Source organism: Xenopus laevis, chromosome 3S, assembly GCF_017654675.1.
Source record: "Xenopus laevis strain J_2021 chromosome 3S, Xenopus_laevis_v10.1, whole genome shotgun sequence".
Taxonomy (NCBI): Eukaryota; Metazoa; Chordata; class Amphibia; order Anura; family Pipidae; genus Xenopus; species Xenopus laevis.
The window spans coordinates 16,440,601-16,512,689 of NC_054376.1; the positions used below are offsets into that span (position 1 = coordinate 16,440,601).

Consider the following 72,089-nt stretch of genomic DNA (forward strand, 5'->3'; position numbering starts at 1 on the left):
ACAGCCAGCAGATTCCCTGCTTGGGTGACGAAAAGGTGAACCTAAAGTAGTTGTGTCTTTTTTAAAAATTTATTCCAAATCAGTGTTTTCTTATTAGGAGTAGATACAGTGCAAAAATTATAAATTGCTGACTGAATTGCCAGTGCTATGTAAACAAAGGTATATGTTGCATGCTGATTTTACTAGATTTTTAATTTACCAGAATCAGATTCCAGGCCCTAAAATATGAAAACAAAGCACACTAGTGATACATATTCCCATTGTTTATTTACAATGGTATTAAGCTTGGTTTTCCCTGCTCCTAACTGTGTGTGGAATGCAGCTTAAGCATTGGCTGCGGGGATTTATTCCCTGCTCTGTTGTTCTGGTTGGTACCTGTCAGCATATGCAGCCCTAGAGGAGGATGAGGCAGATAAGCATTTCAGTGTATTCCACTGAGGATAAAGCCTTTGGTGTGGTCACAGAGCGTACAGACAGCACCAGGAATGAATCCACCTCCCTCTTCAGCTCCAATCACTCTCTAACTCCGCAGTCACACATATAACCAGCTGCTGTGCCTTACACTTCTCCCAAAGTATTCTGTGCTGCGGAACTCACAGGACACCATGTAAACCCCAGGGGCAACTCCTGAAACATCTTTCCTTCAGAATTTTGCCTTCATTTAAGCAGACACCACTTGTTGTGACTTATGAAACAAGGAAAAGAGAGACAAGAAACAAATTCCCTGTGCATGATGGCAGTATAAACTTGAGGTAAGATGCACTTTTTGGGTACTTTGCAATTTACACATGTCCTCAGCCAGAAAGCAGGTGACTCGTGCTCTTTAGGGAGTCACCTGTATAGAATCTGATGCCTATGGGCTATAAGCACCTAACTCATTGCTTGAGTTCAATTATTGCAAGCACTCCAGGAAATCACAAATGCAAATCACTTCATAACCTGGTATATATATGTAACATAATATAATTAATCCTTATTGGAGACAAAACATTCCTATTGGGTTAATGTTTAAATTATTTTTTGGTAGATTTAAGGTACACATTTCTCTTTTATGTCTTACCCAACCACAGTAACACAGCATTCAGACCACACTACAGCCACATTGAGGAAACTGTTATAGTAATTTATGGATTTGTTTTGTGAACATGTTCACTACACTATTCTTTTTAGTTTGGTGCTTTGGAGATAAGCATCATAGGGCATAAAAATTCATTAAATGCATAGAATGGGAAGCACGACGCTCACAAACTGAATTAGGAACCTGAATTGCTTGCAGATTCTTGCCTTGCCAATGAAAAACAAAAAAGAAACATTTTATTTCCAGACAAATGTTTGTGCTTTAAAAAAGATAGGGAAGGATATTTACCTGTATTTGAGCTAGGCAGCATCTTGCTCTGTCTTATAGGGAAACAGATTGTAAACTCTTCTAGACAGGGATTGAATATAACTGCATTATCACAGTTTTTCTTAAAAAAATGCTGTTTATGTACTGAATGTAAAATCTAATGACAATGTTACCTTTATTTTGTTATCTACTGATTCATCTGAATGGGCATGTCTGGCTGTATGGGTGTCATGTTTGCCTCTATCATAGCATCAAAGCTCAAGACAACCCTTCTAATAGCTAGTTTGTGCGATAAAAATAAATGGCTTTAGCATAAAATCCATCTGAGGGCATAGATCTTCCTTGCAATGGATGGCAAATGCCAAATCAGCCCGCAACTGCCAACGCTAAGGGCACCAGAGAGCTCAGTTAATTACATGGAGACTGATTTGCTATAGCTATTACATTAATGTGGCAGAAATTCATATACAATCCCCTGTGAAAAAAAGTGTGTGTGTGAGTGTGTATGCCTACAGTACCACCTTTTGTTCTTATTAAAATGCAGCACATCACTTCTTAATGATGGCCCCTTTACTCCATGGCCCCTTATTCAATTTACTCCTTTAACCACTCCAAACAAGTCTTTGAAAGATCTGTTTTTTAGTAAAAAAAAATTAAAACTATTTTGACAGCACACTTTTTTTTTTACCTAATAAAGGAAAATATGTTTTAGTTTACATTAAAAAATTTTTTGGAGAGTCAGAAGGGCAAATTCACTAAAGCGCGAAGTGCCTAACGCTAGCGCAAATTCGCCAGTGTGACGTCATTTCGTTACTTCGCTGATTTACTAACGGGCGCTGGCGTAAATTCGCTAACGAAGTGGACCTACTCTAGAGCTACTTTGCACCCTTACACCGGACGAAGTTGCGCTATGGCGAAGGGACAATGTAACTATGCTAATTCACTAACTTGCGCATTTTTTTTTACTAAATGTCTGTATGTTCGCACACTCAACACAAAAATGCAATTTAGAGAAAGAGTGGTTTGAAAAAATAGTTTTTACTTTACTTTTATGCAGGAAAAAGCATTTTACATAGATAACACCATACAAGGCAAAATTTATACAATATTAAAAAATCGTATGGAATATAACCCACTCATTAGTAATACATAGCAAGCAAGGAACAAGCAAGGAGCGGATACACCTACCAGGAAAATGAGAATGGCCCCAACGTTTCGGCACCAAGGCCTTTGTCAAGGGGATTCTGATGTTTACCAGGGTTAATGGAGGTATATATACCCTAATCAATTACTATCTGGGCGCTTCGTTAACGTGCGTCCTACACTTCCGGGTATGTGACGTCACTTCCGCCTACGTCACTTCCGCCGACATATCGTCTGACTTGGTGACGCGGCGCTATATTCTCATTGATACAACCCGCATTCAAACAGGAAGCACGTGTATCTGTTTATCTCGTTGCTAGGCAATACCTGCCGCATGTAGCGCTATTGTTTACATCAGCCCAACAGATACCTTAATGTAGCGACCCAGAAAATCAACGGATCCTGGACAATATCGTTCGATATATTTCATAAGCATATGTCTTATATGGCTCAAAAAGGTGCTATAGTGCAATATTAAATCACAAACAATGTGCAATTAAAAATCATATGACCAATATTAAAGATATATACACAGAGTCATGTGACGTTTCCCTATCATTTCTTATCCCATGATATATCTAATAACCATACATTTAAGCGAAAAAATAGTCTACAATTAATAATATGCTATAATACATAGACCCATCATATGTATAGTTTAAAGTGACAACGTGCTCAACATCATGTGTAGTATCATACCAAATTCTACCTCATAACTCATATGATGGCCATGTTCAAGAATATCTTAGTGAATACAAAATATAAATAACAACATCAAAATATTTATATAAATAAATATAAATATAATATACTTAAAGTGACAGTGCCCATATTGTTCATATAGTTAAAAATCACCATGCCATATTTCTAGAGATTAACATCTGTGTATGTATAAAATAACTTCCATCAATATTGTCCCATAGGATCTGCAAAAATAGTAACATAAAGAAAAAATTAAAAACTCATTTAAAAACATCAGACAAAACAAAACACAAACTCATTTCACAACAGGCTGAGGTCATTCAAAAGATTATTGTGTCTAATTAGTATCAAAAGAATAGAGATAGCTCCCTGTCCTCATTAAGACCATTGGGAGAAAGGGCCTGCAACTTATATATCCACTTCAATTCCCGCTGTTTGAGTAATGTTTCTCTATTGCCACCCCGATTTGGCATTTTCACTCTCTCAATCCCCATGAATCTCAGTTGGTTCACTTGGTGGTGCGCTTCCATGAAGTGTCTCGCCAAGGGAGACGCAATTTTCCCAAGTCTCACATCACTTCTATGCTCCCCAATTCTGATACTTAGGGATCTGGTGGTCTCACCTATATACACTTTGCCACACGGGCACTTTACCATATATACAACATGGTCTGATTGACAATTAATGTAGTCCATTACTTCAAAGCTTCTGCCAGTCATCGGGTGATAAAATTTATCTGTTCGGATCACAAAGTTGCAGGTGACACAATGCCCACACCTAAACATTCCTTTGGTGTTACTCAACCAGGTACCTTGTTTCTTCTGGGGTTCACTTAGTGCATGGACCAATTGATCCCTCAAATTAGTTGCTCTTTTGTACGCCATCATTGGTGGTTCGGCTACCCATGGTTCCAATTTCCGATCCATCTGCAATAAATGCCAGTGGCGGTTTATGATTCCTGTTTGAATGCGGATTGTATCAATGAGAATATAGCGCCGCGTCACCAAGTCAGACGATATGTCGGCGGAAGTGACGTAGGCGGAAGTGACGTCACATACCCGGAAGTGTAGGACGCGCGTTAACGAAGCGCCCAGATAGTAATTGATTAGGGTATATATACCTCCATTAAACCTGGTAAACATCAGAATCCCCTTGACAAAGGCCTTGGTGCCGAAACGTTGGGGCCATTCTCATTTTCCTGGTAGGTGTATCCGCTCCTTGCTTGTTCCTTGCTTGCTATGTATTACTAATGAGTGGGTTATATTCCATACGATTTTTTAATATTGTATAAATTTTGCCTTGTATGGTGTTATCTATGTAAAATGCTTTTTCCTGCATAAAAGTAAAGTAAAAACTATTTTTTCAAACCACTCTTTCTCTAAATTGCATTTTTGTGTTGAGTGTGCGAACATACAGACATTTGGGGGCAGATTTAAGAAGGGTCGAATATCGAGGGTTAATTAACCCTCGATATTCGACCAGGAACTAAAATCGTTCGACTTCGAATATCGAAGTCGAACGATTTAGCGCAAATCCTGCGATCGAACGATCGAAGGATTATTCGTTCGATCGAAAGATTAAATCCTTCGAATCGAAAGATTTGAAGGATTTTAATACAACGATCGAAGGAATATCCTTCGATCAAAAAATCACAGGCAAGCCTATGGGGACCTTCCCCATAGGCTAACATTGACTTCGGTAGCTTTTAGCTGCCGAAGTAGGGGGTCGAAGTTTTTCTTAAAGAGACAGTACTTCGACTATCGAATGGTCTAATAGTCGAACGATTTTTAGTTCGAATCGTTCGATTCGAAGTCGAAGTAGTAGTCGAAGGTCGAAGAAGCCCATTCGATGGTCGAAGTAGCCCAAAAAACACTTCGAAATTCGAAGTTTTTTTAATTCGAATCCTTCACTCGAGCTTTGTAAATCTGCCCCTTAATATTGATACAGGTTACCTGCAGTAGGGGTAACATTTGTTTCTGCACCTCTTATCACTTTTTGAAAATTTTGGTGTGCCCTCCATCCATTATTAATTCTATGCATTTTTTTTTTACCTCAGACTTGCCTTCACCACCTCAGACCAGGTGAAGTGCAATAGAGTAGATAGGGATTGCTTCAAAAAAAGTTTACATTTTTTCTAAGTCACAAAAAACGCTGGGGTCTTTTCCTTTTTAAAGGGTGATAGGCTGAAAAAGATTGTAAATTTTTTTGTGGGTACCCTCCTTCCCCCCTACATTTCCTAACATATGGCACATAAACTATACACTGGGCTCATGTATAGGGCAAAATAACAACTTTATTTTATTTTATGAAGCTTTCTCAGCCTTGTGTAGTGTAATGTATTTGCTGCTACATGTCCGTCCATTGTACTTTAACTTGGCGCCATATGCAAATTAGGCATCGCTAGCGTAACTTCGCTTTGCTTGACGAATAAATGCTATCGCAACTTCGCAACCGTTCGCCTGAGTGAGCGAACTTCAGATTTTAGTGAATTAGCACCACCCTGGTGAAACTTCGCCTGGCGAAATGCAGCAAAGTGTGGCGAAGCCGTCGCTAGCGCATTTTCGCTGCTTAGTGAATTTGCCCCAGAGAATGCAAAGGGATAAACAAACATTGCTCTCAGTTGCAATTTACACCTAACCTTGAAGGGTATGGAAACCTTTCTTACATTCTCCGCATGGCATCCACTAGATTTGCAAAGTGAAAAACTCAAACCGAATTAAAGATTCTTACACTGCAGCCAAACATCAGACAGGTTGGTTTAGTGATGTACAAATATTTAAAGAGGTTATAAACATTACCTAAAATTGACTATTCTGCACCACTAAGGTCTCCAAAATTAACTAGCGATGCTACAGGAGAATTTTCTTATTTGTTAGACTGAAGTGTTACTTAAGGAACTCAGATATGTGGTTTAGAACTACAGCTTCCAGCATGCCTTAACCTCAGATATGTGGTTTAGAACTACAGCTTCCAGCATGCCTTAACTTTTGTTTTGACCTAGTAATTTGCTGGGCAGGCAGCAAGCATCCAGGTGGACCAGATAGGGAACATCAGTTTACCTTTCCCTGTGTGAAGGCAGAGCTATAATTGGCTAACCTCCCTCCTCTTTGTTTTTGATGGGAAGGTCTGTTAGGAATCACCCACTGTTCATTTATAGCATAGGCACTGACCAGAAATGAACTATGGAGTGCTCCAATAAAGGTATACATTTTTAAGGGTAACAATAGTTTTTTGGCATTTGTCCACTTTTAAGGATTTGAAACCGAAATTGGAGGGGGTAGAAGTTGCAATTAGGAGACTTTTATCAAGGCTTCTATTTTTACTTGTCTTGTAGTTTATGGACAATGCCTCAGCCAAAAAAAAAGTCAATTCAAACTCATAAGCATAAATGCCAAGAGAATCTATCACTGGCCAGGAAATGTAAAACTAAACAGTGAATACATAACATCCATATTTGAGCAAATGGATAATCTTCTTGTAGCTGTTCTGCTTTATCTGTGCTTTCTTGCTGTGTGTGATTTCACTTCTGCAACAACACATTATTGTCATCGTTTAGAGAATCATTCTTTTTATATGCATACAAAACTCAAATTTTTAAAAAGCCATATTCAACAGGGGGGTTATTTATCAAAATTCGAATTTATTTCATTGTTTTCTGAAATATACTCTGACCAAATCTGCATGGGTCATTTCCCCTTATTTATCAATACATTTTCACAAAAAAATCCTGGGCGGGCAAAAACCCAGAAAAATCATGAAAAATCCGAATTGTACGAAATTTGCTGATTTCCCACCTGGATTTTTGCCTGAAAACCACAAAATCTTTGGGTTAATGCACCAAACCCAGCACAGATCAGGATATCTTTGGGACTTCTTCCATTGACTTATATACAACCTCGGCAGGTCTGAGATGACGGATTTTCGGATTCTGACTTTTTCCATCCTAGGGGCATAATAAATCCTAAAACATTTGAGTTTTTCCGATTAAAAATTTGGATTTTATAGAAAAAAAAAACTAACATTTTTCAAATTTTTGACATTTGGACTTTATTAAATAACCCCCCCAAGTGTCCTTACACCAAATAAATAATATATATATAGGCAACTTCACTAAAGGACGAAGCGCCTAACCCTAGCGTTAATTCGCTAGCGTAGCGCATTTTCGTTAATTCGCTGATTCACTAACGGACACTGGCGTGAATTCGCTAGTGTTACTTCCCACCCTTACGCCTGGCAAATTTGCGCATGTTACGGATGTAACTACGCAAATTCACTGACGCGCGCATTTTTCTGAACGTTACCTTTTACACCAGACTTCCTTCGCCACCTCAGAACAGGCTGGCGTTTTTACTTTTTTTATGGGTGATAGGCTGAAAAAGTTCGAAGGTTTTGAAGGTTTCCCAGGCTTGTGCAGTGATGCTACATATACCTCCATTGTAACTTCAATTTGGCGCCGTATGCACATTAAGCATCGCTAGCATAACTTCGCTTTGCTTGGCGAATTAACGCTAGTGCATAATAATAATAATAATAATAGTGCAACGTCGCAACCTTATGCTTCCCCTGAGCACAACTTCGGATTTTAGTGAATTTGCGTAGCGCTGGCGAAGTACGGCGAAGCAGACGCTGGCGCAACTACGAATCTTAGTGAATTTGCCCCATAGTGTTTTGGAGATCAATGTAGTACAACATGGATTTTCAAATCAACACATGACAAATAATTAAGATTTTAGGACAAAACGCCTGCAAATCCTCAATAAATACCCACACAACCTAATTTTGTAAATGCAGGCATACTACTGGTGTAAAAAAATCTGGAATTTCTTAGCTGGCACTCTGCAAAATATTCTAAAATAACCCCACAATATGTATTTGGAGTCTATATTTTTAAAATAGGCCATTATATATTTTTACTCTACATTACTCAATTGCAAACCATCACTAGTGATTTAGTTTCACTAAATATCCTAAAAATTACTTAAAAGTTGCCATTTACATTAGCTTATTTCTCAAATATTCTTGGTTAGGAAGAAAAAATACAATACATTTGAAAGCTGCCGGGCTTCTGACTACTTTAATAGCGCACATAGACATGATTACCCAAACTATATGGAGTGCGGAGACCCCAAAATATGAGAGCGCATGACTGACACATCAGCAGCCACTGCAAACTTATGTTATATGTGTCTAAAAGCCAGTTTTGCAAACTGCCGGTAATAATAAATTTAAAATGGGTTGTGAATTTAAATTTGTGATTTGAAAGAATTCAAAAACTCCCATAAATATGAAAACTATGGGTCTTCTGCTATGTGTAATGTAGAGACCTCAAAATATGAAAAGCAATATGACAGGAGCCCTGTTATTAACCCAGAGGCAGGTTTCTACTTAAGGGCCACCCCTTAAGTAGAAATTTGAGCCAAAATTTGATGGACAGGATCTGGATTGGGCAGATCAGGAACTTGTTCAAGCAGGCATATGGGGCTCCAGGATTCCTGACAGCAACCCTGGTCTAGAATCCTGCATCAGGTTGGGAAACCACAGATTCCCCACAAAGCAATGGGGATCTGGTCAGAAAATCCCTGTTTCCTGTCTGCATGGGTGAGGGTAGATGGACAGGATGTGGGCTGTTTGGACTTCCTACAGTCCTCATAGATATCACTTCCGTTTTTTTTGTGATGTCATTTTCAGGATCACATCCAGTGTTAGATTGGGACACCAGGGGCCCACCCAAAAACCTCAGACCAGTGGCCCAACAAAAACCTTAGATCAGTGGCCCACTCTCGGTACTATTATTCTTCCTCCTCTCACTCAACCTCTATTCCTAGTCTCTTTCCTTTACATACTATAATACTATAATCTATTAGTCCATCTATTTAGCCTATTTGTTCTCATAGAAATACTGAATGGCCATGAAATAGGCCAAATGGGCCAGTCCGACACTGATCGCATGGTTCTCGGTGGAGAGTCGGTTGGAAAATGTAGCAATTGCTTTTGGGCTGGTTTAGGTTGATACATGAAGAAGTAGTTGTGTGACTGAAAAAGGAAGAATTGGGATACAAAATGTACCGCTAGCATAGCCTGCTTTTGCAGCATATGACATGTGAGGACACGCCTGATTATACATTCCCTTGGCTTGGTTTTAGCCATTATTTGCAGATCCACAGCAGAACAAAAAGCCTTTCACATCCCATCAAACATTGCAATATTACAGGCTACATCTGTAACTTTTCTGATAAAAAAAATACATTAGCAGCTTGTGGCGGGTGTTAACAAGAAATGCTTGGCGCAAAGCACAGTACAGGTTCCGTGTGGACTTGAGGCCAGAGATGCAAGAAGTACCTAGATTGTTTGGTGCTTCCTGTTTATTTTATATGCACACTGCTCCTAAAGATAACGCTGATTCCAACCAGTGTTATACAACTCATTCTACACATACTCATACTGCTCATTGTCACTTACACAATGCCATTACACAATATACAGAAGAATTACATTAACCACTCAGAGTGCATTAAAACAAGGAAAGCAGGTTAGAATTAGTTCAATATGTCACTTGTACATGTGAAATATTAAGTTATTTCAGCTCTGTTTTTATGTTAACCCTAAAATGTCAGTGCAGTCAGGCCAGTGGGCTTTAAAGGAGAAAGAAAGCTACCAAGGCAGTTTATTGCCAATAGATTAGCCACAATAGTGCAAGATAGAATGTTATATTTATTCTGTAGAATGCTTTACCATACCTCTGTTTGTTTAGGATAGCAGCTGGCACATTAGCTTGGTGTGACATCACTTCCTGCCTGCTCACTCATAGCTCTGGGGGAGATTACAGGAGGGAGGGGAGGAGGGAGGCGGAAGAAGGGAAGGAGAGTGTCACAATCAACTCCCTAAATCCAGAACAGGTGCTAAGCTCCCTGGTCACGGCTCTGCTTCCACCTGTAGCAGACAGCTCTGGCATTGGGAGGAGCCTTCACCTACTCAGATGCCACCAGGTCTTAATAAGAGAGGAGCAAAGCAAGAGTTCTGGGCAGGCACGGTCGTTACAGAGGAAAGCAACTGTTCAGGCAGGCAGGCCAGGGTCGGTACAGGCAGAGTACAAGCAGGGTCAGACAGGCAGTGGTTGGTTCAAGTGGAGTTCAAGCAAGGTCAATCAGGCTGGGGTCGGCAATTTACTACAGTTATCTTTTGTGCTATAATTTTGAGGAAGATACCTTTTTTTCTGAGGTATACTGTAGTTAACCTTAGCAGGAAACTTTTCCATTCAGAAGACACTTCCTCCATCCCTCCACTGCTAAGTCACTGTGATGGGCTCTGGAGGGAAAGAGCAGTTTTTCGAAATCCAGTGCAGTTCTACAACAGCTGCAGCAACATCCAACTAGTGCTAAACTGAAGTGCACAACTACTGGGCTATACAAAAAGAGTATCTGGGTATCTGAGTAACAGGGTATCTGTATGCAGGGGTAACATTACCCCTGCCAGTTTATTCAATGCGATACAACATTTCGGGGGCATGCCCCTTCAGTAGTCATCATACCCTGTTGTGCCGGTCACTCTTTTTGTATAGCTGTTTGGAAAGGAGGGTGTGCTAGTATAAACCTTTCAAACTTCAGGGGACCCACAACCCTAAAATGAGCACACTTTTTTGGTCACCTAGGGCACCCTCCCCCACTGCCCATCCTTGTCAGGCCTCCTGTCCTCCTAAGCCCCACAATTAACAGCCACAGGACTTGCTCCCCATCCAGACCAATATCTTTATGCCATGGATATCAGTCAATCCATCAGTTGGACATGTATATATGAATATAGATCACCTTCTGCAGTTCCGATTGTGAAGGCCATCATCCACAGGAATGGAAATATAGAAGAGGGGCCATACGGTGGTATGCACAACAATAGAGTAAAACATTATTAAATACAGCCAAAATATTAATCTACTCCTTGGCACTCTCTTTCATTAGCGTATCATGCCATGGAGTGTGTGAATATTTTGCTGTATTTGACACTGTATAAGTTGCCATACAAAGTAACTAAAACTATAACAGGTAAGGGTCCATTTTGGGAAAAAAATTTGACACCCCACCCTAATGTAGAAAGTTGTAAATTTGTTAACTTACATTTGACAAGTTCCTGTCCTACTCCTTTCTCAACTCTCCTTTGCCTGGCTCTGGCAGCTGCCTTTACTCCATCCACCGTCTCTACTAAGACAGATTTGGCAAACAGCTGGTTCTTCTCTATATAATGTAATTTCATGTAAGAGAAAAGTGAATTTCATAAGATAGTAACAGACCAAAACACTCATCTCAGAATTACATGTTTCCAAAGTAAGGACAGTTATGGATAGATCTGGACAGTGGATTGACACTGTATATCATTCTGTTGCTATAGTGAAATGATTTAGAGAACGGTAACATTTACATTTCTATTTGCGTAGATTGCTTTGTCATTTTTGTTATATTAATTGCAGACTTCATAATTCCTTCCTTGAGTCTTTATAAGTGGAAAAATATTGATATGTGAAACACGTGCAGATGCAAAAGTAAATCCCACGTAAATTAATTTCTCAAGTATGTTCTTTTCCAAGTCATTTCCCTGTGCATCGTCAATTCTTACTGTTTTAGCAAGTTGCCATGTCCCTGCTGTAGAAATGTGAGATTTGTATCTCATTTATTGCTTTAAAAAGTGAGCAACATTTTAGGTTCATTTTATCAAAAAAAAAATTTTTCACATTGTAAATGGGACAATGATTTTTGGCAAACACCAAAGCACTTTCATGTGAGTCTTTTAAATGAATGGCTTATTTTTTTTTTTGTCCCATACGCGTCAACTTAGCTGTATTTGTCAAGATCTCCTGAATATAAGCCTCTTTCCTCTTTCCCCAATACTACAAGGAAGTATGATGGTGGCAGCATCAAGCTGTGGCACAACTTATCATCAGGCAGGACTGAGCAACTTACATTATAGAGGAGACTGTCCAGCCAGACCAGGAGTTAGCCTCAAAATAGATGAGGAGCTACACTCACAGGTCTTATAAATGGCAAGGGAAGTGTTCATTGACCTCTAAGGTACTGTGGAAGAGAGCTGAGATGTCAGACCAGGGATGTAAAGTGGGCTGAAGAGTTGTTAAAGTGGCACTTGGCTTGTTGGAGGTGTTTGGTAGATCATTGGTGGAGTTTTAGTATTGTGATCATGACTGGGCCAGATCATGGGCTTGGCCATGTGTCCAAAAGTATTTTTAGCATTAGAGCGCCATTTTACTTGTTGACAGGCTCCTCAGCCCAGGGGCCAAGGTGACCAACAGGCCCTGCTAACTTTGTACATATATGGGATTACTATCTGTAAAACCATTATCCAGAAAGCTCTGAATTACAAGAAGGTCATCTCCTATAGACTCCATTATAATGAAATAATTCACTTTAAAAAAAAAAAAATTCCTTTTTTTTTAAATCAATTATTTTTTAATAATAAAGCAACCGGGTTCTTGATTCCAACAAAGATATAATTAATCCTTATTGAAAGGAAAAAAAATCCTCTTGGGTTTGTTTAATGTCTCACATTATTTTTAGTAGACTTTCCAAACTACAGAAAGATCGTATCTGGAAAACACCAGGTCCCAAACATTCTGGATAACAGGTCCTATACTAGTATGAAGCTTGTGATTCCTGATGGTGGCCATCCAATAACAGATATGCACTATATTTAGAATTACATTACATATTTATAAATGTATATTTTCTTTGGTATATGAAGTTGTGTAATGGACTCTTAAGATTTTATTGTGCAAGGTTGAGTCAAAAAATAATCCTCTTGGGTTTGTTTAATGTCTCACATTATTTTTAGTAGACTTTCCAAACTACAGAAAGATCTTATCTGGAAAACACCAGGTCCCAAACATTCTGGATAACAGGTCCTATACTAGTATGAAGCTTGTGATTCCTGATGGTGGCCATCCGATAACAGATATGCACTATATTTAGAATTACATTACATATTTATAAATGTATATTTTCTTTGGTATATGAAGTTGTGTAATGGACTCTTAAGATTTTATTGTGCAAGGTTGAGTCAAAAAATAATCCTCTTGGGTTTGTTTAATGTTTCACATTATTTTTAGTAGACTTTCTAAACTACAGAGAGATCCCTTATCTGGAAAACCCCAGGCCCCAAACATTCTGGATAACAGGTCCTATACTAGTATGAAGCTTTTGATTCCTGATAGTGGCCATCTGATAACAGATATGCACTATATTTGGAATTACATTACATATTTATAAATGTATATTTTCTTTGGTATATGAAGTTGTGTAATGGACTGTTAATATTTTATTGTGCAAGCTTGAGTCAATTCCAGCCTCAGCTTTAAGTAGCCAGAATCTAGTCATAAACCAATCTACAGAGTAAAAACATCTGCCAGTAAGGCTATTCTTGGCTTTTCTACCTAGTGATCTGCTTTAAATCTTAGATTCAATTGCCAATTGTGTGTAAGCAATCCATGTTTCTAGTCAACAGAAATAAAAAAAGTACTATTCTAGGGTACTTCATCAAATTATAGGTTCATATGATTACAGGTGCAAGTTTGTACCAAGTTTGTACCCCTTCCCACCCCTAATTTGCATATGCACATTAGGGTTCGGATTTGGTTCGGTATTCGGGCGAATCTTTCGTGAAGGATTTGGGGGTTCGGCTGAATCCAAAAAAGTGGATTTGGTGCATCCCTACTGGAAATGAAACTGCCTTGAGCCAGCAGTATTTCCATGTTTTTTGTTTGGTTTACCTACAGGAAAGTCCTTTTTGTTGGCTCATCATCGTACGATCGGACTTTCCCATCTCCCGACCCGCCACTAACCATTCAGATCAAAGTCTTACCAGTCAGATTAGTTAAAGAACAGATCAGCAATGTTCTGCCCCTGACAGCAATCGTACGATATCTATGTCCAACCAAAGCTAGTGACAGTCTCCCACTGAAAATCGTACACGCAGAGATATTATCGGCAGCCGACAGAAATTTTCTAACCTGTCCGATCGACCAAACGACCGATCTCCGCCGTACGAAAAATGTCGGGACTCTCCACACACGGTCCGAATATCGTACGAATCCTCGATTCGTACGATCAGATCTTTGCGTCTATGGCCAGCTTAATTCTGAGAAAGATCAGTGCATAATGGGTAAAAAAGCATGCTTAATGGCATACTTTTTATTTAGTATTCTGCAGCTCCATATTATACATAACCAAAAATAAGAAATAAAATTTCAGCCCAAAATGCATTTGTGGATACAAAGCAATTCTTGACAACTTGCCAGACATCAAACATTCGGTGACTTTGTTTGCAAAATTAATTACAAAAACAAAATAATTTTTTTGTGTGGACTTTATTTTGTAAGTACAAAATTGTGTGCACAAAATCCATATTGTGCCAACACAGTTTATTCCATGTCAAAAAAAAATAATTTTCTTTCAATTTACCTTGCATATTTTAAGACAAAGTTTACTTAAGTCATCTGTGAAAAGCAAAACATATACACAGAGTATAAACAGTATCCCACGTCAAGAAACCAATTTGTATTTTAAATAGCGATTCCACTGCAGTTATGCCAGCCACATAACCAATGTTCTATATGATTTTACTGCATTTTCCCGTGCCAAGATTATGGGCCCATTTACTAACAATTGAATTGCAATTTGTTTCCACAAACTATGAAAAATTTGTGGTTTTCCTATATTTCTTAAAAGTTCTAAAAATTCTAGATTTATTAAGTGTAAAAACCACAAAAAACTTTGGGTTTTTTTCCCCCTATGAAATTTTTTTAGAGGTTATCGAGGTATTCATGTTTTTTTTCCGGATCATTCAGGGCATAAATAATCCCTGCACCCAATCTACCTAAAAGCCATTTTGGCCACAACAGAGAAGACGTTCTTTAAATGCTACCCTTCCTCTTCCATTCATGCTTGAGTTTAGGGAGAATAAAGCTGGCTATATGGGGGACATTACAGCAATTACAGCTCTTTCTGTCTTATCAACCATCCTGTTTATAAACCATCCTGTTTATACCACAGTTCTAAGTCTTAGCCATCTACAAATCGTTTCATGCATCTCAGCAAATCAGGTGCCCTGTACAAGATAGAGGGATTAATAGAGATGGGAAGGAACCACCTTCAGTTGTCCATTAAGGACTATTCCATTAACAGTTCCTACTTAGGTTCTTGCTGTATGCCCCAGGCAATATTACCAATTTCTAGTTCAAGCTCTTCCTGAGAGCATTGACTCCCATATCACTTCAGTAGAGACCAACTCTTAGGGGAAAAATTTACTTATGGTCGAATATTGAGGGTTAATTAACCCTCGATATTTGACTGCCGAATGTAAATCCTTCGACTTCTTATATCGAAGTAGAAAGATTTACCGCAAATAGTTAGATCGAACAATCAAACGAAAAATTGTTTGATTCGAAGCATCTTAATCCATCCATCGAACGATTTTTCTTCGACCTAAAAATTGTTAGGAAGCCTATGGGGACCTTCCTAATAGGCTAACATTGCACCTCGGTAGGTTTTAGGTGGCGAAGTAGGGGGTCGAAGTTTTTCTTAAAGAGACAGTACTTCGACTATCGAATGGTCGAATAGTCGAACGATTTTTAGTTTGAATCGTTCGATTCGAAGTCGAAGTTGTAGTCGAAGGTCGAAGTAGCCAATTCGATGGTTGAAGTAGCCAAATAAAACATTCGAAATTCAAAGGTTTTTTTTATTCTATTCCTTCACTCGAACTAAGTAAATGGGCCCCTTCAAGTACCAACAGCCTCAAGAATCTGCCACTCAGGAAGTCAAAAAGACAACTGAGCTCTGAAAGGCATTAGCTGCAGATGTGTGTATAAAAAAACCCACTTTCAATAATGTCTGCTTTGCTGCTATTATGGTGCCTCAGGCTCAGGATGGCAGAATAGAAATACGGCTTAGGAGATATGTTAATAGCTGCTTTCTCAGTTCTGTTGTGCCCAAAGCATAGCACATAATTGGCAACTAAAGGCAAATGAGCACATGAAGCTTTTCCACGCAGCAGCAAAGTTGTTCTTTCCTGTGATTGCAAAGCAAGAATGGTTCATTGAGCCGTAGCACAATGGCGCTGATGAAGAGAAATTATTTCTCTTGACTGCATGTGCAGGTGAGGAAAGCTCAATTCTGAAGCCGAAAGCAGCAGGGCAGCGGGGGCTCTTTCTGTCTCATAGAAGGAGTGACTGGAGGTGGGATTGATTTTGACAGTAGATAAAGGTCTACACCCCCACATACAACTTTTTTTTTTACCTAAAGCTCTCTCCTTGTCAAAAGCAAACAAAACAAAATATTTTCTTTTTTTGCAAGGTTATTTTGAATTTTAAAGTAGACTTTGGAAAAAGATTGCTGGTTTCAAAGTAAAGAAAACTGAAAAAGTACAATGGGACTGTATTTTTAGCCCTTAGGGGGTAATTCATCAAAATCAGAATTTATCACATTATTTCCTGAAATTTACTCAAATCCAGATGGGTTATTTTCCCTTATTTATCAATACTTTTTACCGAAAAATTCCAGTGTGGGAATAAACGTGGAAAAATTGTGAAAAGCGTACGAAAATTAGAATCGAACAAATTTTTCGGATTTTCCAACAGAATACCACAAAATTCTCGGATTTTTGCACAAAACCTAGCACAGATCAGGATATTTTCATGACTTCTCAGATTCGGACTTTTTCCATCATCAAAGTATAAGAAATCACGAAAAATGTGATTTTTTTTCACAAAAAATTCAGATTTTATTTGGACTTTGGCATTTTGACTTAGAATAGATAACCCCCTTAGTGTCCGCAACAATCAGGTTCAATAACTAACCCTTGCAGTTATAGTAATACTGCCTCTGTAAGAAGGCGTTATAAAATAAGAAAAAGGGGTCCTTTTAAGAGAAGATGGTAGTAGGGGGACACAAGATCAGGGATGGGCAAGATCAGGAGTTTAGGAAAAGGTCAGCAAGCACTCCGGAAACCTCTTGTAGTAAGTAAAAATTATTGCTTTATTTCAAAATACATTAAAACCAATGCATCCTGACGCGTTTCTTATCTAAGCGATACGTAGTCATAGGCATAATTTCACAGAAACTTCTAACGGCTTTTTAAAGGAGTTTTAAGGAAATGACATCATCCTACGCTAGTAATCCGATCAAAGCCGGTATTTAACATTCATTGGAAACTCCTGATATTAACTATTTCAAAGCTGTAGTGCACCTTAAAATGCCGTTTTTAAACAAATAATCTTAAAACCTTTATATTATAAGGAAAAAATGCTATTGAAAAAAAGCTCATCAAAGAAATGAAATAGAACCTAAAAGAAATACATATATAATAATATAATAATGGTGTAGTATAATCATCAGTTCTGTTGAAAACCAGAGAATTAAATTGCTTCACGCTTGAATCTTTTTTCTTTTTTTCTTTTTTTCTTTTTCTCTTTTTAAATATATATAATAAATCCATAGGATTTCAGAGCATATTTGATCAATTGAGATTCTTTTTATTAACTCTTATTTATTTTCGGCAAACATTTTAAGCCAAAGCTCTGTACGGTTCTATATAGTTATTGAATTTTACTCAGGTGGAAACGACTTAACGAGGATAACTAAGGAAAAACTAAGGAAACAATGTAAATCAAAGCTGAAGTTGTAGCTAAAAATTGAGACTAAAAAGCGCAGCGATCTTGGTTGCTAGCGTTATATGTACCTACAAATAAACATAACTTTTCAAAGAATCGGTTTTAAAGGCTTATAGTTTCAAGAAATGAGACATGCTTAAGGAATAGTCAGGAATTTTTAAGCAAATGGACATATAAAAATAAAAATAAAAATAAAAATAAGGAATTCAGAAAATAGTGATAAAGTATTCAGAAAAAGGACTCACACCAGGGTACTCAGGAGCCTAAACATGACAGGCTATATCAAATCTAAAATTGAGACCTGTAGGTTGTCGAGTCCCTAGTGTGAAAATCCAAAAAGCTTCTCTATGGAGAAGTTTCTCCATTAAGTTCCCTCCTCTATACGCAGGCTCAATTTTTTCTATACCCTGAATATCCAGATATTTAATGTCTCCATTGCCGCATTCAAGAAAATGTCTCGAAACTACTGAGGAATTTCTCTGAGATGTTATATGATTAATATGCTCCCTGATTCTATTCTTTAAATTTCTGGAAGTGCACCCGACATATTGTATGCCACATTTTGAACAACTAAGTAAATAAATAACAAACTTAGTGTTACAATTTATGAAATGATTCATTTTAAAGGATTTGCCTGTGCTGTTACTTTTAAACTCCTTAGATACTAAAATCCTTTCACATGTAACGCACCTATTTGCACCACATTTATAGGTGCCTTTCGTTTGTAACCAGGTTCCTCCTTTTACTTTGCCTGGTACAGCACTAGGTGCCAATAGGTTACCTAATGTAGGTGCTCGTCGTGTGACGAATTTACAACCATCCTTGAGAATGTTGTGCAGACTTTCATCATTGAACAAAATGGGTAAATTTTTCTTAACGATTGTTTTGATCTTCTGGTATTGCCTGCTAAAGGAAGTAATAAACATGGGTTTATCATTTATTTTGTCGTTATCACTATCTTTATTTCTTACTTTTTTATGATCATTCAAAAGGGTCATTCGGTCAGTCCTAAATGCTTTTAGAAAAGACGATTCCAGAAGATTAAAGGAATAGTTTCTCTGGAGGAGACGGTTTTTTAGATCAACCGATTTTTTAACGAACTCTTCATCCGTACTACAATTTCGTCGGAGTCGTTGAAATTGTCCGAATGGTATGGCTTTGAAAACATGTTTTGGATGGCATGAATCAGCTCTGAGTAATGTATTGCCTGCAGTCTCTTTCCGAAACGCTGTACTTACTATATGCCTACTCTTATGGGTGAGTTCCAGGTCGAGAAAACTAATTTTGTTTTGACTAAATTCACTTGTAAACCGTAAATTACAATCATTCTGATTTATTTTGTCAACAAAATTATTAAACTCAACCTGTGTATCTCCCCAAATAAAGAGCAGGTCATCCACATATCTCTTGTAGAATTTTATATAAAGATCAGGAGTTAGCAAGTGAGACATGTTGCATTGAACATGCAATATTCAGTTGGTACAGGTATACATAGGGTTTTCCGGATATGGGGTCTTAACCTAATTTGGATCTGCATATGTCTGTTAAAAATCATTTAAACATCTTAATTTGGATCAAGTACAAGGTATTGTTTTATCATTACAGGGAAAAGGGAAATCATTTATTAAAATTTGAATTTTTCATTAAAATAGAGTATATGGGAGATGCCCATCCCATAATTCAGAGCTTACTGGATAGCAGGTTTCTGGATAACGAATCCTATCCTGTATACAGTATCTAGTAGATATAATTATAAAGCAACTGGACTTTGTGTGTTCTTGAAAACCATTCACCACTCACCTGAGCAGCTTTTCAGTGGCAGGGAATTCCCAGAGTGGCCCTAACCTTTTTTTTACCAATGAGCTACATTTAAATGTAAAAAAGCTGGTGAGCAACACAAGCATCCAAAACGTTCCTGGGGTACCAAATAAGGGCTGTGATTGGCCATTTGGTAGCTCTTATGTGGACCAATAGCCTACAGGAAATTCTGTTTGGCAGAACCCCTGTTTTTATAAAAACAAAACTTGCCTCTAAGCCAAGAAATAAAAAATAAACACCTGCTTTCAGGCCACTGAATGCAACATCCAACATCCAACAGGTTGGTGAGCAACATGTTTCTCACAAGCCATTGGTTAGGGATCACTGCATTAGATAATATATATCAGTGCTGTCCAACTTCTGTGTTATCGAGGGCTGACATTTTTCTGGCCTCCATAGTGGAGGGCCAATAATGGAAGCCAGTGTTGACCACTCCCTGTTTTTAAATCCACACCCACTTTAAACCACACACATGTTACCACAAGACCATATCCACATTAAGCACACAAAAAACTAAATGGTTGGTGCTCACTGCAGGGATATCACTTATCACTCATATGTGAAAAAAGTTGTCATATTAAGACATACCCATAAATCCATATGCTTCCACATCCCCTGTGGATAACTCAGTACCCCCAGCACATGATTAAACACCTTAGGGGCCCCTAACAATTTTTTTTTTCAAATGCTAACAAACCCCCAGAACAAATACCTGGCTTATGTTCCACAGGCAGAGCAGGGCACACACAGGCAGAGTATGTCACACACAGGCAGAGCATGTCACACACAGGCAGAGCAGGGCACACACAGGCAGAGTATGTAACAAACACACTCACAGGGCACTCACAGGGATAAGTGAATTTACTGGAGCTTCATATAATCCAGTAATACAGTAACTATTATATTATAATAGGGGTGCACACCATGGGACAGATTTATCAAAGGTTCGCCATTTAAAACCTGCCGAATTGCTGTTTTAGCCTATGGGGGACATCCTAGAACCTATTCGGAGTCAATTGGTGGACTTTGAAAAAACTTAGAATCGAATTTGATCAAATGCACTATTACTTTGATTCGAGTAGAAGTCTCTTTTTACAGTATTCTAGTCATTGCTTTCCCTGGGAAACTTAATATAATTCCATGACACAGAACACAGTGCATTCTGGATCTGCCCAAGGTATCATGAAAATGTCTCCAGTTCCCCTCATAAATGTCTTTAATTGCTGCCCTACAGCTCCTCACTACATCTTCCTCTGTTAATCCATCCGATGTTGTTTTGTAATGCCAACTCCTGGAAGGTGTTAAATTTCACAGTAATTATCACACTATTTTATGCTTTTATCGCTTTAAAGATTTTAGTGAATAATGCATTAGGATTAATTCGATTCCATAAATATCGAAATGCGATTAGAATAGCGCTGTGCAGAAATGTAGAATTAACGTTTGCAATATGTCTATTAACGCATGCAAAAATACTTTGATGAAAGGTTCTTTAAATAACGCGCAAAACTGTGCATTAAGGAATATCAGCCTTTTGTGAATCAGCCCCTACCAGGGTCGGACTGGCCCGGCGGGAAACCGGGAAAAAACCCGGTGGGCCCTGACCCGTCATGGGCCCCCGCTGGGCCAGACCCCAATCGTGTTATGTAAAATAAAAAAAAAGCCGGAGCGCCGCGCCGTCTGCGCATGCGCGCCAGCACCGCACCGTCTGCGCATGCGCGCCAGCACCGCACCGTCTGCGCATGCGCACCGCACAGAAGGAAGGGAGCGCACTGCACTGTAAGGTGCGGCGCAGCAAGGGGGGCCCTGGACAGAAGTCCCGGTGGGCCCCGGGCCCCCCAGTCCGACACTGGCCCCTACAGGAGATGGCTGAGAGAAATTAGCACTGGGCTTTTTTTTTACAGTTTAATAACAGGTTGAATAATCATTCTTCATAGAACACACAAAGAATAAATGCAAGACCTTCATGAAAAAAAAACTCATATGATCAGCTGTAGTAGGTTTGCCACCTGGCAGCCTGGCTGGTCAAATTGATTTTTAACAACAATGTAATTAATAAGAAAGATAGATAACATAGATAGAAAGGCTATTATTTTTTCCAGGAAATGTGGTAGCCCTAGCTACAAAAAAAAAGATAACAGCCATGCAGCAATATATAAGGCATAGGGAGGCTGCCTCTTTTCTAAAGGCTATTTTTATCACTAAAATCACCCTTTCAACTAATTGTTTTAGTTGTGTGTTCACTGCATTTTCTGAAGCTCTATTATTTTGCATTGGAGTTATAACTGATTAAGCTGGGGGCTTAAGTACAAAGAGGTACCTTTATATTTTTCTTCTTTTTGTTAAAGAGACAATGTGATATATATAATTAAAATAGGTTGACTAATGATATTGTGTTTAGTGAAAAACATTTATTTTATCATATTTATTATTTTCTCCTTTCAACGGGAACAACACATTTCTCACCTGCACTTAAAGGGGCATGTAAAGTCTAAAATAGAATAAGGCTAGAAATGCTGTATTTTGTATACTAAGCATAAACATGAACTTACTGCACCACAAGCCTAATCAAACAAATCATTTATGCTTTCAAAGTTGGCTACAGGGGGTCACCAACTTGTAATCTTTGCAAGACTAAGGGGCCGATTCACTAACTTCGAGTGAAGGATTCGAAGTAAAAAAAACTTCGAATTTCGAAGTGTTTTTTTGGGCTACTTCAACCATCGAATGGGCTACTTCGACCTTCGACTACGAAGGATATTCCTTCGATCGTTGGATTAAAATCCTTCTAATCGAACGAACTATCGTACTATCTGCGCTAAATCCTTCGACTTCGATATTCGAAGTCGAAGGATGTTAATTCCCAGTCGAATATCGAGGGTTAATTAACCCTCAATATTCAACCCTTGGTGAATCGGCCCCTTAGACTGTGCACATGCTCAGTTTGGTCTGGGCTGCTTAGGGATCATCATAAACAAAGCTGCTTGAGTTCTCCATGGCTGGGAAGTAAGGAAGTAATTTTTTGCCTTTACATGCCCTTTAAACCCTGCCCCCAAGGTCCATGAATTTGGCTATTGTTCCTCTCTGGGGCCCCCACTGCCCTAGGTCTCTGACAGGTCTGCCACAGTTTCTGTCATATAAAGGCCCTGGTTTTTACAATAACTGAGTTCACTGAACCTTGCACTACTTGAAGGAATTTATGGAATATTCTCATTTACCTGAATAAGCAGAAGCGGAAGAAAGGTCATTAGCCCACTTGGGTTTCTCCATGGCCGGGTATATCCTGAGCTGTTAGAGGACATTGCTTTTACCTAGTGGAGTGATGTTTAAAAGGGCTGGTGACATATTGTGATAGGTTAAAATTAACTTGATCATCTATTATAACACACAGGCTGCAGAAATTGTGATATTATTTTGCAAAGTGCATATTTGCTCTATTCCTTGAGCTCTAACACTCAGGGGCCGATTCATTAACTTCGAGTGAAGGATTCAAAGGTAAAAAGCTTCGAATTTCGAAGTTTTTTTGGGCTACTTCGACCATCGAATGGGCTACTTCGACCTTCGACTACGACTATCGAAGGATTCGATAGTCGAAGTACCGTCTCTTTAAAAAAAAATTTGCCCCCCTAGTTCGCCAGCTAAAAGCTACCGAAGTCAATGTTAGCCTATGGGGAAGGTCCCCATAGGCTTTCCTAAGTTTTTTTGATTGAAGGATATTCCTTCGATCGTTGGATTTAAATCCTTCAAATCGTTCGATTAGAAGGATTTAATCGTTCAATCGAAGGAATAATCCTTCGATCGTACGATCGTACTATCTGCGCTAAATCCTTCGACTTCGATATTCGAAGTCGAAGGATTTTAGTTCCTAGTCGAATATCGAGGGTTAATTAACCCTCGATATTCGACCCTTGATGAATCGGCCCCTCAGACACTTACCTTTTGTCTGTATTATCTGGGTGATACCCATTATTGGTTGTAAGCTACAGGATCCTGCTCATGAAAATAGATAGATATCTTTTTTCAACACACTAGCAAAGTGTTCTCTGGGTTATCTCTTAACTAATTAGTTATTATGTTGGCTATGAAATAGCCAACATACTGTTCTTCGAGTTCAGCTCGTTCTTCTTCTTATTATGTTGGCTATGAAATAGCCAACATACTGTTCTTCGAGTTCAGCTCGTTCTTCTTCTTCTTATGTTGGCTATGAAATAGCCAACATATTGTTCTTCGAGTTCAGCTCGTTCTTCTTCTTATTATTATGTTGGCTATGAAATAGCCAACATACTGTTCTTCGAGTTCAGCTCGTTCTTCTTCTTCTTATTATGTTGACTATGAAATAGCCAACATACTGTTCTTCGAGTTCAGCTCGTTCTTCTTATTAGTGGTGCTTGCGAAGCAAAGCATCACTACTGTTATCTTGCAAACTTATTAGTGGTGCTTGCGAAGCAAAGCATCACTACTGTTATCTTGCAAACTTATTAGTGGTGCTTGCGAAGCAAATCATCACTACTGTTATCTTGCAAACTTATTTTTATTCTTCTTCCGTATGAAAGTTTGGCGCGTAACTAGTCCCGCACCGTTTGTCCTAGACCCATGAATGAGGTGTCAAATCGTGCGGCTTAATCGGGAATGGGGTGGTATGACTTTTCTAAGGGGTGGGTGGTTAATTGCCCCTTGCGGGGGCAATTAACCACCCCGAAAAGTCCCATAGATTAACATTGAGGCCAACTTTTGACGGATTCTAGCGCAGAGAGGGAATCTTGTAGAAACGTTAAATTTACCACATTTGAAGAGGTTTGCGACCTGTGTCAGATGATACCCCACACGAGGGTATAAGTTTTACCCCCGGGGCAGGAGAGGTCCCCAAATTTGCCCCATTGACTTATAATGGGGAATTTATCGAATAATTAGTTTGTCGCAGACCCATGAATGAGGTGTCAAACCGTTCAGCTTATTCGGGAATGGGGTGTTGTGACTTTTCTGTCCTATTTTGGGGACCCAAAAAAGTGAGCGGAGCCGCAAACAACCAATCAGATTTTCCCTATTGACTTCAATGAGAAAATGTAAACAGCTGTAATTCTCACAGTAATAAAGCCAGAGCTCCCAAACTTGGCACCGTGGGTCACTGGGTGACTGCGGCCAAAATTTACAAAAAGTGGGCGGAGTCTACAACAGCCAATCAAATTTCAGCCATTCAATTAAATAGGAAAATTTTAAACTGCTGCCGCTCTTAGACGGTTAATGGCAGCCTCCTCAAAGTTGGCACAGTTGGTCACTGGGGGACTGGGATTAAAATTAAGAAAAGTGGGTGGAGCCAAAACCAACCAGATTTCTTTGATTGGTTTTAATGGGAAAAATTAAGAAGGCTGCCATTCTCTCAGTATTGATGTCAGGGACCTTGAATATCACAAATGTGGTCGCTGGGGGTTTCCACTTCAAGTTTAGAAAAAGTGGGCGGAGCCACCAACAACCAATCAAATTTCATTCATTGATTTTCAATAGAAAAAAATAGAAATGCTGCCATTTTTACACATTAAATGACAGCATTCCCAAACTTTGGTATGTTAGTCACTGAGTGACTGTGGTTCACAATTAGGAAAAAAAGGGGTGGGGCAACAACATCCAATCAGATTTCAGCCTTTGACCTTAATGAAAAATGATAAACTGCTGCTATTATCACGGTTTAAATGCTAGGTGTACCAAACTTGGCTCAATTACTCACTGGGTGACTGCGGTCAAAATTTAGGAAAAGTGGGTGGAGCCATAAACAGCCAATCCGTTTTCACCTATTGACTTCAATGTAAAATTTTTGATTACCGCCGTTCTCACAGTTTTAAAACCGGAGGCCCCAAACTTGGCACTGACCATGACTAGGTAACTGGGGTTAAAATTCAGAAAAATGGGCGGAGCTTAAGACAGCCAATCAAATTTTACCTAACGCTATTCAATGGGAATATTTAAATTCCTGTCATTCTTACACTGTTAATGTAAGAGTGCTCAAACTTGGTCCATTTGGTGACTGGGTTGCAAATTTTTAAAAGTGGGCGGAGCCAAAAATAGCCAGTTTGTTTGGATTGATTTCAATGGTAAAATTTGGTTGGCTTTAAATTTCACCGGTTTAATCCGGATTCTACCGACTTTGTGTACTCTCTAGGCACCAGGGGCGACTGGGCAAGACACCCAACATATATGGGGGGCCTGAGTTTTGCCACGGCAAGCACCACTCACATTTTCTTCAGGAAATGTACCTCTCTAGTTATTATTATTATTGGCGAACCCCATTTTCTAAACGCTACTCCTCCTACAGTTTTAGGGGTGCAAGCGCCAAACTTTCCACACTTATTCCTCTTATAGCAAAGTACGTTGCTTGTGCTTTAATAAGCGATCCCACCCACCCCGCCCCTGTGGCGACCCCCCGACGACCCCTTTTTTCCCATTGACTTTGACAGGGAAAAATTTCAAATCGCCGCCACTCGTACAGTTTTGAAGATACAGTCCCCAAACTCGGACCACATATTGTTGATGTCACCCCGAATAAAAATAAGTATTTTGGGGGGGCACCCCAAAGTGGGCGGAGCTACCAACGCCCAATGAAAATTTAGCAATTTTCTATACGCTACTCCTCCCAGAGGTTTAGGAGTACAATTATGATACTTTGCACACTTGTTCGGCTCATACCCGAATAGGTTGCTTGTGCTTTGTTAAGCGATCCCACCCTCCGTGCCCCTGTGGTGACCCCCGACGACCCCATTTTTCCCCATAGACTTTCATTGGAAAACTTGAAACTTTTGCCACTTGTACAGCTTTGAAGTTACACTCACCAAACTTGGGTCATTTAGTCATGGGGTGAACCTGAAAAATTCTGTGGGACCCACCCCGCCCCTGTGGCGACCCCCCGACGACCCCTTTTTTTCCCATTGAGATTGACAGGGAAAAATTTCAAATCGCTGCCTTGTACAGTTTTGAAGATACAGTCCCCAAACTCGGACCACATATAGTTGATGTCACCCCGAATAAAAATAAGTATTTTGGGGGGGCACCCCAAAGTGGGCGGAGCTACCAACGCCCAATGAAAATTGAGCAATTTTCTAAACGCTACTCCTCCCAGAGTTTTAGGAGTACAATTATGAAACTTTGCACACTTGTTCGACTCATACTCGAATAGGTTGCTTGTGCTTTGTTAAGCGATCCCAACCTCCGTGCCCCTGTGGCGACCCCCCGACGACCCCTTTTTTCCCCATAGACTTTCATTGGAAAACTTGAAACTTTTGCCACTTGTACAGCTTTGAAGTTACACTCACCAAACTTGGCTCATTTAGTCATGGGGTGAAACTGAAAAATTCTGTCCTATTTTGGGGAACCAAAAAAGTGGGCGGAGCCGCAAACAACCAATCAGATTTTCCCTATTGACTTCAATGAGAAAATGTAAACAGCTGTAATTCTCACAGTATTAAAGCTAGAGCTCTCCCAAACTTGGCACCGTGGGTCACTGGGTGACTCGGCTAAAATTTACCTAAAGTGGGCGGAGTCTACAACAGCCAATCAAATTTCAGCCATTCAAATAAATAGGAAAATGTTAAACTGCTGCCGCTCTTAGACGGTTAATGGCAGGGTCCTCAAACTTGGCACAGTTGGTCACTGGGGGACTGGGATTAAAATTAAGAAAAGTGGGTGGAGCCAAAACCAACCAATCAGATTTCTTTGATTGATTTTAATGGGAACAATTAAGAAGGCTGCCATTCTCACAGTATTGATGTCAGGGACCTTGAATATCACAAATGTGGCCGCTGGGGGTTTCCACTTCAAGTTTAGAAAAAGTGGGCGGAGCCACCAACAACCAATCGAATTTCATTCATTGATTTTCACTAGAAAAAAATAAAAATGCTGCCATTTTTACACATTAAATCACAGCATTCACAAACTTTGAAATGTTAGTCACTGAGTGACTGTGGTTCATAATTAGGAAAAAAGGGGCGGGGCAACAACAACCAATCAGATTTCAGCCATTGACCTTAAAGAAAAATGATAAACTGCTGCTATTATCACAGTTTAAATGCTAGGTGTACCAAACTTGACTCAATTACTCACTGGGTGACTGCGGTCAAAATTTAGGAAAAGTGGGTGGAGCCAAAAACAGCCAATCAGTTTTCACCTCTTGACTTTAATGTAAAATTTTGTATTACCGCCGTTCTCACAGTTTTAAAACCGGAGGCCCCAAACTTGGCACTGACCATGACTAGGTAACTGGGGTTAAAATTCAGAAAACTGGGCGGAGCTTAAGACAGCCAATCACATTTTACCAAACGCTATTCAATGGGAATATTTAAATTCCTGTCAATCTTACACTGTTAATGTAAGAGTGCTCAAACTTGGTCCATTTGGTGAAGGGGTGACTGGGATGCAAATTTTTAAAAGTGGGCGGAGCCAAAAATAGCCAGTTTATTTGAATGGATTTCAATGGTAAAATTGGATTGGCTTTAAATTTCACCGTTTTAATCCGGATTCTACCGACTTTGTGTACTCTCTAGGCACCGGGGGCGACTGGGCAAGACACCTATAGCGTTTCATAGCCAACATCCCGTGGTTTCTTCAGAAACGACACCCTCTAGTTATTATTAAGTTTCTACTGAAAGGCCTCTTCAATGATAATGAAGCTAATATGCACTCCTTGAAATGAGAATATAGTAAATGCCTAGTGAAATTCATTCTCTAGATTTTGCTATTTAGTCCTTCCAACATTCGTCAGATTGGAAAATAATCTCTATGATTTTTGACCTATAAACACTGGTTTCAGAGATAAGTCCTTCATCAAATTGAACTGAATATATTATTGAATGTATATTTTTTTTTCATGCTGTATTTATTTAGCATGACTAGGCAGACTTAAAGGGCTTTATTTATCAAAATCCGAATTTTACTGACTAATTAAATAAAAAAGTCCGACCAAACTAGAAGCCACGATTAGACCTTATTTATTATTAAAAAAGCACAATTTAATCAGATTGGTGACAAACACGAAAAAATCTATTTTTTTCCCGAATTGTTTGATTTTTTCTGGCTTTCTCCAGAAAAGCCAGAGTTTTTCAGATTTTTGCCCGAAATAGTTGGATTTTCAGGCTAATTCCAACACAGACCACAGAAACTTCCAAATAGAATAGGGACCTCTCCCATTGACATATTTACAACCTCAGTAAGTCTGAGATTCAGACTTTTTCCATCCTCGGGGGATAATAAATCCTGAAAAAATGTTGGGTTTTTTTTCACAAAAAAATTGTATTATGAGTGTTTGTAAATGAGTACATGGCATTTTGACGTTAATAAATAACCCCCTAAGAGTCAATAGTAGTCTCCATTCAACAGAACAACTTACTTGGTCCTGTAAGTGCCAGCAAGACTTCTGTGGTGTCAGGACTGCCAGGAGCACTCAGCGGCACATCTTCTCCCGGCGGCGGTGCAAGATCCAAGATGCGGTACACGTGGGTGCTGCTGCGCTGGCGTGATGACGCAGGTGTGATGACGTAACCGCCAGCGCCGAAGTTCGAAATAGCGGCCTGGAAAAGGGCGCCCTGGATGCTGAAACTCTGCCCAATTATAAGTCTTCAATCCTGTGAGTACCTGGGTGTATTATTGATTCCTGGTTTTGATCCCTGCTTTGTTCCCGACTTTGATCCTTATCTGCCTGCCTATTTGATCTCTGGCCTGGACTTTTACTATGTTTGTGCCTGATCCTTATTTGTACTGCATACTTGGACTTAACACCTGGCTTCCTCCTTGGTTCGGACTACTCACTCTGGGAGACGCTAGGCCCCCATACATTATAATTGGGCCATGGACCCCACTGAGGAAGCTACGCCTGATGTCGGATGAGCGCTACAGGGATTGGCGTCCTTCATGGAAGATTATGAAGCTCAGCAGTTCCGCATTGGGCAAGTACTCGATTCTCTCTTCTCCCGTATGCCTCCTGTGTCTCCAGCTGCTGGTAATCCTCCTGCAGCCGTTGTTCCTCCTGCTGCGAACCGCCTCCTCCACCTCGCCATTAGGGATGGGCAAATTTTTTCGCCTTGTTTCGCCATGAAAATGACGCCCATAGACTTGCATGGCGGCGTGCGGCAAAAAAAAAAGACTAGCGGCAAAAATTTTTTTGCCGCGCATCAACATTTTTTTGACACCCATAGACTTTTATGGGTGTCGGCAACAATTCGCCAGCGGCGAATTTTTGACTAAACAAAATGGGTCAAATTCGCCCATCCCTACTCGCTATAATGGGGATCCTCAAGCCTGCAGAGGTTTCGCTACGCAGTGCCAGATCCAATTAGAGTTACTAACCCTTGCAGTACTCCAGTGAACGTGCCACGGTGTGGTATGTGATGTATCGTCTGGAGTGGGCAACATCTCTCTGGGAGAAAAATTATCCTTTGACCTTTGCCGTTCCTTCAGGCTTTCCGAACTGTTTTTGATACCCCGGGTCGGGTCGCTAATAACATCTTAATCTTCTCCAAGGACTTGGAAAGTGATCGCTCCTAGGTGAAGGAGGTACTCTCTCGTTTGAGGAAGAACTCCCTTTAAATTGAGAAATGTGTCTTCGAAGTGGCCAAGATCCCTTTCCTCAGCTATAACATCTCCCCAGAGGGTTTCGAGATGGATCCTGCTAAAGTGTCCGCGATCGAGGAGTGGCCCCTTCCTTTGAGCACCAAGGCAATACAAAGATTCATCGGGTTTGCAAATTACTACGGGCAGTACATCAAGAGGTTCTCCTCTCGCATTGCTCCTATTCTTGCTCTCATCCGAAAAGGGGGTAAACCCAACTCATGGCCCCCTTCAGCTCTAGAATCATATCAGTCCCTGAAGGATGATTTCACCTCTGCCTCTGTCCTCCGACATCCAGATCCGGTGTTACCCTTTTTTATTGAGGTGGATCCTTCTGAAGTTGGAGCCGATGCTATCATAAAAAAAGTAAGCACATCATTGTGCTTACTTCTCCAAAAAGTTCTCTCCTGCAGAGCAGAATTATGACGTTGGGAATCGTGAACTCTTGGCAGTAAAGCTTGCTCTCAAGGAGTGGCGTCACCTTCTTGAAGGAGCTTCGATCCCAGTCACTATCTATACTGACCATAAAAACTTAGGGGTATATTTATCAAAGAGTGAAGTTAATAGTGAAGTTCCGCCACTAGAGTGAAATCACGCCACTCTCCATTCATTTCTATGGGATTTTTATAGGCGTATTTATCAAAGGGTGAACTTTCACTTTCACCCATTGATAAATACGCCTTTCAAAATCCCACAGAAATGAACTGAGAGCTGCGGAATTTCACTCTAGTGGCGGAACTTCACGCTTTGATAAAACTACCCCTTAGAGTTCATACAATCTCTCAAGAGGTTGAATCCCCAACAGGCAAGGTGGGCTTTCTCCTTTTCTCGCTTTAACTCGCCCTGGCTCCAAGAATCGGAAAGCTGATGCCCTATCCCGAAGTTTCACTCCAGTGGATGGTTTTAATGAAAGACAAGAACCATAATTATTCCCCCTGTCAAAATTATTGCATCTCTATCCCCTCAATTTGTTGAACAAATCTTGGCTGGCCAGTCTTCTTCTCCTACGGATACCCCCATTGGGAAGTCATTTGTACCCTCTGAGCTTCAACTGCCCATCCTACAACAGACTCATTGTTCCAAGCAAGCTGGACATTCTGGTCCTGAAAAGACTCGTGAGCTGTTACGAGGCCTAGTCTGGTGACCGACTATCCGTAAAGATACTCGCCCTAGCGGGTTATTACAACCTCTGCCCATCCCCGCTCGTCCGTGGACTCACTTAGCAATGGACTTTATTGTAGAACTACCACCATCAAGAGGGAACACTGTGATCTGGGTAGTTACTGACCGCTTCAGCAAGATGACACATTTTATCCCTTTGCGAAAACTTCCTTCAGCAGTGGAACTATCTCAGCTCTTTATCCAATTTATTTTCAGGTTGCATGGCTTCCCGGCTGAGATAGTCTCTGTAAGGGGATCTCAATTTACAGCTAAGTTCTGGTGCTCCTTATGTAAAGACTTAGGTATCACTCTTCAGTTCTCCTCTGCTTATCATCCTCAAACCAATGGGGCAGCGGAGCGCGTGAATCAAGCTTTGGAGCAATTCTTGAGGAATCATGTTTCCCTTTGTCAGGATGACTGGTCTGATCTCCTCCAGTGGGCGGAATTCGCTCATAATAATGCATGCCACACTTCTACTGGAAGATCTCCGTATATGACTGTGTATGGACAGCACCCTCAAGCCTTCCTACAAGCCTTCGTTTTGTCTGACGATGATGCAGCCCATATGTCTGCTCTTTGGGCTGCGACCAAATCAAGTTTGGAGAAGAGTGCTCTAGTGCACAAGACTTTTGCTGATCGGAGATGCAGGTCCTCTACTCCATACAAAGTTGGTGATAAGGTGTGGTTGTCCACTAGGAACATTTGCTTAAGAGTTCCTTCTCCCAAGTTGGGTCCAAGATTTGTTGGTCCATTCTCCATTGAGGGGATTGTTAATCCTGTGGCTGTTAGACTTCAGCTTCCCCCTGAGATGCGAATTCCCAATGTGTTCCACGTATCTTTGGTGAAACCGACAATTACTAATCGCTTCTCTTTGGAACAATCTCCTCCCGCTTCTTTATCCGTGGATGGCCAACAAGAGTACGAAGTGGAAAAGATCCTTGACTCTACAATTCCTAATCCAATGTAAGGGTTTTGGTCCCAAAGAATGTTCATTGGAAAAACTCTGATGTACATGCTCCACGCTTGGTGAAGGCATTCTACAATCAGTTTCCCCAGAAGCCAAGACTTGGTGGTCCAGTGGCCCCCTGTGGGTGGTTACTGTCAGGACCACCGGGAGCGCTCAGCGGAGCATCTTCTCCTGGCGGCAGCGCAAGATCCAAGATGGCGTGATGCCGCAGGCGTGGTGACATCACCGCTGGCGCCAAAGTTCAAAATAAAAGGGCGCACTGGACGCTGAAACTCTGCCCAATTATAAGTCTGCAATCCTATGAGTACCTGGGTGTATTATTGACTATGTGATTCCTGGTTTTGAGCCCTGCTTTGTTCCCGGCTCTGATCCTTATTTTACTACGTTTATGCCTGATCCTTATTTGTACTGCATAATTGGACTTAACACCTGGCTTCCTCCTTGGTCCGGACTACTCCCTCTGGGAGCTGCTAGGCTCCCTGACATTTGGCATGATTGCATAAAGTTGAGCTACTGAAAGAAAAAGCAATGTGAATTAACTCTTGACTTTGAAACACCTTTACTTTTCAAGTGGTTCCAAACATTACGCAATACTGTGTATCCTTATGTAGCCATCCCATATTGTTAAGGATGCAACCACTTGTCATAAACATGAAACAAGAAAACATAGATAACTTTTTTAGAACTCATTTTATTTATTTAATTAGAATATGAGTATATGAGTTACTCTGTCTACTTATCAATTCTGAACTTTCTCCACAGATCATTAAAGCTAATTTTGCATGGGAATAATATGTGAATCTGGTATTTGCACTTTAATTGGGTTTTCTGTAACATCACATGTTTGGTACCTGTAGTTCTATCATTAGTCGTAATGAACACATGATATTTGTGGAAAGAAATGACATGTTAGTTTGAATCTCTTTTAATTAAGTGCTTAGCCAGTTCCTTTCTGCTTTGACCACAAGCCATACATAACAAGATCCTGTCTGTCTCTTTCTGTGGAAGGTCAGGAGGAGATGATTATCTTAAGTTATATGTATTCTGTTAAACCAGTCTGCACATCTCTGAAATCATTCATCCGAAACATTCACCGTATGACAATTATCAGGAGCATAATAAGATTGAAGCCGAACATGGATAGTTTATGTTCCTCCCCCACCAGCCAAGATGCTATCTATGCCTTGAGTTTGGCTCGTTTTTGCAAAGGTTTATTGAAAATCACCAAGTAGAAGGCAAAGGACAGGGTTGTAGGTTGACAAAACACAGCTAGAAGACACAATAAAAACACAAGCAACCAGAAGGTTAGTAGAAAATTCTTCCTGAAAAAAAAACATAAACAACAATTTCACTAACTGGCTCAATACACAATAAAATTTTCCTTTTTAAAATATTTTAACTGTGAGAACAAGGTTACAGAGCCAGCTAGTTTTAGTGACACCATGCTAAGCTTCAAATTCAGCCTCCACAATGACCTGGGGCAGTGTTGGTTTCTGATTAGATTGAAGAATCTGTACATTGTATAAACACATTTTGGATGTTATTCTAGGATAACTTAGTTGCTGTGTTTTTCACTTTTAGTTTATCACCTCCACACTTTTATACCTCCTGTTCAACTGCTTGTTCAGCCTGGCTGACCTAAACATTTGACAAGTCTTGTTTCTGTGTCTATGTAGATGGTTGCAGTGCATATGAATAATGAGCAAGTCAATGGAACATGCCAGGGAGAAACCTACATTACATCAAATAAGCATAAGCTTTCTCCAGTCACTCTCACACCCACTACATTTTATTTTCCCTGTACATTTCTCTTATGCTGTTGAACAACTACAACTAAACTTTTTTTTGATTCTTGAATTTATTTGCTCCTATTTTTGAAGTTCATATGAAACATGGTTAAAGGTGGCCATAAACATCATTTTTTTTACATAACCATTTTAGACTCTTCTTCCAGTGGGGAGACCAGTAAATGCTGCCACCTGATGGGTTGCTGTGGATTATTAGACCTGTAGCAAACTTTGCTCGATTTATTACATGGGTCACACAGTACCAGGTACCATGTATACATTTAAAGCTTATCTTTGTCTGTGTTTGCATGTCTGTGTAGACATGGAGTTGCATTGTGCATTGTGATTGAGCTGTGTATATTTGGGTTGTACTATGAAAAGATTAGTGGAATAGAAAGTCCCACCTGGTGTATGAACCTTCCTAGAGGTTGGCCATTCTCTGGATAAAAGTAGTAGTAGACCATCCTCAGTAGAATTTGGCCTCTCGGTCTTGATGGGGTGAGCCTTTGGAAGAATTGTGCAGCAGATAGCAACAAAAAAGCAGGCCCAGCTGCCACTGCAGTCCAAGCAGAGGTTCTTCCCTGCAAAACAGATCTTCCTAAAATTGTAGATGTGTGTTCATGCTGTATGTACAGTATGTTGGGGGCGGTTAAATATATTTTGCTGCAGTGCCCAATATTGCATTGTTTCAGCACTGATAAATGGTGACACTACATAAAAATGCTACACATATTGTTTCCATGATGCTTCTGGAATTGAAGATATTGAAAAAAGGCTACCCCTTTCATGTCCCTTGTAAAATTAAAGATTCCAGCGAGAGATTTAATTTTAATAACAAGAGGAGGGGCCATGTCCACAGTGTTTTGACTTGGAGGCCAATCATTTATTGGGAATCTAATTGTGGTATTTAATTTAATTAAGTCTTAATTACACTTATGACCCACTTTTTTACCTTAATTTTCTTAAACTTAAAGGGATTCTGTCATGATTTTTATGGTGTCATTTTATATTTCTAAATTACACTGTTTACACTACAAATTATTCACTCTACTATGTAAAATGTAAATCCTGAAACAGCAAGTCTATTTTTTAATTTATAATATTGGTGTGTAGGCAGCCATCTCAGGTCATTTTGTCTGGTCATGTGATTTCAGAAAGATGGAACTGCTTTTTGTCAGGCTGTTGTTTCTCAAATGTAACTGAATGTGTCTCAGTGGTACTTGGCTTTTTGCTATTGAGTGCTGTTCTCAGCTCTTCCAGGCAGCTGTTATCTTGTGTTAGGGAGCTGTTTTCTGGTTACCTTCCTGTTCTGTTGTTAGGCTCCTGGTGGGGAGGGGGGTGATATCACTCCAACTTGCAGTACAGCAGTAAAGAGTGACTGAAGTTTATCAGAGCACAAGTCACATGATTGGGGGCAGCTGGGAAACTGACAATATGTCTAGCCCCATGTCAGATTTCAAAATTAAATATAAAAAAATATGTTTGCTCTTTTCAGAAACGGATTACATTGCAGAATTCTGCTGGAGCAGCACTATTAACTGATGTGGTTTGAAAAAAATGTGTTTTCCCATGACAGTATCCCTCCCAGAGTGGAACTTCAGATATTCTTCAGATGCTATATATGGGCAGGTTACAAGTTATATAAAAATGGGCACGTTGCAAGTTGCAGTACACAGCAAAAAATATTTCTTGTCCAACCTCAACCCTATTGCATCATAACTTGTTACTACAGCTCCATTAGTATTCACCATCCCAAGCCAGAAGTGCTCACTGTCAGTATTATTATTCTTCCTCTCCTCACTTAACCTCTATTCTACTAGTCTTGTTTCTTTACATATTATAATCGATTATTCCATCTATTTAGCCTCTTTTTCTCATAGAAATAGGGAATGGCCATGAAATAGACCAAATATTTAGCAGCACTGACACCTGGGCTCACTGGGACTTTTCCTGGTATCCCGGTGGGCCAGTCTGACACAGTGTGTAACAGAAGTGTAAAATATTTTACATGTCACTGGACACAATAATGGTACAGGTTATTGCACTGCTTTTAACATTTTACACTGATGTATAATTAGGTGATAATTTATTGTATGCTTCAGCAGAGGCATTCACTATAGTCCCTGGTATAAAACCGATCAGCTTTCTTATCTTAATAATCCAGTGGTTAAAGCTAGGAAGGGTTAAAGAGAACTGCTCACTGCATGTGCAGTTGAACTTTTTTTTACTTTCTTGTTTGTGTGACATAATCATCACATGATTTCAAGGATTTAACAGAATCCAAATTCTCGATGCAGTGCATCCCTAGTTCAGTCCTAGCTCTACTTAACCATTAAGCTGGCATTCCAGATGTATCTATGACAGCAAATTTAGGAACATTTTCCTAACTAACCTTCACTCTGGACACCCCCAGCTAATGCTATTAATTCCCTCCTCCCTATAGGGCCAGTCCACAATTTGGGAACCTGTAGTTATTGAAATTGGGGGGCTTGGAACACATCTGTGCATAGCTATGACCATTGGGAAGGCGTAAGAGAAAGTTGTGGAACATTCTGCCCATTCTTGATGAAATTCCCTTTATGAGATAATTTCTCAGTAGCATATTGTCCCTGGAAATGATTTCTAAATGATAACAGCTGTGGGGATACGCACACTCGAATAAATTCCCAGTGTCATATATTGGGTCTATGAGGGTAAGGGCACACGGGCAGATTCGGGGAGATTAGTCGACCCGGTGACAAATCTCCTCTTCTTCGGGGCGACAATCTCCCAAAACTGCCTTCCCCTACCTTCCTGCCGGTTATAATGAACATGGCAATAGCAGCGATTCATTTTCCGAAGTCGCACGAAGTTTCCTTGTGAGGCCTAATCTCCCAGAATCTGCCCATGTGCCCTTAACCTAAACCAATTCATTCTAATCCTAATTTGCTCATTTGATAATTTGAATCTGTGAATCATCAAGAAAGGATTTTTTTACTCAATTATTAGAAACCATTATAACTTAAGATGGCCATAGCTGTTAAGATATATGGTAATATATATGTTAAGATATATGGGGGAATGTAATAAAAGTCGCAAAGAGCAAAACAATTTGTACAAATAAGAATAAAAATTTGCAATGTAATACTTTTCCTTAAACTGTTATTGCATTGTGAATTTTCATTTGCATTGCCCACTTTTAAGGAGTGCTTCAACGATCTTTTAGAGCAAACATAACAAATTTTTCAGTAAGCAGTTGTATTACATTCACTGTGCACTGGCACAAACTATAAAATTCGCAAACCTTCTTCCACTGTCAGAAGTGGTCGCTAAACAGTTTACGGGTTTGCAAAAGCTATATTAAATTTGCGCAAAGGAAAATTTGTTTGTTTCATATTGTGAATATTTTTTCCTTTACCAACTTTTATTACAACCTGTGGATCATCCCAACATTTTTCATACCATGGTGATCAGTTGTTTAAGGGCGATTGGTCGTTTAGTCGATTGGAGAAGTTGGAAAATTTCTTTTGGTTAATAATAATATCTTTGCATGGGTGGCTGTCACTACTATTTCATTGACATAACTTTTATACAATTGCTGTCTGTCAATTAATGACTGCATGGAACTGGAACAATTGGTCAGCACTCACCCAAACCACAAGCTCGATAGACAGGTGCACTTGCAAGGTTGTCCACTCCAACTGACTAGATAATTCAATAACGAAATCACAGCACCATCCAAATTGTGTATAATCTTAAAAAGCCTTTATTGGGCTTCTGGCTTGGATCTCGAACGAACAACGTTTCAGGCCTGCGTGGCCTTTTTTCAAGTGATTTCTTTATTGAATTAATGGCTACAGCATAATCTGATTTCTTATGTTTCCTACTTTCATCTTACAATTTAAATCTGAATGGTTAGTTTAAGATTGTGGCATCGAAACAAACGATTGTTATCCAAACTTTTGTCAGTCAAAGAATAAAATCAGAATGGCCAGCTTTAGGTTATCTGCTGTAAATTAAGTTTCTTGCAAGTTGGAAGTTTCTTCTGGATCAATACACTCATCCCTACTTTTGATTTTGCAAAAGAGATAAAACTCTCCCATAATCTTTAAGTGGGCAGTTATTCACAGTCAAATCCAGATGAAGTCACTGCATTGGTAATAAAGTTTATTTTATGATAATAAAAATGCTCTATGTGTATTAAAACTGGATACAGTGCTTTCTAACACAGGCAATGTTGTATTCAAGGGGCTAGTAACCACAGCATCGGATTAGGGAGGCTGGGGGCCACCTAGGTTACCACCTCAGGGACCACAACACCCCTTCAGGGCTCCCAGTGGTGTCCATGCTTGAAACCAAAAGCCCCCTCTCCCCACACATGTACCTTTCACTTGCCTTCGTATTTGGATGGGGTTCAGAAGTTACTAGCAGAGAGCAGGTCTAGGCTGGCAGGTCCCACCAGGTTATTAAATCTGCACAAAATAAAAAAAAGTTGATACTGGTCCAATTAACTTGTAATGGACCATAATTTAATCAGGTAGTCATGCAGTGGAAGAGATTTATAGAAGGTTTACACCCAATTTAATTATCCTACTCTACACACTGGTAGGGAAATGCAAGTCAAGACACTTCATCTTTCTATTACGTCAAGACACTAGTGATGTGCTGGTTGACTAAAACTCGACCTGTACCCGACCCTTACCCGGCCCAGCACATGCCCACCCGCTATGATGTGACAGAAGGAGACGGGCCATGACCGACACGAGTATATAAAAGAGCTCACACCAAGGTGGAAATGGGGCAGTAGAAGGTCATGGACAGGGTGGACGTAGGCTAAAGTTCAGACCACCCATGGCCTGAAGATATTGCGCGCATGTCAGCCCGAACCTGCCTGACCCACAGGCTTTGGATTTGGCCTGCACTTTACTATAAGATATATATGTCATAGAGGATAGGCTGGCCAAGGGAATGGCACCCCAAAACAGGAAGCTTTTTAAGAGCTTATTAAAATGCCCCAGTATCCTGCAGTGAATAGAAATCAGCATTATTTTAGAAAACATAATACAGTACTCTATACTTCAACTCCAGTAACAGAGCTACTGGATCATTACATGTGCTGGGAAGGGGGTCATGTTTTAGGCAGCTGCACACTTTAATGCACCGCTGGTATAGGTATTTTTGTTATTCTTCAAATAGAAATGTTATGTTCTGATGGCAAATCTTAAAATAAATGTGTGGTTGTTAGATTAATCAGCAGTTACCCGTAGGACATACTACTACCAAGTGAGAAGCCAGAACATTTTCTACCCCCCTGGGGAGGGATATTAATGATTCATTATGTATTTACATTCCTGGAGTAGCTAGGAACCACAGCATCCCTGCATTCCAGACACTGCGGCGGTGAATCTGTAAAGTAAATTTCCTAAAAGCACCTCAAGGTCTCCCCTGCCAGCTTCCCATCCTCACGCACTGTAAATAAATGAGAAATCTTTTTTACACCTTTTCATAAAAGTGTTGCTGCAGAAGAAAATGATATAAAGACTAGCGCTGAACTGCAAAAAAATGCACTATAATCTTACTTTGTCAATATGTTTGTCACTATAATATATAAAGGGCAATATGTTCACGTTTAGCATAAACAGGGCTTATATTGTAATGTGTTCTGCAGCTATTCATTTCATTTAAAAAATTCTATTTTACTTTTATTTTGTACCTCTGACCTGGAGTCAGAGAATTAGCTCTGGAACAGGGATCAGTGATTACAATTATGATTCTTTTATGTGCAGCATGGTAAAGACCTAAATGTATCAGACCTGGGTGGTCTTTAGTTTTTTCTCTATATTTTTATGCTTTTATATTTAAAGGTTTTTTTAAATACTAACTGCTCAAACAGAAACCCAGCCTTTCAGAATCAGAACTTTTCTCAAAGTTCAGAATTGAAAGGATGATATTTCACTATGCCTATTGTTAGAAATGCCATTCTTATAAAAAGAACTTAGTAGAACTAATTCAAAGGCAACTGGACATTTAGACATAATTTGCGTTTGAATTCATTCTACTAGACTGTATATCATGACCTGGATAAATGAGAGTATTCATATCCATTCTTATAAACCAAGAAACCAGGGCTCCAGCTGAAAGGAAGTTCTTGGGTTTATACAAGATGGTTCTACACAGAGGTAGGGTGAGATAAATAAAGTAGATATGTGTCCAATGTGGCATATGTGTGCTAAAAACTATGTTTTTCATTTTCATGATAAGTAATGTTTCCAATGCTACACTTTGTTGCAAAACTTTGCACACCATTTTAAGGCAACACCAAAAATTTGTTTTTTGTTTCTTACTAGATCAGTTAAAAACAGCTTTTCAAAAAAACAGCCAGCAATGGGAACACTAAAGCAGACTAACCCAACTGAGGAACTGGGCTCAAGAGGACTGCATTCAAAGAGTATGTCGACATCTATCCATACTTTCCATGGTGCCAACAATATCATGATGGACAGCACCAAGCTGGTGGGGGTTCAAGTGATTCTTATTGCAGCTTACTCTTTAATTATCCTTTTGGGATTGATTGGGAATTCCCTGGTAATATACATGATAGTGAAGTTTAAAAATATGCGAACCGTGACCAATTTCTTTATTGCCAACTTGGCAGTTGCAGACCTTATGGTGGACAGTCTCTGCCTGCCATTTACTCTGGTGTATACACTCATGGACGAATGGAAATTTGGATTAGTTTTGTGCCATCTGTTTCCTTATGCTCAAGCTATGAGTGTCAATGTCTCTACCATTACCTTAATAGTCATTGCATTGGATAGGTACTGGTGCATCGTTTTCCACCTCAACAGCCGGATCTCTAAGAATCTCAGTTTTCTTATTATCAGCATTGCCTGGATAACTGCTGCCATCTTGGCAATACCTCTGGCTGTTTTTAGGGAATACCGGTATGAGGACTTGCCGCCCATCAATCTAAAGATAGCAGTGTGTGCTGAAAAGTGGACATATAACAGGGATTCCACCATATATAGCTTGTCCATGCTGATTTTACAGTATGCCTTACCACTTGCTGTCATATGTTATGCCTATCTCCGAATATGGTTTAAATTAAAGAACCATATCAGCCCAACAACCAGGAGTGAGAGCCAGCAGAGAAGAAAAAAAACTACCAAAATGCTAGTGTTGATGGTTGTAGTGTTTGCTGTGTGCTGGCTCCCCTTTCATATCTTCCAGTTGGCGATAGATCTGGAGTGGACTGTAACATTTCATGAGAATAAGCTCCTTTATACCATTTTCCATGTCATTGCAATGTGTTCTACCTTTGTCAACCCCTTTCTTTATGGTTGGATGAACAAGAATTACAGACATGGCTTCATGACTTTTTTTGGTTGCAAGGATACACTTCAGAACAGCCAACCTGATGGATCAATGAGAGGCCACTCCTTCACATTTCGACAGACTACCTTTCATGGAAGTTTTAAACATGCGTGTGAAAATGGAAACCCACCTACACATGTGTAGCTGTGGCTTTCATCAGCTGTACAACCCAACATACCCTACCATTGTGCAATGACTGCATCAGTAACTACTGTACAGAATGTAGACTCTGAAACCCTATAAGATCAGAGATCGAAATGATCATTTGATGATCTAAAAGCTAAAGATACTTTAACCCATGGGTTTCTTTGAATTGTTGGTTTGCACCATTACATTGGAAGAATTGTGGATGTTTTATGACATGTACCGGAGGGAGTATGTTAATGGGATGAACTAGTGTATGTCCCTTTTGGACTGATAGGTGAACATGTCTTGTTTGGGGAAAGTATGACTCTCTAACCAGTACACTATTTAATTCAAGGATAACAAACTAGTCAAGATTATATTATTCCAAACAAATGAGATTGGCTGTATATGATGACCTAAGGGTTAGTGATGGGCGAATTTATTCGTCAGGTGCGAATTCACGGCAAATTTCTGCGATTCGCCGCCAGCTAATAAATTTTGCGAAAATTTGCCGGCGTAAAAAAAAATCTGTATGTGCGAAAATGTAAGCAGTTTTGCGAATTTCCCGGGAATGGTCCAAATTCACCCATCACTACTAAGGGTTGTTATTAGATATTAAAACTTTATATCCATACACTCCATTTAGATAAGCAGCCCATAAAAAGCATAAATGGAAGGACTGGAAATAGTGTTATTCAAGCAGGAATATCATTTCTACAATCAGCAAATGTAAAAGAGGCAATAGGCAGAGTAGGACATTTTGTTAGAAGGTGTGCCAAATGCATGTATGCATATCTTTATAAAGCACTACTGGTATACACAACACTGTTCTTTTTTCATAGCTTATTTGGGATTTATATAAGTGCTTCACTTTGGGTCACCCAGTAGGACCTGTTCTGCAGGTTTGTTCAGCCAACATGCACAAAGGAAAAACTGTCACTCAAGGTGATGAACAAAACAGTTGCCATAAATCAGCAATGCATTCAACTGTACCATGACGTGCCGTAACTTAGAAGTGCAACTTATGCTGGGAACGCTCAATTGAATTGAAATCTGCCCTTGACCCCACCCCTGTCCCACACTGTAAATATTAAAATAAGGAGTCATTGTAAATAAAAAACATAATTTATACTTGCTTATAATAACTGAGAAAACAAACAGGCCCTAGGCATTACCACATTTGCCAGTAACTGAAATAAGAACAGAGAAACAGCCAAATAAAAACAGAGTTTAGCTATGTAATATGAATTGCACATGGTGTTATATAGACACAAATTAATACTCTCAGTAGGCAGTACACAATGTATTGTAATAGAGCGTACAATATAAAGGAAAATCGGTATGAGACATAAGGTCTGTGGATGGGCATGATCGTGAGTTGGCAAGGTGACAGATGTGCATTCTAAACATTGCAAAATAGAATACACTGAAGCTGCACTAGTTGTAGAGTTTAAACTACTCTAAAGAAATGTATTTTAAGAGATTGTTTAGCAGCAGAGAGATCTTGGAATTAAGTAGGACAGAACATAGGAGAAAATTGCAGCGAAGATGAGCAGCCCTATTAGAAAGGAGTTGAGGAGTAGGTCAGTAGATAAGGGTAACAAATGGTTTGGTGAGTACCTAAAGATAAGTGGTGGTGTATAAGCCTAGCAGCACCATTTATTAGGGACTGGTGAGGTGACAGCCTCAATTAATATCATTATGTGAGATGATGAGATTTTGTATCTGATTTAAAGAGCCTTCAAAGAGATTCAAGTGGGCTGATTTTGAGCTTACGTAGCTACAAAAACTCCCAGGTGACAAAACATTCCTACATGTGTACCGTACCTTTAATAAACTATTCTGTATTCCTAGGTGCGAGCACCATCAATGAAACCAAATGCTGCAGTTCAATCCCCCATAGCAACTGTTGCTTCTAATGTATATTTATTTTCTTTCTTGAGGGGGGGGCAGGGTACATACATGCTCAAAGACAGACAATCTACTTATCATTATATGTTACAGTGTAATCTTTCTTGTATTAAACAGTTTCAGCATAGTGCTAATTCCTGCTAACATATGGCTGTTGAATGTAAGATATCTATTTCAGCTTTTATTATTGTATATGAAAAGATTTGTTATCCAATACGGATAGAGATATGAAAGGTGATTTCAGTATAAGCTGCCTGTACATAGGATGATTTATACTGTTTGTTATTGGAAAGGAAAGATTACTTTTACAAAGCTGTTTTTTCATGTACATTTTATCTACTTGATGTATTTATCACTGTTTTAATAATATATATAAACATGTACAAAAGAGGCCTCTGAGTAAAGGAAGCAAAGAAAAGAGTAAAGTATGATACGTGTTCTAATTTACCTACCCAAAATCGCAAGAAACTTACAGGGTAATGTAATAAAAGATGCGACATTTGTCTAGTAACCCATGGCATCGGGCATGTTTTTTATATAATTGTCCAGTGAATAGTACCTACTTATTGGTTGCTATGGGTTAGTAGACCAGTATCATCAGTATATATATTAGGAGCAAAGTCCACATGCAAAACACTTCAGGATTTATTAAAGCCCAATGCTGCAAAAAGTCAGAATCCTAAAATCCGGCATCTCAGACCTGCCGAGGTTGTATAAGTCAATGAGAGAGTCCCCTATCCTGTTTGGATGTGTGGTTTGCACTGGAATTAGCCCGAAAATCCGAATATTTTGGGGTTTTTGGGCAAAAATCCGAAATTTCTGACTTTACGGCAAAAAGACAGAAAAAATCAAGCAATTCGGGAAAAATATCTGAAATGATTCAGATTTTCATTTGATTTTATCGTGTTTTTTAAATAATAAATAAGGTGAAATCATTGATTCGAGTTTGGTTGGACTTTTTTAAAATAAATAATCAAAAATTCGGACTTTGATAAATAACCCCCTTAATATCAACAAACCAAATGTACAAGGTATTTAAAGGTAAGGCCAAAGTGACACTGAGGGTTATTTATAAACACTGGGCTATAGCCCATGGCAACCAATCAGATGATTGCATCCAGTTTTCAACCTACAGCTGGCTGAAAAAAAGCTAATGACAGATTGGTTGCTATGGACTACTGCCCAGGTGCAAATTTGCCCAGTGTTTATAACTGAGCTCCACTGAGCTTCTATAGAAAGCATCATGCAAAGGGTAACCTCTACTTACTGTGTGGCTAAGATGCTTTTGGTACAGGGGTCCATTGTGCTAAAAAGTAGTGAGTTTTGCAACTCAAAAAAAGTACAATTAGTAGGCTTGCACACAGTGAGCAGTAAAATAATCACAAATGATATTAATGAAAGTACTTGCCCATTCACAACCAGCTCCAGTGAAATATAGCTTTATGGGAAGTGCTACTCAAAAGGTATGTGCAGGGCCAGCAGCCATAATTTTTGCTCTGTGAAGTCCCTACATCTGTACTCTTTCTGCTTGCTTTGCTAACCTTTGCCTTAGTTCTGACCATATTATGTCTGCTACCAGCTTTGCACACTCCAGACAAAGAACCAGATGTCCGTTAAAACTTGATTTTATTCATCCATTAAAACCAAAGGCCTGACGCAATTCACATGCAGGGGCACTTAATCGTTGGCATAATTAGAGATGTGAATAAAGTTTAAATAGTCATGAGGCAATTACATCATATAACCACACAAAGTGATTTGCATTGAAAAGCAATTTACATATAAAGAACCATTGCAAAAATAACAAAAAACATAATCACAAAAAAAAAAAAAAACAGATCGATATAAACTAAAATAAGTAAGAGTGAACAAATTAATCAACAAACGAACATCCTAAGAAAACTTACAATGAGAAAGCATAATGAATACGATGCACATAAAATCAATAGGCAAGTGCACAATAAAAGGCTTGCTCCTTATACATCTAATATCAAACACTGAATTGAGACCATTGGGGTTGGGTGTGCCAAGTAAGAAAAATCCATTTAACCTCAAAGTGCAACAGATTCTTAAGCATTAGGGATGGGCGAATTTGACCCGTTTCGCTTCGACAAAAATTTGCCGCCGGCGAAATGTCGCAGACGCCCATTAAAGTCTATGGGCGTCAAAAAAATTTTGTCGCGCAGCGAAACTGTTTTGACGCGCGTCTTTTTTTTTGACGCACGCCACCATAGAAGTCTATGGGCGTCATTTTTTCGGCGAAACGAGGCGAAAAAATTCGCCCATCCCTGTTAAGCATGTCTCCATCCCTTTCATCCGGTGTAGCTCTGTCAATCAATTGAATTTGTAATTAGAAACATCACCTCCTCTACATTGCAAAAGATGTCTCGAGATTGTACTGATAGTATTCCTAGATACAAAGGGGCAAATTCACTAAAGGGTGAATTTTCCCCTGTGAAGACTTTGCGCCACAAATTTGCTACCACTATGCTAATTCACAAAAATGTGAAGTTGCGTCTCAACGGACGAAGTTTCACTAACGTTAATTGTCAGCACGAGCATTTCCTGTCATACTTTCACTAAGGTTCATTTCTGCCTAGTGAAACTTCATTAGTACTCTTACGCTTATGTCAATTTGAATAGGGTGGGTATATATAGGTCTTATATATAACTTTATTAGAGATGTTGGTGGAAATGCTTGAAGTGGCCACTTGTTATTAAAAATGTTCAAGGCAGAAAAATAAAGACAAACGAGATCCAAACAATCCCACTTTAAAATATTAAATAACAGCAGCGTTTTCTTATCATTTTAATAACATTTCGGCATTCAGGATTCACTGAAATAAGATTGAGGAGGATGTAGCTTTATCTTATCAGTTCGCCAGGTCTAAGCTGGCGAAAGAGGTAATGTTCTGTAAAATTCTCACTTTAGTGAACTTGTGGAGTAACGATTGATTCACCTGAGCAAAAATTCACCTGGCGATAGGGCGCAAAACTGCGCTAATATCAGTATCTTTCACTAGTGAGTTGTCTTTTACACCTGGTAGTAAATTGGCAATGTCCTTGTGGATGGGATTTCTGGTGAATTTTCGCTAGTGATGGCCACTTTTTGCCCTATATTAAATCTACCCCCCAATGTACTCCCGCATTCTACATTTCAAAGATTAAAATGTGCAACCGACTTACTGAATAAATATAATTACAATTAGGGCATACTCAAATTTCATAGGTCTTTCCTATAACGGTACTCTTGAAATTAACCAATCACTCAATTTGTGCACATGTAACACATCTGTGGGCCCCAAAGGGATAAGTCTCTTTGGTATTTAGCCAAGTGACATTCACAGATATCGATCTCAAGAGAGTGGGGGAAAATGTATTACCCAAAGTGACAATCAAAAACAAACTTACAACCATTTGAAGTCAATTAACAAGACTTACAACCATCTTGCAAGATTGTAGACCAGTCTGAGATCATTAAAAAGCACAGACAAATGATTCTTAATAATATATTCTTAATAATATTGTTTGCTTTAAGTTGTAACAAATACAGGCATACCTTTCTTATCATGAACACGACCACCCGAAGGGGCCCTGTCTTCAAGTAGTGCAGACCTATCCAATTGTTAGGCCTTTTGAAAAGCAACAACCAAAGATTTCATAGAATTGCCTCAATCCATTAAACGTTCTCTAAGATTACACATCTGTATAATAAAATGTTCATCAGTAATGCAATTTCTACGCAGCCAATAGAACTGTCCTAAAGGAATTCCTCTTAACAAATAAGAGGCAAGAGTAAGCTTGCAGAAGGGAGTTACCAACACAATCCTTATGATAAACCATTTCATTCTGTCCTGATATGTGCCTGATACTCAATGTGTGCTATTATCTTGTCCTGCTCCAAACTTTGCCTACATATATATATATATATATATATATATATATATATATATATATATAATACCCTTTCTGACCACTGACCCCCACATTAATCTAATCTGCCATATTTAGTTGCATGCAAAAAGACAGGGGGATATGCCTGGACTCTTGCTCATTTAGGGATGGCCCTTAAAAAACTTTAGTACAGGTAAGGGACATGTTATCCAGAATGCTTGGGACCTAGGGTTTTTTGGATATGGAATCTTTCTGTAATTTGGATCTTCATACCTTAAGTCTACTAAAAAAACATGTAAACATTAAATAAACACAATAAGCTGGTTTTGCTTCTAATTAGGATCAATTATACCTAAGTTTCAATCAAATACAAGGTACTGTTTAATTATTACAGAGAAAGGGGAAATCACTTTTCAAAATTTGGATTATTTGGATATAATGGAAGACGGCTTTTCTGTAATTCAGAGGCTTCTGGATAACAGGTTTCTGGATAACAGATCCCATACCTGTACAATAAATGAATTGAGGCTTCTCCAGTCAGAAACTTCTCTACCAGGCTCTAGAGGGAGGTAGATGCCTAGAATAGCATTTCAACTTCCATGCCATTTTATGAGGCTTTTTTTTAATTCAACACTATCCAAATGATTGAACTAAGGAACATTATAGTTAAATCACATGGTTCAGGTTTTAATTTCTTTCAAAGCAAATTAGCTGTACCAATTCAGCAACTGTGTTGCGTCAGATCCCACATGAACATAATGGCATTTGTGTATGAGGATTAGAAGTGATTTACTAGGATTTACCTACACACTACTCAAATCCTGCTGACGGATAAGATGTTGCACATACAGACCACATTATCTTCTCAACGCACCTTTTCTTTTCATGCTGTGCTTAATTTTCTGCCCGGCAGCTGCTTGGGGAGTGCAACTTGGAAATAATGATTAAAGGTTTTATTACTGAGGGACAACAACACTTTCAGGGGGGATGTCACTATAACTTGACAGAAGGAAAATTATTGATCAAAAATTAAAATAAGTGCTTTAGGTCAAATAAAATCATGGCCACCAGTTAAACCTCTTCTCAGATAATTCTGACCTAGTATCTAGATGAGCCATAGGCAAAATTAACCAAAGTGTGAAGTGGCTAACGTTGGCGAAAATTCGCCAGCATGACGTCTGCACTCTAACGCCAGGCAATTTTTCGCTCTGGTGAAAGAGCGTTACTATGCAAATTCACTAAGTTTTTGATTTTACTGACCATTACCTCTATCGCCAGACTTGCCTTCGCCACCTCAGACCAGGCGAAGTGCAATTGAGTAGATAGGAGTTCCTCAAAAAAAAGTTGGTGTCTTTTCCTTTTTACAGGGTGATAGGCTGAAAAAGATCGAAATTTTTTTTTGGGGTACCCTACTTCCCCCCTACATTTTATAACATATGGCACCTAAACTAAACTGTGGGCACATGTGTAGGGCATTATAACAACTCTTTAATTTTATTAAGGTTCCCTGGCCTTGTGTAGTGTAATGTCTTTGCTGCAGCATATACGCCCATTGTACTTTAACTACACGCCGTAAGCAAATTAGCCAACGCCAGCATTCGGTACCCTGTGCGCAACTTTGGATCTTTGTGAATTAGAGTTGTCCAGGCGAATTTACGCATGCGAAGTGTTGCGATGTGCGCAAAGCCAGCGGTGGTGAATTTTCGCCGGTTAGTGAATTTGCTGCATAGGGGGGAAAAAACATCATCTGAAGCTGTCCAAAACAAACTAGTCCCAAGTTCATAATTGTACTGTGTATTAATCACAACTCTGACTTCTATCTATCTGTTATATTTGGAAGACAATGCCTCTGTTCTAACAATGGAAAGCCTGTAAAATGAAATATAATTTAATCTCAAGGGATACCCTTATGCCCTCTGGAAAGTTCCATTAATTATGTTTTTATAGTAACAAGGGTAAAAATCTAGCAGAACACAATATAAATAATTAAATGCATGTGAAAGGGAATATTGACCTTCACACAAGATGCTTAAAATCAATAGATTTTTCATTTAAATCATATTTACAACAAGGTTTAATTAAAAAACATGTGTTCAGTGTTTTCACAGTGTTTAAAAGATATTAGAAACTAAGGACCCTATGCTCTCTCTTATAGATGGATTTGCATCACATCACATGCTGTAAGGAAACTGTAGGAATCAAGTGTTACTGTCCTTGAAAAAGTTGTGTTTTGTTCTAAATTAATCCTTATTGAACATATGATTCAAATTACAACAAATATTAATTCTGAAACAAATTGTACGAAGGTTAACATTCCTTTTTAATAGACTGGGCCCAGTTTAGAATGATCTATTCATTGGAAAGTAATCCACACTCTGGGCTTTTTTTAATTACTCAATTCTGGTTATTGGCAGATTTAAATTACTGTTAATCCAACTTGATCTGTTGGCTTGAGTGACCCCCCCCCCCTTATTTGAAAATATAAAAGCAGACTTGCAATAATAAGGGATGCACTCACCACAGTCCTAAAACTGTGTCGCCAAATTGGCTCCAAATGGTGGTAATAACTTTAACAGCTATTGTAAGAAGTCACAGAGCAAGCAAAAGGCTACAATTAAAAAAAGTGTGTGTGTGTGTGTGTGTGTGGAGCTCTGGACACAAGGGGGCAAATTCACTAAGCCGCGAAGCGCCAAACGCTAGCGTTAATTCGCTAGCGTTTGGCATTTTCGCTACTGCGCAAATTCACTAACGAACGCTGGCGTAGTCTCGCTATTGTTACTTCGCAACCTTACGCCAGGCGAATTTTCGCTATCGACGAAACTACGCAAATTCACTAACTTGCGCAGTGTACTGAACGCTACCTTTTACGCTAGACTTCCTTCGCCACCTCAGATCTGGCGAAGCGCAATAGAGTAGATAGGGATTTTTTAAAAAAAAGTCAATTTTTTTCCCAAAAAACGCTGGCGTGTTTTCTACATGATGGCTGATAGGCTGAAAAAGATCGAAAATTTTTTGGGGCTCCCCTTCCTCCCCCATACATTTCCTGACTCATGGCAACTTACCTAGACAGTGGGCACATGTGTAGGGCAAAATAAAATTTTTATTTGCTGATTTGAAGGTTTTCTAGGCATTTGTAGTGCAGATACGTGTTCCTCCATTGAAATTTGAATTTCGCGCCGTATGCAAATTAGCCTTCGGTAGCGTAACTTCGCTTTATATAGCGAATCAACGCTAGCGCAACTTCGCAACCTTACGCTACCCCTGTGCGCAACTTCGGATTTTAGTGAATTTGCGGAGCCCTGGCGAAACTACGCCTGGCGAAGTGCGGCGAAGTGAGGCGAAGTTGCGCCTGGCGCAACTTCGCATCTTAGTGAATTTGCCCCAAGGTAAGCAAAGTTTGTTGCCAAAGTACTTGTCTATTTTCTTGGAAGGATATTACATATTCCCTCATATTACTGAGGGCGTCTGACAGACGTCATAAACTGTCACTTGAGTATCAGGTGGGTGATAAGAGGTGGTTATCCTCTTGGGACATTCCACTGAAAGTTCCTTACGCAAAATTGGGACCTAAATTCATAGGTCCATTTTCAGTTTCCGAGGTTATTAATCCCAGCTCAGTGAGGCTAGATTTACCTCCTGAATTTAAGATTTCTAACTCTTTTCATGTCTCTAAATTAAAGCCTGCCAGGAGCGTCTGACAGTCTTCTCCTCCTCCTCTGTGTCTGTTGAAGGTCAGGCCAAGAACTTGGTGCAAAGTTTTGTAAATTGCCATCTTTCCAGAGGCAGATTACAGTATTTGGTTCACTGGAAAAGCTACGGGGCCGTGGAGAGATCTTGGGTACCAGCCTCCGATGTACATGCTGACCACCTTAAACGTCAGTTTCATGCCAAGTTTCCTGGTAGGCCTGGGGGTCCGATGGCCCCCTCTAGAGGGGGGGGGGTAATGTAATAAAAATACCTGGCAGGTGGCGGGGATGCCACTGTCTCACCTGCAGCGAAGCCCACCATCTGTATGATTCCAAAGTGACGCGCAAATCCTGCTCTTTTGGGTAAATCCTATTCAGTGCGTATTATTTTCTGAGAACAAATTACATAATAGGTGTTACTATGACCCTTGACAAAAACACAGACATTTGGGCATAAATTGCTTTCTATCTATGAGCCCATATGACTGATATCTGTCTAAAAATTGTCCAGATAAGGATCAGGCAAGTTTGATTTTCCAGTCGGAACTACATCGGCTAGTTGATGAGGTCCTCTCTCTATATAGAAAAGAAGTTTTCGTACAGCACCAATCAATTTAAAATGCCTTTATTGGTACATTTTATGGCAAACAGCTCTCCAGAGCTTGATAAAAGGCCTGAAGGCCTGAAACGTCGCAGACCAGGCTGTTTGCCATAAAATGTACCAATAAAGGCATTTTAAATTGATTAGGGCTGTACGAAAACTTCTTTTCTGGATTAATGGTGGAGGATGGAACACTGATGGTACGTGCACCTTATATTTCTTTTATATTGAGGAACCCAGCTGACTCAAGCAAACAAGTATTGCCTCTCTCTATATATACACATGCTGTTGTAATCTGTTGTGCCAAATGATTGGACTAAAGCCTGATATCATCACCTTAAGTGAGCATATAGGGGAAAGAGTTTGCCAAACAAGCGGATCTTATAGTGTATGACCACCTTTATTCTAGGTCCCCATTCATTGACAGATAAACTGCAGAGTTGGTCTAAAGGGCCTTTAGAGTGTATTAGATCAATGTTTTCATTCTGTTGACAACCCAGCAACAAAAGCTTACTTTTTTTTAATTGTGTAAATACTTCTGAATGATATCCTACCCACCAAGATAGGTAGGTTATTAGAAAACAACATTTATACCCAGTCGAAAAATAAGTCAGCATGTTAACCAAAGCCGGGCAGGACATTAAAGGAGAAGGAAAGGTTAAAACTATGTAAGCCTTATCAGAAAGGTCCATCTAAATATACCAGTAAACCCCCCAAAATAGTGCTGCTCTGAGTCCCCTGTCAAAAGAAAAATTGCATTTCTTTCCTTCGATTGTGTACACATGGGCTTCTGTATCAGACTTCCTGCCTTCAGCTTAAACCTCATTGCCCTGGGCAAGAGAATGCTCAGTTTGCTCCTCTTCCCCCTCCCCCTTCTCTACTGTAATCTGTGCCCAGAGCAGGGAGAGACTCAGGCAGGAAGTGATGTCACACCGCATTAATACTGCAGCTCCTATTCTAAACAAACAGAGAGTTTCTAGAGCTGTTAACTCAGGTATGGTAAAACATTCTACAGAATAAATATAGCATTCTAGCTTGCACTATTGCAGCTAATCTATTGGCAATAAAATGCCTCTGTAGCTTTCCTTCTCCTTTAAGGGGCAGATTTATCAAGGGTGGAAGTGAATTTGAGGGAATTTTCGAAGTAAAAACATTTGAAATTCTAAATGTATAAATACTTCGACCATCGAATAGGATACTACAACTTCAACTTCGATTCGAAGTAAAGTAGTTTGAATATTCGACCATTCGATAATCAAAGTACTGTCTCTTTAAAAAAAACTTTGACTTGTCGAAGAAAAATTATTCGATCGATGGATAAAACCCTTCGAATCCTTCAATTCAAAGGATTTTATCGTTCGAATGATTTTACTTCAATCGTAAATGCCCAAATAAGATGTAAAAAAACTTTGACTTTGATATTCGAAGTCGAAATTCAACCCTTGATAAATCTGCCCCTAAGTGCAGTCATTCACAATAGTTAGAACAGTGGCTTATCTAGAGTTATATCTCTAAAGGTGGCCATAGACGTAACAATTATGATCTTTCTTGGAAAATATCTTTCCAAGAAAGATTGTTTGTTTCAATACACACATGTAGAGCTGAATTGTCAGATATACAGGTAGAAACAATAGAATTCTACCTGTATCTGATGATTCAGCACTAACAATGGCCGATGTTTGTGTGCTTTCAAAGGCATCCGATCAAAATTTTCCGTCCAGTCCAATCGACGAGCCGACCGATATCCTAGTCTTCTGCCGATAATGGTCGGCTGTTTTAAGACCATACACCTTTACTCAAATACACTGCATTATCAATTCTAAACCAATTTATGGTTCTCAAAGTTGACGTCAAAAAGCTAAAAAGCTACATTGTGCTTTGTAAACATGAACTTGTAAATGTTCAGTTATTATAAGCATAAAGTGCTACCTATTGCTGCAGTTATATTAAAATACATTTATATACATTTGTCACACTTTCCATTTTTAGATCACATTCAAAGTAATAAAAGCAGAGAGAGCTTTTACATGTTATGGTTCAGTTCAATAACAGGGAAATATGTGCAAAGCACACAGCCGACCCACTGAAATTTTAGGGGCAGATTTATCAAGGGTCGAAGTGAATTTGAGGGAATTTTCGAAGTAAAAAAATTTGAAATAATTTTTTGGATACTTCAACCATCGAATAGGATACTACGACTTCGAATTCGTTACGAAGTAAAATAGTTTGAATATTCGACCATTCGTTAATTGAAGTATTGTCTCTTTAAAAAAACTTCGACTTCGACAATACTTCGCCAAATTAAACCTGCCGAAGTCCTATGTTAGCCTATAGGGTATAAGTCTTTAGAGGTTGAAGTAAAATCCTTCTACCAATCGCTGAAATCCTTCGGATCGCTCGATATTCGAAGTTTGATGGTCGAAGTTTGATGGTCGAATTTTGAAGTATTTTCTACTTCGAAATTCGATCCTTGATAAATCTGCCCCTAAGTCCTGGGAAAGTCTCCAGATACAAGAGAGGCATAAAAATGAATAAACAATGTGAACTGTTCTGTATTCTGTGCCTATAGTAATAAGAGCATTTACCTCTTTACAGTCATACCTGGACTTCAAATCTTTTAAATTTGGGGTAAAGCACAATGATGCAATGAGATGGAGTAGGTAGTTATGGACACAAGAAGTCCCAGAAGATAAATATGCAGTTTCCATTAAAGTGTATCATCAGGTTTCAACTCACTACAACTGGGGCATATTAACTGTTCTGAAGAACCCCAACAGGATTATAATTGTAAAATTACTTGATAACATTAGCATTTCAGATTCAATGGAAATAATAGCAGGTATAATAGGGAGAGATAGTGTCTATAGTAGCAGTGGGGATAATGGCCATATTAGGCATAATAGGAGAGGTGTTAGAGCCTTGACAGGGCTGGCAAGCGTATGTCCAAACTGTATAACTGAAATCTAATTTTTATGAACCAAATGAATGAACCTTCAGTAGCAGTATAATGTCCCCAAAATGTGGCTGAACTAAAATTCCTAGCATTTGACAAGTATTATCAAGGGTTAAAGCACCCCAGGAGCTGCAGTCTTATTAATTTTAGATTATTTAAGCAAAAGTCCCTGATAAACTTTCTCCTGGTAAGCCATAAAATGCAGCAGAGAGCGATCAGAAACCTAATTTGCCACTGTTGCAAATTCAATTTAACTGAGCATAAAGAGTGATAGACATTTTCAGAAACCTTTTGTTAGTAATTGTGCCTTAAATAGTTGCAATGATTCCTAAATTACATTTAGCATACTGATGAGTTAATAAAGGTCACAGTTTCTTACATACAGTACCTACAAAATATAATTGCAAAGTATCCTTCAGCTGTCAGAACCAAAAACAATGATTTATTCCAGTGCTATTTTAATACATGTAATGGGCAGAATTCTCATATAGCATGTTTAAGGGCCTGACTGAATTCAAATGATCATGTCACAAAGTAAAGTCTATGGAGGCTTTGAGTAGACTGGGGGGCATAAAAATCCCTTGGAGGGACACAACTGTCCTGGGACCTGCAACTAGACAGCCCTGGTATTTAGTTATGAATGAAAACATTACATTATAAATTGAATCTAATATTGTTTGTCAGTAAGGCTAATAACACACACACAAATTAGTCCTCCCAGGTATTGATGGGCGAATTTATTCACCAGGCATGGATTTGCAGCGAATTTCCGCATTGCACCACCTGCAAATTTTTTTTGAGAAACTGCTACAAAAATTTGCCACAGCAAAATTCGATGCAACAAAAAAGTTGCACCTGTAAAAACTGTTGTGTGTAAAAAAATGTTGACGAAACTAGGCGCCCACCTAGCTCTAGGGGGCTCATATTGGCGCGCGACCGACGAGCGGCGTACTGACGCCACCATTGCATCACTGGGGGAGGATCGCCAAAACCAATAAAAGCCTGGGTGTGCACAGGGAGAACTGCAGTTGTTGCATAAACTTTACCTTGTTAGGAGCTCCTATATACAGTAAATCTGTGTTTTGCCTTGTGGCCTATTTATTTTTTTGTGCCTGGTCCGTCGTTCTATGCAGCAACAGCAAGTGTGTGGCAGTGCCTGTTGTGCCTGCTGCAGGCTGAAATTTTTTTTTTAAATTGTTTTAATATATTTTTGAAAACTGGGTCTGGGACTGTCTGACTGGCTTGGCTTGTAAGGGGGGAGGAGGGGCAGACAGGCCAGGCTGGCAGGCTGTTCTGTAGCCATTTGAAAGTGATTTGGCCTCTGGGGATAAAATTGAAAAGGGTCTGTGGGTCTGCTGGGGCAGTGTGTGGGACTGTTAAACTGTTGCAGGGAGGGGGCAGACAGAACTGAGAAAAAAAACTACAAAAAAAAACTACAAAAAGTAAACTACAAAAAAATTGATTTGGGGCAAAGAAATTTGTAAAGGGTCTCTGGGAGTGGAACTGTGCAAAACTATAATATATAGTTAGTTACATAGTTACATAGTTAAATTGGGTTGAAAAAAGACAAAGTTCATCAAGTTCAACCCCTCCAAATGAAAACCCAGCATCCATACACACACCCCTCCCTACTTTTAATTAAATTCTATATACCCATACCATACTAACTATAGAGCTTAGTATCACAATTGATATTATGTCTGTCCAAAAAATCATCCAGGCCATTCTTAAAGGCATTAACTGAATCAGCCATCACAACATCAACCGGCAGTGCATTCCACAACCTCACTGTCCTGACTGTGAAGAACCCCCTACGTTGCTTCAAATGAAAGTTCTTTTCTTCTAGTCTAAAGGGGTGGCCTCTGGTACGGTGATCCACTTTATGGGTAAAAAGGTCCCCTGCTATTTGTCTATAATGTCCAATAATGTGCAAGTGCCTTTTTTCCAGAGAAAACAACCCCAACCTTGACAGTCTACCCTCATAATTTAAGTCTTCCGTCCCTCTAACTAATTTAGTTGCACTTAGTCTCTGCACTCTCTCCAGCTCATTTATATCCCTCTTAAGGACTGGAGTCTAAAACTGCACTGCATACTCCAGATGAGGCCTCACCAGGGACCTATAAAGAGGCATAATTATGTTTTCATCCCTTGAGTTAATGCCTTTTTTTATGCAAGACAGAACTTTATTTGCTTTAGTAGCCACAGAATGACACTGCCCAGAATTAGACAACTTGTTATCTACAAAGACCCCTAGATCCTTCTCATTTAAGGAAACTCCCAACACACTGCCATTTAGTGTATAACTTGCATTTATATTATTTTTGCCAAAGTGCATAACCTTGCATTTATCAACATTGAACCTCATTTTCCAGTTTGCTGCCCAGTTTTCCAGTTTAGACAAATCACTCTGCAAAGTGGCAGCATCCTGCATGGAACCTATAGTTCTGCACAATTTAGTATCATCTGCAAAAATAGAAACAGTACTTACAATGCCAACCTCCAGGTCATTAATAAACAAGTTGAAAAGCAAGGGACCTAGTACAGAGCCCTGCGGTACTCCACTAACAACACTGGACCAATTAGAAAATGTTCCATTTACCACCTTTTTGTATAAAAAAAAAAAACACAGAAATATGTTCAAACTTTCATAACCTGCCAAATTTTGAACATGGTAATTATGGGGTGTGGCCAGAAAATGGGCAGGGTCAAAAAATTGGCGCACTATGTGCACCAACTTTTTTGTCCCTCTTTCTATTTCCAAAATGTTGGGAGGTATGCGTTAGCATAGCAGTGCTTATTTTACAACTGTAACTTTAGGTGGTTCGAGATGGGGGGGCCCAGAAGCACTACCTTGCCTAGGGCCCTGTTTAGTCTTAATCCGGCTCTGATTTGGAGAAAAGAGTCGCACATATAAAAATTGGTGCATGCATACAAATTGTTGCACATCAAAATTACTCTGACTTTTTGCAAAATTTTTTGGAGTTTTGCAGTTTTTTTGCCGAAGTAAAGCGGCACAGATCTGCTCATCACTACTCCCAGGTTACAGCACAAAACTGGAGCGTAACTCGACCACAGAAAAATTCTATTTATTGGTCTTCCTCCACCACATGCATAACATGTGCCCCCCTCCCCCTGCAATGGTATCTACGCCATTGGTTCAAAAATATTTTAAAACTCTCTCCAGTGCTATTTTAAGAATTCAAATTCTAATCTTGTCCAGTCATGGAGAATTTAAATGCTTTGGTGCTTCATGCAATCGGAAAGAGATGGCAATGGCAAGAAAGGAATTAAAGAAGACATAAAGTACCAAAAAATGCATAATTCCAACTGGAGGAACTGTGAAACAAACTGTGATTCCAATTGAGTCTGTTTACTTGAATTCTGAAGGTTACTTGGCACCTACTGAAATAATTTTTCTTTAAAGAACCACCATAATGTCATTTTTTTAATATACTTGTATTGTTCTAATTATAAGATAAGGAGTACATTAAAGAGCTACTACTTTGTTGTTATTTAGTGGTTCTATGTTTTCTCATAGCCTGAAATAGAGAGGATATATTACTTTGCCAACTTAAATAAGTATGACAGCTTTTGGCATTTAGGAATAAATGATCTGCAAACAAATGTAATACATTTCAAGTAAAAGAGGGAAAACATTTTTTTCAGTTTATTTTTTTTAGGGGAAATAATTCTAAAAAAATGTTTATTGTGCCTTGTTATCCAAAATTAAAGATCACAGACCTTTGTAAAATAGTGTGGTCAGCACAGCTGTCACAAAGTATATTTACACCCTGCCGGTATTTTGTCTACATCTGCCAGTAATTATGGAGATAATGGTCTAGTGATACCCAAAATGTATGTGTGGGTAATGTAGATTGCCAACCTTACCTTGGGTACCACATTTCTTTGACCCAACTGAGAATGTGAGCAAAAGGCTAAAGCCAACATTGCACAACAGCAAGAGGGCAATAGCCAGTCTGCAAGCACAAACATTACTGTCAATGGCAGCAAGGCTAGGTGGCCATGTATGACTTTTTAGGATGCTGGTGGTGAACAATATTGGTTCTTCAGAGAAAGAGAAGCACAATTTTCTTTGGTAAGGTGCCATATAAATAAGCCTGGTAAGCATATATACAAGCATCAAAACAGCATGTTTCCAGGGGACTGGGTGGTTATCTCTCTCTATTGCATATATATACAATCATTACACTTATTTATTTCATGTTTATATCTTTTTAAATCAGCTGTCAAAATTGCAGAGATAGCAAATGAATGCCTAAACGGATAGTCAGGGAAAAACAAATATTCCATCAAATTCAATTCCAGGCAGCTTTTCTGTTAGGTAGAGATAACATAAAAGCATCTCATTTGAGCTTTTACAAAATGCATATAGGTGGTGGTGTGAACTGACCTGCATTTCGCTACACTAGTCAAAAAAAAAAGGAAAAAGGGACAATGATTTTGCAACCTGGTGTATCAATTGATAAATCTTCTTTCCAGCATTTTGCACAACCTGTTAGCTGAGCTCTCTGACAAGCTTCAGTGAGAAAGGACAAAATGTCATCCATACTTAAAATTTTAATTCTGCTTCTGAAGATAATTAAGTTCAGCTCAGGGTTGTCAACTCACTCCTACACCTTATTATGTGAAAAACCAGTAAATAGAATATACCCTAAAAGCCAGGGATACAACCTAAAGTCCTTAAGCCCCACTCCTAGGTGATGACTAGCAATCTCCTCTTTTAAAATTTATGGCATGAACATGAGATGGTCATACATAAACCCCAAGTTGTATTGCCTCACACCCTTTGAAGTCTTTCTTGAGGAATCTCATGTTGAAGACCACAGTTCTATTCACTGTGGCAACTCCTTGTAACCCTGGATGAGTCTAGTTCCTGGTAATACAGGGATACTGTCATGATTTTTATGATGTACTTTTTATTTCTAAATCACATTGGCTACACTGCAAATAATTTACTCTACAAAATAAAATTTTATTCCTGAACCAAAAAGTGTATTTTTTTAGTTGTAATATCTTTTTGTTAGGTTTCTGGGGGGGGGGGCATGAAGGGTGATAGTCAACTTGCAGTACAGCAGTAAAGAGTGACTGAAGTTTACCAGAGCACAAGTCACATGACTACGGGCACCTGAGAAACTGACAATGTGTACAGCTCCATGTCAGAATTCAAAATGAAATATAAAAAAATCTGTTTATGCTGGTCCAAAATTAAAAAAAAACATGTTTTTCAGAGACAGAATTCTTTTAAAGCATCATCACGACTGCCTTGAAAAAACCTTTTTGAAGTATTAGAGGTCTGCACAAGTCTAATTGGGCAAACTTGTACTGGTACTTGCAAATCACCTGTTTTTAATCTCTCCAGACCTGTTACCTGATCTGCAACCCCACCCTCTGCCAAAAAATAAAACCAGAAGTGATGTTAACATAAACTAGTGACATCATAAATCTGAAGGTTCATCATACGATAGTCATGAGTGATAAAAAAAGGAAAAAATTACTACAATAAGCTTATATTGAGCCTCTTGACCTGATCTGTATCCATAACAGCATCCACAAGTTCTACCTGCAACCCCCAAAATTCTGCAGGACTCTGCTTTGAGTCTCATAGGAGAACAGCGCTAGAGGTACAAGTATGGGATCTGTTATGCAGAAACCAATTATTCAGAAAGCTCCAAATTACAAAATGAATGTCTCCCATAGAATCCATTTTATCCAAATAATCCAAATTTTTTTTCTTAATTTATGGGTGCCAAAATTCGACCAGTATGCTGTAGCCTTATTAATAATTATAATTCCATTTCTATAACATGTATGAATCAAATCTAATATATAAAGTCTGGCTATTCTGATATGAAAGTGGAAATGAGGATTATCATCTAATCACTGCAATTTTCATTGTTTTTGAAGCTCAGTGCAATTTCATTAGAGAAAGCTAAATCCATTATTTCCAGCATTTATCTTGTGCTTGGAGTAATTATAACATACAAAACAAGCTGCTGCTAAACCTTCTGCTCACATCTTGTCACAGCAGGGCACCAAACAGTGGACTGAGAAAATGGCAAATTGAAAAGGACATGAATTTTAATTTAGCCTCTTTGTCTGGTACTGAAATTGACAACCTTGTCTTTTTTTTTTTTTATAGGAAAATACCAAGATAGCCGTTTCGCATACATTTCAGAGGGGCTGAAGACTCTAGTACTACTTATAATCCTGGTGCAGGTTACGTCACTTTATCAGAAATGAGATTGACTTCTCCACGGAAGAATGTAACACAAGCTATTGTTGGGCATGGGTTTCATTTAAAGGTCAATATCTGAGATATATTTCCAGTCCTTTCTTGTATCTTTATGAGCTTTGGCTAGTGCACAGTAGAGATGTCGCGAACTGTTCGCCGGCGAACATCGGGTGTTCGCGCTCGCCGGAAGTTCGCGAACGTCGCGCGACGTTCGCCATTTTGGGTTCGCCATTGTTGGCGCTTTTTTTTGCCCTCTCACCCCAGACCAGCAGGTACATGGCAGCCAATCAGGAAGCTCTCCCCTGGACCACTCCCCTTCCCTATAAAAACCGAAGCCCTGCAGCGTTTTTTCACTCTGCCTGTGTGTGCTGAAGAGATAGTGTAGGGAGAGAGCTGCTGCCTGTTAGTGATTTCAGGGACAGTTGAAAGTTTGCTGGCTAGTAATCGTTTTGATACTGCTCTGTTATTGGAGGGACAGAAGTCTGCAGGGGTTTGAGGGACATTTAAGCTTAGGTAGCTTTGCTGGCTAGTAATCTACCTTCTACTGCAGTGCTCTGTATGTAGCTGCAGTGGGCAGCTGTCCTGCTTCTGATCTCATCTGCTGACTGCTGCAATAACAGTAGTCCTTGTAAGGACTGCTTTTATTTATTTTTTTGTTGTTTTACTACTACTACTACTACTACTATAAGAGCCCAGTGCTATTAGTCTAGCAGTGTTGGGGAGTGGGACTGGTGTGCTAATCTGCTGCTCCTAGTAGTTCAGCAGCACCAACTTAAATTTTTTTTTTTAATATTCATTTTTTTTTTATTTTACTTTTTTTTATTTTACTACCGCTGTAGTAGTGTATAAGTTGACCTTTTAGGCATTATTTGCCCTGTAGGCATTTTTTGCCCAGTGTGTTATTCAACCAACTGCCATCTAGCTGTGTGACCTTGTTCACATTCTGTCTAAATATCCATAATATTACCGTCTCCAGAAAAAACACCGGAGTGACTTTTTTCAAGCAGCCATAATATATTTTACGTAATCCGTATCCATCGCTGTAGTAGTGTATAAGTTGACCTTTTAGGCATTATTTGCCCTGTAGGCATTTTTTGCCCAGTGTGTTATTCAACCAACTGCCATCTAGCTGTGTGACCTTGTTCACATTCTGTCTAAATATCCATAATATTACCGTCTCCAGAAAAAACACCAGAGTGACTTTTTTCAAGCAGCCATAATAAATTTTACGAGATCCGTATCCACCGCTGTAGTAGTGTATACGTTGATCTTGTGGGCAGTATTTGCACAGTGTTTTCTTCAACCCGCCATCTAGCTGTGTGAGCTTGTTCACATTTTGTCTAAATATTGATAATATTATCGTCTCTAGAAAAACCACTTGAGTTACTTTTTTTCAAGCAGCATTCATATATTTTACGTAATCCGTATCCACCGCTGTAGTAGTGTATACGTTGACCTTGTAGGCATTATTTGCACAGTGTTTTCTTCAACCCGCCATCTAGCTGTGTGAGCTTGTTCACATTTTGTCTAAATATTGATAATATTATCGTCTCTAGAAAAACCACTTGAGTTACTTTTTTTCAAGCAGCATTCATATATTTTACGTAATCCTTATCCACCACTGTAGTAGTGTATACGTTGACCTTGTAGGCATTATTTGCACACTGTTTTCTTCAAACTGCCATCTAGCTGTGTGTATTATCGTTTCCAGAAAAACCAACTGAGTTTTTGTTGTTGTTTTTTTAAAAATAATGCCAGGCAAAGGCAGACCGCCACGCAGAGGCCGTGCTAGGGGCCGTGCTGCTATGCAATCCTGTGGCCCTAGCAAATTGCCCAGTTTTAAAAAGCCAATGACCCTGAACTCCCAAAATGCTGAAGAGGTAGTTGACTGGCTTACACAGCACACCCCATCCTCTACCGTTTCTAACTTTACCACAACATCCTCCTCATCCTCCACTGCTATGGCCACCCCACGTAACACTTCCTCCACCACCGGTGCCCCTTCTTCACTGGAGTCAGAGGAGTTATTTTCCCATGAGTTTCTTGAACTGAGTAATGCGCAACCATTATTGCCAGAAGAAGATGAAGGAGATGAGGACCTTACACCAGATTTAATTCTGGCAGAGAACACGATAGAGATGGACATAATGAGTGATGAGGAGGAGGTCCCCGCTGCTGCTTCCTTCTGTGATGTGTCAGAAGAAATTGATGCATCTGAGGAGAATGATGATGAGGAGATTGATGTTTTGTGGGTGCCTAGTAGAAGAGAGCAAGAGGAGGGTAGTTCAGATGGAGAGACGGAGAGTCAGAGAGGCAGTAGGAGAATAAGACTTAGAAGAAGCAGGGAGGACAGCCCGCAGGGATCAGTAGGGCAACAACATGTATCGGCACCTGTGTTCAGCCGGCCAACGCACCCGCCATTGCCGCCAATGCCGCCAACTTCTACTGTTACCGCCAGATCGCACACTTCCAAAAAGTCAGCAGTGTGGGATTTTTTTAATGTGTGTGCCTCTGACAAAAGCATTGTAATTTGCAATGAGTGCAGTCAGAAACTGAGCCTTGGTAAGCCCAACAGCCACATAGGTACAACTTCTATGCGAAGGCACATGAGCGGCAAGCACAAAGCACTTTGGGAGCAACACCTCAAAGGCAACAGGCAAACTAAAAGCCACACTCCTTCTGGTCCAGCATCTTACTGCTCTACCTCTGCTCTCCTTGACCCATCTGAACCACCCTCCACTCCGCCTTCCACCTTGACCACCTGTTCCCATTCCCAGTCATCTGCCACCAGCCAAGTTTCTGTGAAGGCCATGTTTGAGCGTAAGAAGCCAATGTCTGACTGTCACCCCCTTGCCCGGCGTCTGACAGCTGGCTTGTCTGCACTCTTAGCCCGCCAGCTTTTACCATACCAGCTGGTGGACTCTGAGGCCTTCCGCAAATTTGTAGCAATTGGGACACCGCAGTGGAAGGTACCCAGCCGCAATTTTTTTTCTAAAAAGGGAATACCACACCTGTACCAACATGTGCAGAGCCAAGTTACCGCATCTCTGTCACTTAGTGTTGGGCCAAAGGTCCATATGACTACTGACGCATGGTCCTCCAAGCATGGTCAGGGCAGGTATGTCACCTACACTGCCCACTGGGTGAACTTGGTAATGGCTGGGAAGCAGGGAATGGGTAGCTCAACAACAACAGTGGAGTTGGTGTCACCGCCACGGATTGCACGCGGTTCTGCCACCACCTCTACTCCTCCATCGCTCTCTACCTCGTCTTCTTCCTCTTCTTCTTCTTACTCTGCTGCTGGGTCCTCCTTCTCCTCCTCCACACCTGTGCACCCCCAGCTCCCCCTAGGCTATTCGACGTGCCAGGTACGCCGTTGTCACGCTGTCTTGGGGATGACGTGCCTGGAAAGCAAAAACCATACCGGATCTGTACTCCTGTCATCTCTGCAGTCACAGGCCGATCGGTGGCTGACCCCACACCAACTGCAGATCGGAAAAGTGGTGTGTGACAATGGAAGCAATCTGTTGGCAGCGTTGAGACTGGGCAATTTAACACATGTGCCCTGCATGGCACATGTGTTAAATTTAATAGTCCAACGTTTTGTCTCCAAGTACCCAGGATTCCAGGACGTTCTCACCCAGTCCAGAAAGGTGTCGGCCCATTTCAGACGTTCCTACACAGCCATGGCACGCCTTGCTGACATTCAGCAGCGCTACAACATGCCAGTCAGGCGTTTGATTTCTGACAGCCAGACTCGCTGGAATTCAACGCTCCTTATGTTGGAACGTCTGCTGCAACAACAAAGGGCCGTCAACGAGTACCTTTTTGAACTGGGTGGTAGGACTGGATCTGCAGAGCTGGGGATTTTTTCCCCCGTTACTGGGTGCTTATGCGCGATGCCTGCAGGCTCATGCGACCTTTTGAAGAGGTGACAAATATGGTCAGTCGCACCGAAGGCACCATCAGTGACCTAATACCCTTCGCTTTCTTCCTGGAGCGTGCCGTGCGACGAGTGACAGATGAGGCTGTAGACCAGCGTGACGAGGAGCTGGAAGCGCGCGATTTCTGGTCGGAATCACCAGAACGAACCCAGGCACCTGCTGCAACGCAGGGAGAGGTGCCAGAAGTGGAGTCAGAGGAGGAAGGTGGCTTTGTGGAGGAGGAGGAGGAGGACCAACAGGAGCAGGCTTCCCAGGGGGCTAGTGGTGACCTTTTGGGGACCCCTGGTCTTGTACGTGGCTGGGGGGAGGAGACCGTGGATGATGCAGTCCTTGATAATGAGGAAGCGGAGATGGATAGCTCTGCATCCAACCTTGTGAGAATGGGGTCTTTCATGCTGTCATGCCTGTTGAAGGACCCCCGTATCAAGAGGCTTAAGGAGAAGGACCTGTACTGGGTCGCAACGCTACTAGACCCTCGGTACAAGCATAAAGTGTCAGAAATGTTACCAACATACCACAAGTCCGAAAAGATTCGGCATTTACAAACCAGCCTGCAAAACATGTTGTACAATGCTTTTAAGGGTGATGTCACTTCAGGAACTCATCAACATTCCAGGGGCAGAGGTGCCAGTAATCCTGCCACGAGCGCACCTGCAAGGACAAAGCCCTTTGGCCAGTCTGTAACGTCAGACATGCAAATGTTTTTCTGTCCAAGGCAGCGCCACAACCCTTCTGGATCCACCCTCAAAGAACGCCTCGACCGGCAGGTAGCGGACTACCTGGCATTAACTGCAGATATCGACACTCTAAGGAGCGATGAACCCCTGGACTACTGGGTGTGCAGGCTTGATCTGTGGCCAGAGCTGTCACAATTTGCCATGAACCTCTTGTCTTGCCCAGCCTCAAGTGTGCTCTCAGAAAGGACCTTCAGTGCAGCAGGAGGGATTGTAACTGAGAAGAGAACTCGCCTAGGTCACAAAAGTGTCGATTACCTGACCTTTATTAAAATGAATGAGGGGTGGATCTCGGAGGGTTACTGCACACCGGAAGACTTGTTCTGACTTCTATGCAGCTGTCCTTCTCTTCAAGCCTCATGACTCCACACACAGCTGTCCTTTAGCGTCCTCCTCCCTCCGCCACCGTTACAAACTAGGGTGCAAACCCTACTGGTTTAATTTTTTCTGGCCTCTGTGCTTCAGTGGCTGCAACCAAAAAAACTGGGCAAACAATGTCTACAAGGTCAACGTATGGCAAAAAATGACTATTTTCAGCATTTATATGGCATATTTTTTCTGGCAACTGTGCTTCAGTGGCTGCGACCAAAAAAATGCATATTTTCTGCATTTATATGGCATAATTTTTCTGGCCTCTGTGCTTCAGTGGCTGCAACCAAAAAAATTTATATTTTCAGCATTTATATGGCATAATTTTTCTGGCCTCTGTGCTTCAGTGGCTGCAACCAAAAAAATTTATATTTTCAGCATTTATATGGCATAATTTTTCTGGCAACTGTGCTTCAGTGGCTGCGACCAAAAAAATGACTATTTTCAGCATTTATATGGCATATTTTTTCTGGCCTCTGTGCTTCAGTGGCTGCGGCCAAAAAAACTGGGCAAACAATGCCTACAAGGTCAACGACGTTGACCTTGTAGGCATTGTTTGCCCAGTTTTCTTGGCCGCAGCCACTGAAGCACAGAGGCCAGAAAAAATATGCCATATAAATGCTGAAAATAGTCATTTTTTGCCATACGTTGACTCAACGTATATGGCAAAAAATGACTATTTTCAGCATTTATATGGCATATTTTTTCTGGCAACTGTGCTTCAGTGGCTGCGACCAAAAAAACTGGGCAAACAATGCCTACAAGGTCAACGTATGGCAAAAAATGACTATTTTCAGCATTTATATGGCATATTTTTTCTGGCAACTGTGCTTCAGTGGCTGCAACCAAAAAAACTGGGCAAACAATGTCTACAAGGTCAACGTATGGCGAAAAATTACTATTTTCAGCATTTATATGGCATATTTTTTCTGGCAACTGTGCTTCAGTGGCTGCGTCCAAAAAAACTGGGCAAACAATGCCTACAAGGTCAACGTATGGCAGTTGTTTAAAGAGAACAGTAGATTACTAGCCAGCAAAGCTACCTAAGCTAAAATGTCCCTCAAATCCCTGCAGACTTCTGTCCCTCCAATACAGAGCAGTATCAAGCAGATTACTAGCCAGCAAACTTACTATCATCTGTCCCTGAAATCACTAACAGCTCTCCCCCTACACTATCTCTTCCAAGCACACACAGGCAGATTTTTCCAGATACATTTTTGCCCTTGATCCCCCTCTGGCATGCCACTGTCCAGGTCGTTGCACCCTTTAAACAACTTTAAAATCATTTTTCTGGCCAGAAATGTCTTTTTTAGATGTTAAAGTTCGCCTTCCCATTGAAGTCTATGGGGTTCGCGAACCGTTCGCGAACCGCTCGCGTTTTTGCGCAAGTTCGCGAATATGTTCGCGAAGTTTTTTTCCGACGTTCGCTACATCCCTAGTGCACAGTTACTGTATGTTTCCCTTATGTGCCACCTTTACTGCTGTAACACATTTTTGGACTATACAGACCAACAGGGTTAATTACCAGCTAGTAAACTAGAACATGGGTTACACTGGACACTAACACTTATGGCAGGGACTTCACAACGTGGAAGAAATGAATGTGTGGTGTAGTGCAACTACAACTCTCACAGGCTACTGTGCTTTAACCAATAAAAAAATGGGTGCCAGGAGGTTCTCGCAGTCAAACAGAACAGAAAAACTTTATTTGTCAGAGAGAAATGATCCACAGGTTACTTACATCAGTAAAGAAACATTTGCAGAATAAATAGGCACTAAGCACAAACAGTATATCAGAGGTAGATGCAGGTGTGTTCCCTGAGGATGTAGTCAAGGCAGTACAACTTTCCTCTAGGCAGAAATTCCTCACACATGTGGAATGGTCAGGGAGGGGAACCTAAAGCCTGACACCCTATCCACTGTGGTCCCTTCACTGAAGGCAAATCTTATAGTCTTGGAAGCTACTCCCTGTTACACCTCCTTGTTGGAGCACAAAGCCGCTCTTTTTCTTTTACCTCACTAGTCTATAACAATTATTTACCTGCGACTCACTAGCCTCATTCCCGGGTTCCTGCTCCGCAACTTCCACACTAGAGGTTCAGGTCCCTCTACGGCAAATTGACTTTACTGGGCCTTGGTGTGCCCAGGCTCTCTAGAAACAACCAGCTGGATCAGCAACCAGAAGCCAAAGATAAGATCCACCCCTTCTCACACACTATATCAAAGGGTGACAGGAAGTGGTCACAATACCTCTTGGCCAATAACTGGGATATGTAAATTACAATTAGCTGCATGGGCATCTTCCCAGCAACAAGGCCGAACAGGATGTGTAGGGATTTAAAGCTATAGGGGCACATTAACCATATGGGTCCCTACACTGTGTTGCCCTATTTCAACTTACTCCATTGCCTTAATTTTCACCTGACCTGATTCTCTTTCCTAGCGTTTTCTTCCCCTTCCATCTCTAGCCATGTACACATTCTATGACCTTCTTTTCTAAATGTCAAATCAAGTTGGATGCAAGAATATTGCTTCATATACATAGCTACAACAGCTACAGTAGCTGTAATAATCACATTTCCTCCCCTAAACACATACAGTCTGGTGATTTAAAGTGAGCTCTAATAAATCTTCTAGGCAACAGAAACCCCCCCACCGAAAGGTTATTTTAGGCCCGATTGTCATTCAAAATCACATTCCTGACTCCTGCATGAAAGGAGAATAAAGAAAGACAGATACTGAGAAAGACAGCAAAGAGAAACTTAATTATTTCAGAATTGGGTCTGAATTTTTAATTCATTATAGTTAGAAAAGTCTCATTTCAGTATCATGAAGCTCATATTAAAAAAAATCCCAAAATTAATGTTGTTATTCCAACAGGAACATTTAGTACATTACTTGATACATTTGGTTCCATCTATTGAGCATTTCTGAATGCCCATATTGATAAAAAAAAAAAACAGAGAAGATTCTTGATCAATAAACTCGTTAAAAATGAACAATCATTATAACACATTTGAGCTTTGATATAGCTGCCTTTTGAGTTTAAAGTGACCACATTTCATTGCCCATTACTCATCTGTGCAGAGCAGCCCTGTATTGAGTGTGACCGCTTCCATCAAATGTGAAAAGATGTACAGCCCGGAGTACACAGGTAGCCCTGTTTAAATAAAAATATACATAAATACATAAATGTGAGTGACAGGAAAGTAAACAGATTTGTCAGTGTGACAGAAACTGAATTGGTGGAGTGATGACAAGGGTGAATGACAATGGCTTTGAAAGGGCACAGATATAAAACTGCTTTCTCAGACACATATATGTGCACATAATATCACCCCTTAAACGATTCAACCTTAGCTTTAACTGCTAAAAAGACACCATCCACACAGGGTGATTGTTGGGTGATATCAAACATACAATAGTTCAAAAGACTGCGAATTACGTATAGGGGGAGACCCCCTATGAGAAAGGAGGTTGTACCTCCGAAAGTTGTGTGGAGATCTCAATAAATCACCTAAGTTTTAGCAGAATTGCTGAATGTGTGCCAACTGATTTTTTATTTTTTGCATGATTATTGGGTGATCATTTAAGTACCATGTAGGACAATCTGTCAGATGCTATACATTTTAATAATCAGTAATAGTACTAATGGAAGAAGCCAAATAATAAATACTTGTATACGGCATCTATTATCCAAACGATTATCCAGAAAGATTCAAATTACAGGAAGCCCATTTCCCATAGACTCCATATTAAACAATTAATTCTAATTAATAAAATAGATTTCCTCTTTCTTTGTGCCTTGTACTTGATGGAACCACAACAACAAAAATCCAAAACCATCCTATGTGGTTTATTTTTAATTGAAATAAAATCGAAATTGGAATTCAAAAAGAAAAAAATTAAGTTGAAGGTTTTTTTTGGGTCGAATAGGTCAGTTTTCGATCGAATAGGTCCGTATTCGGACAAATCGAATTAAGTCCACCAATTGACTCCAAAAAGGTTCTAGGAGGCTAAAACAGCAATTAGGCAGGTTTTAGATGGCGAATGGTCGAGGTCGAATTTTTAAAGAGACAGTACTGTATTGAATTTTTACATTTTTTTCAAATTCAAATCAAATTTGGACTATTCCCTTGTCGAAGTACACAAAAAATAGCTCAAAATTCGAATTTTTTTTCATTCAAAAATTCACCTTGACCATTCACAAATCTGCCCCTTAATGTTTAAATAATTTTTAGCAGATAGTGATCCAGATTATGGAAAGATCCCTTAGCAGGTAAACCCCTGGTCCCAAGCATTCTAGATAATAGGTCCCATACCTGCACACAGTTAAGCAGTTAAAATGCTGTGCTCAAAAAACAAAGAATAAAAGATGTCTGCCCGTTGAGCCTACAATCCAAGAGAATGGGTAATAAATAAAGATAAATAGGAGGGATGTGGCTTTGGCCCCATACCTAAAGCAGTTATTTAAGCAGTAGCTATTACTATTCGCTAAGGGCATTTTCATTTGGAGAATATATTAAAAAAAATAATTTCCAAAGCACAAAAAAGACATCAAAATAAAACCTTTTCTGTATGCATAGTGGAGTCTCCTTGTTTACAAAATTGTTCTCAAACAGAAATCTGCAAATTACAAGTTAGCCAAACATTACACTCCTTGAGTCTTCAGTCTACTGGAGCCATTTAAAAATAGAAGCTGGATAATCTGGTCTTCCTTTGGAATTGGATTAGAATTTATAAGACCATCTCTCTGCTAAGAATACAAATCTGTCTCCTTACAGCAAATTAAGCCTAGATTTCTAAATGCACCTTCCAGGGTCTGTATTATAGGTTAGAAGGAATAGCCAGCTACTGTTATTTCATCTGCTGTTCTTAAAGGAGTGGTTTGCCTTTTAGTTATTCCTTAGTATGTTATAGAATGGCCACGTCTAAGCACTTTTCAATTGGTCTTCATTATTTTTTCTTTAAGTTTTAATTATTTAATTATATGCCTTCTTCTGACTCTTTCCAGCTTTCAAATGGGGGTCACTGACCCCATCTAAAAAATGCTTTATAAAGCTACAAACGTATTGTTATTGCTATGTTTGATTGCTCCTCTTTCTATCTAGACCTCTCCTATTTATATTCCAGTCTCTTATTGAATTGATGCATGGTTGCTAGGGTAATGGAGAGCTGCTGAATATAAAGTTAAATAACTCAAAAACCACAAATAATAAAAAATGACAACCAATTGCAAATTGTCTCAGAATATCACTCTCTACATCATACTAAAAGTTAATGTAAAGATGAACAACACTGTAAATTAAAAAATCATTGGATGAATATAAATAACTCTTCTTCTATAACCCAGAAATTTTAGACACATTTTAGACTTCATGTAGCTTCTTTACATTGCCCCCTCTTGTTAGTTTTTGTTTCAGGAAAATAACCTTGGTTGACCCCAATCACCAGGATGTATGTACATTGAATTGTGGGTAGATTCTATTTGGCTGTCAAAGATAAACTACCAATTAGCTTCTTCAGAAAAATAGCAAGCTTTTGTTTACTTTCGGACTTAATCCCATGTCCTAATGTAAATCTTTATTCTGTGCAGTTGTAGGTCAGCAAATCCCTGTAGAGTCTAAGAATCAAAAGAGTTGGTGAATTCACAAGGGAAGTGAACCAATATATTAACCTTTCCTAGTCCTGTCCCATGGGCTGTTTGGAGATTTTGTACAAACAACTAGTTTGTTTTAAATGAATTGGTCACATGTAAATTGGTAATATTTTTAACATTACTTATAGACAAACGTCAAAAGATATAAATTAATTCCAAATGTTGTATAAGTTTGCATAGGGTATTTAATTTAAATATGCTCGCTAAATTGGCATTCATGTTTTTAATAAATTGGTTTTATTTAAAGGCGTGATTGATAGTTATTATGCATTATTACAGGATCTCACTGTACAGGCTACAGGCAAATATAGAGACTGGCCATTCCCTACAGTGGCATCAGACCATATCCCCCAGACAGGAGATAAGGAAGGTTGTAGGCTTAGGAAAATATGTATGCAACTGGAATACATAGTGACAGGCAGGCACCGATCTGA

At 39.7% G+C, this 72,089-nt stretch overlaps 1 protein-coding gene across 1 annotated transcript; it reads left to right on the top strand.

Annotated features, from left to right (window-relative positions):
• Positions 1–408: 408 nt before the first annotated feature.
• LOC108712452 (neuropeptide Y receptor type 2) lies at positions 409–42,131 on the top strand. Its single transcript, XM_018254661.2, has 2 exons — positions 409–752; positions 40,499–42,131. Exon 2 carries the CDS (start codon positions 40,536–40,538, stop codon positions 41,667–41,669), a length of 1,134 nt encoding a protein of 377 aa, XP_018110150.1. The 5' UTR covers positions 409–752; positions 40,499–40,535; the 3' UTR covers positions 41,670–42,131.
• Positions 42,132–72,089: the final 29,958 nt, after the last annotated feature.

Excerpts from the sequence above, each read along its gene's own strand:
- LOC108712452 (XM_018254661.2), top strand. The coding sequence starts at position 40,536 with ATGGGAACACTAAAGCAGACTAACCCAACTGAGGAACTGGGCTCAAGA.